The sequence below is a fragment of the Corvus hawaiiensis genome, chromosome 12 (genome assembly GCF_020740725.1).
Source record: "Corvus hawaiiensis isolate bCorHaw1 chromosome 12, bCorHaw1.pri.cur, whole genome shotgun sequence".
Taxonomy (NCBI): domain Eukaryota; kingdom Metazoa; phylum Chordata; class Aves; order Passeriformes; family Corvidae; genus Corvus; species Corvus hawaiiensis.
The window spans coordinates 5,180,129-5,252,217 of record NC_063224.1 but is presented as its reverse complement, the minus strand read 5'-3'; positions in this window follow the sequence as shown (position 1 = coordinate 5,252,217).

Below are 72,089 nucleotides of genomic sequence, written 5' to 3'. Positions count from 1 at the left end.
TGGCTGGTCTAGCACACAGTAAAACGCAGCATTCCTACATCTCCTCCATCTCTCCTTTCCCCATGCCAGGACAGGCTGATATCTTCCAAGCTCGTCTAACACTTTGCAAATCCACCCTGAGGGCCGGTGGCTTGGAGTAAAGCATATCACAGCTCAGCTTTCCCAGGAGTCACCATATTCCTTATCACTTTTTCTTCCCGTTAAGTCAATGGCATTCATTTAAGAAGAGCAGAGCCAAAAAAATGTCCATTTCTAGAAGCCTACCACTTTGCATGACTACCCCACCACCCCACTTTTCCTATACTTATTATCTAAGCAGATTGTTAGTAAGGCTTTGGCTTTACTCTTCATAATGACTTTAAAAAAAAATTCCTAAGAAATAATTATAAACTGAGTTACTTCAAAGACATTATGAGCTAAACCGACTTTTCATTCTATTATCAAAAAATAGGGCAATATTTGGTTATTATTTTATCGTTCAAAGCCCAGAATTTGGAATGAGTGATCTGTGTGTACCCCTTCAGCACAAGTATGGTTTGTGCATACAAGTTTGGGGTGTTCAGTAACCCAGACATTGACAGGTAAGTAGAAGAGCTGGATGCCACCAGCTCTAAATGCTTCTGGTCACCTTTCAAGATGCTCATACAGTGTGAGCTCAAACAGAATGAGCTTTAACAAACTCTATTTTTGCCATTTGACTCGTAAAGGCCTATAAAAATGAGTTCTTTCTCTGTAAAAGAAAATCTGGTATTTTTTGAATAACTAACCAAATTTTACAAACAGCTGGACCTACATCAGTGCTGCCTAAAAGCAATCATCAGCAGACAGGCCATTACAGATGAGGACAGAAGAGAGAAAACTGGGAAAATTCTTACTCAGGCAGAACACAATCAACAGCACGTCTTTCCAACCTTGTAATGAATTAACGTGTCTTAAACATCAACAGTAATTTGATTCAAGGTGCAGTGAAACACACTTTTCCTCAGTGCAATCTTCATTCCACCACTGTGTTTCACATCCCCATTTCTAGAAGTGACAAGTACAGAGCCACTAAATACAACAAATATCAAAGTCTTCAACACCTGGGAGGTGAACATAAGCCACAAGCTTATTTGCATGCATACAAAAAGCTACCTTAAAATAATGCTAGTTCTGTTCTATTTCAGACTTTCCAAATGTCACATTTACAGCTGCACATGCAATCTTAATTTGTCTCCCTTGTGCATCCAGCCTGTGTATTGTGGCAGGCAGACTGTCAGGGAAAAAATGTGGCCATGTAGTCCAAGATCACAATACCTACATTCATGGAAATGCATAATCACCATAATTCTGAAATTCTCCTGACTTCTGTGTGGATTCTTTACCATCTCACATGTCTTAATTATTATATTGAATTTTTGAACACTCAGGCTAAAGACAAAATTTGTGGTGCATAACAACTTCTACCATTCTCTCTCTGACGTGACTCAATACCAGGACGAGAATTGTTTCCTTGCTACTCAAAACAGGTTCCCATCACTGGGGAACAGGGCAAAATAGGCAGCATCTCTCAAGAGAAGAAGCCTATTAACTTCAAAGGATTGCACTGCACTTTTAGCACCATGTGCTGGGTTCATACAGTGGTCTAAAAGTGGGGTTACAAAGCAGCAAGACCAGATCTAAGAGGAAGGTGGGATGCAAGGTGGCGAGATGGTGCCACCTGGATGTCCCCAGACCCTCCAGGCATCCTCAGGACCCTGCTCTGTGCTTCCTCCTGCTCTGCTGGCAGCATCGGCTGGGATCTGCAGAATTCAGTGATTGTAGCAGACTGGATTTCCCTGAGGATCTCCTGGGAGGGAAGGGAAATGATGATTTTTAACATGTCACAGCTTGGTTAAGCTTAAAAGGAACGGCACTGGACCAGAAATGGTCAGTTTGTACCCTGGGAGCCTTGATTTTGGTTTGTTCTTGGTTGGTTTTCTTCGTTAAGCATATAAAGATTGCTGTAATCTGTGGGGATGATAATGCTTCCCAAAGAAACAATCTGGCCTTTTATACTGGATAATATCTGGCAACCTGAGTGTAAGAGCTTGGTTTCCCTTCTTTGAAATTACAGATGGTTTAATATTGATACACCAAGTAAGACCTGAATATTTCTGGGATCTTTTTCTTGCAGCAAGAGACTTGATGAAATTCTATCACAAAAAAGAAACAACATCTAAAAAGGAAAAAAATGTTGCTGTCACTGTAATCCGAGGGGAGGATTTTCACAAATGTTATTTTGTTTCTATTAAAATGTATTAACAGAATTTACACTTTTTTCTGCTGAGGGTTAAATATTTAATTAAATTTAAGTATATTAAAATTTTGATCATGCTTATGAGAAATTTTGGAAATTATTACTAAGCAGGAATAAGTCCAAAAAACAAAACAAAACAAATTAAAATAAAAAATGGAGCTATTCCAAACACCTTGGAATGAAAATAATCTGGAAACTATAAGAATATTTCCATGTATCTGCACTTTTTCAGTCATCAGACTTATATGGTTTTTTTTTTAATAGCCCTACATTGGATTTGTTTTAAAAACACATTTTCGGTCTTTTTATAAACACATGAAATTCAGTTACACCATAACTTTATAATCCATATTTTGAACCCATTTGCCATGAATTGCATTTCAGCCATAAAGCTAAGCAAACAAAGCCTGTATTTTCCTTTCCATACTGCACGCTCACTGCGTCACATGGAGTTGCACAGGGTTTCAGCCTTGCAGGATGCCACTCCCTTTTCCCCAACCAGAAAACATGAGTCAGACTATTTAGCAAGAAGCAAGAGTTTGCTGGAGAAGCATTTTTTCTGTAGCATGTTGTAAACTGGCAGGCGGGAGGGGGCAGAGTCCCAGTCTGGATTGTATTTATAGTTCATTTAAAGGGTATGACTAATGGTCAGCATAAATTTGAGATGAAGTCCAAAGTAAAAGTGAAACCTTATTGTTTCATGGGATAAAAAAAAAACCAAAAAAAGGTATCTATAAATTATCCAGAGCACAGCAGAGTTTAGAGCCTGTCACAAGGCTATGATCCAAACCCACAGCTTGGAATTACAGACAGAAGCCAGTGGCTGCCTCTGCAGTGTCCTCAGCAGTAGCATAAGGACACACATGCCCCATGGCAAGCTCTGTTTATGTCTACATTTTAGAGGCTTATATCTGCTTTGAAACTTATCCTTAACCTAATTAAATTCTTTATGGGTTTGCCTGCTCATGCTGCCCCTACACAGAGGTAGACACAGAGATTCTTCGGGAAGGCTGGCAGCAGACCTGCCCCAGCCTCTGAGGCACACAGTCGTGGGGCAGAAGTGTAGGGGCAACTACAGAATAAACTAAGACACGTGAAGGAATATTAAAAGTCTTTCTCAACAGGGAAATCATTAAAAAATAGGATATAAGATCTTATATAAAGCATCAATAATAACACTGGCAGAGAGGGATACCTGTGCAAAGCAAACACAGCACAGACCTACCCTGTGCTGCACCTCATGAGCAATTTTTTCCAGGTTTTTCCAGGTTTCTTTCCATTAAATAAGTCTTACCAGCAAGAAGGGCTACACTGTAGGATGCTGGGCTGCTAGCACAGCCCTTACACAGCATCCCAGAGAGATTCTGCAGCCCACACTGAGACCTTTTCTGCTCCTGCTCCAGCCCAGGCAGGTCCTGAACCACTTGGCTCAACAACAGCTCAGCTCTGGGGGACCCGTAAGTGTGGCAGAGTTGGCATAGTCCCATCAAAACTGAGACAAAACTCACATCCCTCTTAGTTAACTGATTTATTAGAGGGGAAAGACAGTCTTGCAGCAATAGCTTGCAAATTCGAGTTCCACATTTCTGACTCTTTTAAGGGTGTTCTCCAGTCAGGCCACACTGAAGGTACCATATCATTCCTGTCAGCACTTGGGCCACCCATTACCCCTCAGTGTGGGGCTGAGAAGGCTGCACTACAAAAATCCCTGATTTCCAATGCTCCAGCACAGCCCCACAGATGATGTGCAACAAACAGCACTCCTGAGCAATGGGCTCATGCAGTGCTTATCTGGTGGGGTTGTTCTAAACACTGCCCATGGCTGACTCACCACCTTTATGTCTTTACTGGGGTACCACAAGAGCCACAGGGAAGGCAAAGAAGGTGACGGTCAAAAAAATGTTCCTTTCCCTTTTGGCTGGAAAGCAAATAATTTTCTACTTCTACTTTCATTTTTCAAGTTACATTCATCTAGTCCTTGTGCTGTCTTATTAAATCATATATGAATAAATGTTGCCTAAGAATTAAACAGTTCTCTGAGAGACCCAATTTAGCTGTTAGCCATGGTACAATGTTTTGAAATAATTTAGTGGTGGGTACGAACAATGAAAATCATATGGAAACTGTCAAAAATTAAAATAATTTCTAGCCCAAAGCTGTATTTATAGAACAATGCTTAAGTCTCAAAAAGTGAGATCAGATTACTGGTTCAGTGTAGTAAAAGAAAGCAATAACAAAAGCCTTACTTATAAAAGTGTGATGAAAAAGATTAATACAAACCTGAAATCAGTAATCTGAAAGACTACTTTATCATACTGAGTCTGAAAAACATTGGGAAAATATTGATTCATTCAGTATTTGAAAACATCACACTTTTCATTACACACATACTCAGAGAAAGGTCTTTTGGTTTTACCTCAGCAGTGACAGCGTTATCACTGTAAATCACCTCAGCACTGTCTGAAAACCAAAAGAATGCAACAAGTTCTATTCTTCACTGATGCTTTGAAAAGGAAAGGAACAGATTTCCAAAGGCACTGTAGGTCAACCTGGCTTAAACACCCAAATGCTTGAGTAAATTCTGAATTATGTTCCCAATTCTGCCTAGTTGCTTCAAAAATCTGAAAGCTTACTATCCAAAATACCTCTGGGCACTGTCATTGCACTATATTAACTCCACAATCCAGTTATTATTTTTGAAGTATAGGCTACATTACACTTAACACATTAGCATTCAATTAGGATTCAGCTTCTGATTATTCATATTAGAAATATCCTTATCAAAACCACACAGATGGGAGAAGATTTAGTAACTATTCTTTTCATATAAATTCACAGAAAGAATTCAGGCAAGTATTTCCTTATAAAAATTAATAGAGGTTTGCTAAACTGCTCAATGGTTGAAACTAATTTCATTTAATCACCAAGAAAATTAAATATTAAGAAGCTACATTTCCCATTTATTCCATAAATTTCTGTGCAAGCAGGAATAAATATTTCCCACATGGTCAAAATCTGAAGAGAGAAAGAATTAACAGCCAGATTTTCAGACTTGACTGAACCTTGTGGTCTCCACTGGAGAGAGGCATTTGCTTTCCAGCCAGCTTCCTTTCACATTTCCTGCTGCTGCAGGGCAGATCTGGAGGTGAGAGCTGGAGCAGGGCTTGGCCACAAGCACACCCTCGAATAGAACAGCCTGGGTGGAGAATGGATTCACAGCATCCTGGAGGAGAAGGACTTGGGGATGTTGGTTGATGAGAAGCTCAACATGACCCAGCACCGTGCACTGGCACCCCAGAAATCCAACTGTGTCCTGGGCTCCTTCCAAAACCATGTGGGCAGCAGTGGAGGGAGGGGATTCTGCCCCTCTGCTCTGCTCTGGTGAGACCCACCCGCAGATGTGCCCAGCTCTGGGGCAACCAATAAAAGAAGGACATGGACCTGTTGGAGTGAGTCCAGAGGAGGTCATGAAGGTGATCAGACGGTTGGACCACTTCTCTTGTGAAGACATGCTGAGAGTTGGGATTGTTCAGCCTGGAGAAGGGAAGGTTCTGGAGAGACCTTAGAGACCCTTCCAGTGCATAAAGGGGCTCCAGGAGAGCTGGAAAAGGACTTTTGGGAAGGGCATGTGTGACAGGACAAGGGGGAAGGGCTTCAAACTGAAAGACATCAGGTTTGGATAAGATATTAGGAAGAAATTCTTTCCTGTGAGGGTAGTGAGGGCCTGGTAGAAGCTGCTCAGAGAAGCTGTGGCTGCCCCATCCCTGGAAGTGTTCAAGACCAGGTTGGATGAGGCTTGGAGCAACCAGTGGTGTAGTGGGAGGTGTCTCTGCCCAGATGATCCTTAATGCCTCTTCCAACCCAAACCACTCTCTGATTCCATGATTTTTTCCTATACTCAAACTCCTGAAAACTGACAGACCTACAGTGCAAGGAATAAAAGGTAACTCTGATTGCCTTAATATTTCCTTAACTTCCCTTGCTGCCTTTGCCTTTAAGATTCATTGCTCTTCCCACACTTACTTTTTCTTTAAAATTTCTCCTGTACAAACACAGTTCAGTGGCTGCAGAAACTTTTTATGACTACAATCTCTGCATTTAAAGCAAGACTCTTATGTAAATTAGTGTTCATAGGAAACATATTTTGCTTCAATATATATATGCATACCAAAATGTCATTTTACCCTCAAACAGTGATGGTTTTCTGACAAAGAAAAGCACCAGTGTACATCATGTGTGTGTAGCCAATAGGAGACAGCAGGCAACCAAGGGCTAAGAAAAGTTCACAGACATCATTACATACAATATACTTCTTATTTCTCAACAGCAGCAACAAATTCTGGCACTGGGGCTCTTCATGAATAGCACTTGACTCCCAAGTGGACCGTTCACAGCATCTTGAGAAAGGCTTGAGGAGTGTGGCCCCTGGTAAGCCCAGGATGAGCCGAGGAATGAAATGGTTGGGCACAACTCAGGTCAATACTGCTCCATGAACAACTCTGGTTTCTTCAGGAGCAATAAATTTAATGTCAGGTGAAAGAAAACCTGCTGTTCCTGGAAGCAGACAATGCTCACCTGGGTAAGAACTCTCCCCAGTCACTGCAGTAAAGTAATGGGGCTTAGAATTTGTTTTAATGGAGATTTTGGGAAGGATGTTTGCAATTCAGGAGCATGGAGTTATCTCCTTTTTTGAGCCCATTTTACCTCATTGCTGCCTCCTAAACTTTGCTGGTTGTGAACACGGTGCTGGCCACAAGCCATACTTCTACTGGGCTCTGCCTCTGCCTGCAGCAGACTGAACAATTTTGCTCCACCAGGCTTAAAACACTGCTCACAACTGCTGCGCTCTGTCCTCCATCCAGAGATTGAAATTCAGAGATTAACAGTTCTGTGGGTTCAAGAGCCAAGAGGTGACTGCATGGGAATCACTTTCCCTCTCCTAAAATCAATTCCAAATAACAAGGCAGGGAATAACACTCTCCTAACATGGTGGAATGTTTGAGAAAGCTGCACCCACAGACACCGAGCAGCTCAGTGGGGTTGTGGTTAGACACAAGACACACTCAGCTGCTGCCGTGCCAACCTGCAGCTGGTGCTGTGCCAGGTGCCATTCTCTGACCTCCTTTGTGCTGCTTCTGAGGTCACGAGATCCTGTGAGGGAGCTGAAAGTGATGATGCATCGCTTCACAGAAGTCCTCAGGTGACTCCACTCTCTAAACCACAGTGCCAGTGAGGCACAAGAGGAAGATACCAGGCAGTGTCAAAAGCGTGGAGAGGCTCAGCCATGGCTGGAATTTCAGGAGTGGAAGTACAGAGTTAGGAACAGCTAAAAGTTAAGTGGGGTGGAAATCTTTTAACTCACTGCAAAAATGACATTATTTTCCTTCTAGATCTGTTTCTCAGTCTCTTCATGGGTTGGCCACACAAGTGTGTCCCAGTGCACAACTGGAGAGTGAACTGCATGACCCCAGTGGTGCTGAAGAACTCCTGGATGATGCACAGCCTTTGGTCTGCTCTCCCCCTTCTTTATACACCATGAGTGACTAATACAAGAATTGCTCACCACCAGCAGCCATTCGCTGTTAAGCATTTTTTAGGCAGTGTGCATTGCTTTGGTCCCCTGGCAGGGCCCTCGGGACACCACTGTCATCTTTAAAACCCATTTAGATTGCAGCCAAAAAGCTTGGGCACAAGGATGTTTCCCCGGGCACTCTGAACTGGTCCTCTGTGAGGCAGGACTTCGCTGGGAGGGCATGGTTGGTGCAGGAAAACACACTGTTCCTACACTATGGAAAATGGGTGTGGCCATTTTTTCGTAGCAAAGGCTTTTTTCACAGCCATTTATATCCCAGAAAGTAAAAAAAAAAAAAAACCAAACCCAAATTATTGTGCACATTTCTGCTCCCTAGCAAAGTGTTTGTAGAGTGGCTCCCTGGCTTGTTCTGTACACTCAGCTTCTGTCTGCCTGTTTTGTTTTGGCTTCTCTAATTTACATAGTACTTCCTCTCCCTGTGTAGACTTCAAGGTTACACTGGGGTCAAGCTGTATCTTTTGCAAATCAGGATGTAAACAAGTCTGGATAACTCATGTGATATGGGTCTGCCCACCCTTTTTCTGTTTGGGGTTTTTTTTTGATTTATATTAGCATCAGAAATGATCCAGGATCCTTTTAAAGATCCAATTTCATACTTTCCAGCATCCAGTAAATTGGCTACATAGCAGGGAAATGCCAAGTGCTCTGAAATAACCAGAGCAAAGGATACTACAAGAAGCCCAGCCCACCAAAAACTCACCCAAAGAGAAATATCCTGTCAACTAGAATTTTCTCCTGTAGTAAAAAGAGTTTGAATTTTATGTTCCAACAGAAAAAGCTCCATAAAGCACCTTTCACACCAAAAAACATAAAATAAAGAAGCAAAATGGTTTGATTACGGATAGAATAGGCTTAGAATAATTCAGACTGGTGAATCCTTGCCAGCTCCACTCCTCCACACATTCCTGCCTGCATTCTGATCTCATTATGCGCCGGGCGAGAGTGCGAGCTTCACTGGAACAGTTCTCACCCATCTGCATCCTCTTCTTCCTTCTCCAACTGAAGGAGGATGTATATTTATAACCCCCTTCGAGACAGTGTGTGGATTGAGGGAGCGAAGGCGGTGCGTGGCACTGTGTGCTGGGCAGGGCAAAGGCACTGGGACAGTTTGTACAGATGATGCTCATGTGTATTTTCCTGTTCATCCCATTTTATGAAGCCAAGGCTTTGCTTCACATGGCAGCATGAGATGCCCTAATGCCCAAATTAAGGCCAAAGCTTTTGCTCAAACACCAATTTTTCCTCCCACAGTTATTGAGAGTAGCGGGATGTATCAAGCAAGGTCCCCTAAGGACCTGTCCTGAATCCAGGTCGATTCAGTGTTCTCACAAGTGACTCAGTTCATAGAAAGGACAGTGCAGAAGGTGCAGATGCTGGGGAAGGTTGTAACTGTTTTGAAAGGCTCTCCTAGAATTCAGAACAGTCTTGATGAATAGAATAAAGACCCTTAGATCAAGTCAAGACATTCAACAAAAGCAAGTGGGAAGTAGCAGGAAATGAAGGAGAAGTCAAATGAACAAATGCAAAAAAAAAAAAACTGGTTAAAGAAGAGTACTGCAAAATGAGTGCTGAGAGTTATGGAGGACCCCAGGTGGAATATGACTCAACACTGACACACTGCAACAAAGAAAGCAAAGATCATTCAATGATGTATTAATACGACCAATCTGTGTCAGATGATGGAAGCAATTATTCCCTTTCATTAAGCATTAGTGAAACTTCTCTTAGGGTAAGATTTGGAACATCAAATTTTACCAAAAATGCAGACAAATTTTAAAGGAAAATATTCTCCTATAGGGCAAGGCTGAATTCTTCACTATTTGCTCAGTCTGGAAAAGAGCAGGCTCAGGAGAATATGATAGGATCTTCCTACATGGTAAACAAGAATATGAGACCGACAACATAGGAATTCATTTAATTCAGAGGGAGCAATATAAAAGCTATATATTAGGAAAACTTTCCTAAGAATAGTTAAGAGCTGCAGAAGGATATCTGCAGGGTATCTCTGTGTCTGCCTAATTATCCCTGCCTCTCAGCATGGCTGATGATCCCAGGCTGGCTGCACCGTGCCTGGCTGATTGTCCAATGTCAAACCCGGCTGCTCTGAGCTCATTGTGTTCTCTTTGCTCTGTGCAACGTTTTTGCAGCCTACTCTGCATTCTGATGGCATCTCACTCCCTGCAGGACTGCATCGCTCTGAGTCAGGGCTCCACTACCAGTGTGGCTGCTCCGAGATTTCCTGCCTCACCTGCTCTCACCAGAGCGGCAGCAGCAAGCGCTGCTCAGCACAGGCTCCTGCCAAGGACACAAAAACACAGAGGGGACCTGAGCAGCACATTAGCTCAGCCTGCAAGGAAAACGTGTGGGGCCTGCTTCCAAATCCCAAGAAGACAGCTCACCCTGCTTCAGGAAGAGCCAAGGTATCACCAGGCAGGTCCGCAGCAGCATCTTCTCTTCTCAGGGAAGTGTATCTCCCAAATCCCTCTCAGCGTTGAGGTTCACTGGCAGCCCTTGTCTCACAGAGACATCCAAGGTTATCATACCCAAAAAGAACGGAGGATAGCAATTCCTCAGCTGCTTATGACAGTAAAAACTTATTTGCTTTTCTGGGGGCAGCATTCATCCCCCTCTGTTCCTGCACTCAAGCTCTGCTCATATACTATACCCACTTTAGCTGGTCCAGCAACTTCCTGGGTCTGTTTTTTCCAAGTTCTCTGACAGCCAGCATGAGGGAGCCTTGGTGGAATATCCAAGGGATAGCATCCTTTTTGGAATAAAGCAGCATGAGCAAGCTGAGGATCACACCCAAAATTAAAAGCTTCATAGCAGAGGTATCACCAGACAATCTGACTGGGGGCCTGTCAGTCATTCCCTTACAGGCTACTGCCATGGGCAAGTTTTTGGGTCTCTTTGGGATGTGACAGGCCTTGTGAGAAGCCCAAAGGACCTCAGTAGTTCTGGAGAAGAATAAAAAAATAAACCCCTTTGTCTCAGAGCTGGAATGAGACCCAATGTGTACATATGGGAAAAAATAATTGGAATAGACAAAGCCATGGGCAATTGGGCAGATGATGTGCCTGAGAACTTTGAACATCTGTTGTGTGGTAAATATGCAACCATCAGCTCTTCTTCATAATCTATAAACAAATTCAAATGAAAGAACAGGATGGTAGCTTTTATTCGTATGAAAATATCTATCATGGAAATCCAGGAATTAACACACCACTGTAAAATGCCATCTTGACAGAACAGCTCATTTGAAGACCACTGTTAACACTCCACAGAGTGCATTTCCCCCAAAACAACCTGGATAAAATGGGGCCCATGGGATCAAATCTCCTCTTTCCCTTTGTCACCTCCCCCTTCTCTAACACACCACTTCTCCACCCTTTGGGCCCCTTCTCTGGTGGATCTGTTTCCTGCACTGATCAGATTCCACCTCAGATGTGCAGGTGTTGCCAGGTCACACCACTCACTGGAGCTTTGAACAAGTGAATTCAGGTTTTCTCTTCCTCATGCCTCTACTTTGGTCAGTGCCTATATAAAGACAACTGCTCGGCTGCTTTGTGTGTTGAATAAAATTTTTTTGTGGTTTTCTTGCACCCTCCACCAGCATTCTCTGTCATCCCCCTCCACTACATAGAGGATAGGCTTTCTGAAAGGAAAACCTTTTTATTCTGTGTATTTATAATGCCTAACACAGCCCAGTCTCTTTCAAAACCAAGGCTTGTGTGTTCAGCAGTAATAAAAATAAATAAAGGCATCACAAATAATTCACCTTCTCTTTCTCTACAGGAAATTGTGACTGGCAGGAAGAACCTGGGTTAGACATGCATTTTGTGCTATCTCAGTGAAAGGAACAGAGCAGAAGCAGATGTAACAGGGCATGTTAAAAGCTAGAAAAGACCCAGAAAAACAGTTTCACCAAAACTCCAAACACACCGTTACAAAGACAGCGAATTATCGTCGCTGAAACAACACTTTTATATTGTTAAAACAAGGTAAGCACACTTCATTAAATCCAGCTTAGTGGCACACTGTCAACCACAGAGATATTTATTGCCGTTAAATTGCTGCTTTTCATGAATAGATTCTCGGCCAATGGCTAAAGCAAAGCACCAGCAGAAGATGAGGAGCCTGCAGAGAGCTCAGCTGATAAGAGAATGGGTTAAAGAGAAACTCCTCTTATTTGTGTGACAATCATCTTGTGAGCATATTTTCCGTCTGTGCTATTTTTGGTTCCCAGTGAGATCGGTCTTACAAGAATATGGAATTAGAATTTGAATACAGGCATAGTAAGAGCACTTTGCATGTGTGCCCACACACCCCTCCTCCCCCCACACCTCCATCAGGGAGCTCCAGTGCTGAGCAAGGTCAAATTATATCAATAAGGCACTGCAGGAAAATCTTTTACATTCCCAGATTGGTTAGAGAAATTAAACCTCATCTCCCGGGATTTTAAAATCAAGGAATGTTGTTTATTTTAAGGATCACTTTAGCATTATATTTATGACTTACTAATCACCTTGGCTTGAAAATCTGTGTCAAATGAGGAAACTATTACACTTACAAGACTTGTACAGGATGGCCATATTCTATTGCCACATGCTCTGATGGGGAAAAAAAAGCCTTCCTTTTCTGCACAGAGAATTTGAAATTATAGACATGTCCTTGCAATTATGGACTGAGTTACTTAACCTTTCTGACACTGATGTTCTCCTACAGGTCTCTTTTGGGCAGGAGCAACTCCTAGTGGATGCTTGTTGCAGGAAGAGGTTTACTGGAGTGACTAAAGGAATTAGAGACTTTAGGTGCAGCACACAAGTTCCAGATATGGTTTTAGTTGTGCCTGCACGGTTGGTCCCAGCTTTCACAGCACCCAGAAGAACTTGAGCACAGCAGAGGGGCAGCCCAGGACAGCTCGTGTGCAGCACCCCCAAACCAGACCTCCATGGTGGACCCTTGTGGTGGTCAGCTTTGAGCAGAAGGGAAGGCCCTTCTGAACAGATACCCATTGCTTGAGACAAAAGCCAGTACAAGCAGGCCATGGGCAATGTTAGGCAGTGCAGCCCAGGTTTCTGACAGGTCTGGTCACCAGTCCGGTGCCGGTCACACAGAGTCCATGTGCAGCAGCTGACTTCGGCAGGATGGGAACCTGTATTTCACTGAATACTTTAAAAAGGCACTTCACTAACTCATTTTTGTCTTCCAATGATGTAAGTTTTAAAAATAACCTCCCAGGGGAACTAGAGGATACACTTGAAAGTCTATTCATGTAAACAGAGAGAAATGTTTGTTTGTTTTATTCCTGCTGGAAGTGATACGACTGCTGAAAAATGTAATGCGCTTCTTTATCTTCATGGTATTGAAAATACAAGGTATTGATTGTGCTTTCAGCAGAAGTAAACCCACCACAATCAAATCAATCCTCTAATGTTGAGAAGGAACTGGGCTGTGAACTTTGCTACTTGAGAAGTCACTAAAGCATCGTGTCCCTCCAGTCGACATCCATAAAAGACAAGGTAGAACATTGCTGGTACAGGGTCATAAACCACATACTGATGAACAAAGACTTTATATTTACTGACTTTTCTAATGGAGTATTAAAATGTGTCCTTAATTTGTCAATGAACATTCATATAATAACATAAACATTAAATGCACAGTGCTGATTAAGCATAATTGTAAAATTATTGCTTTAGGTTCTCAAATCTCTTTCCAGACATTAAGGAATTAATCCTGGTGTCAGTCAGTGAGGGTTATGACTACTGGCACAGCACAGTAAACTGAAGCAGGAGGACTAAGCACCTTACCCAAGCTTTTTGCAAGCTGCCTCAGCATTCTGTAGAGCAGGAGGGTCCTGACAGTCAGACTACTCAGACAAGACACCTGGTTGATTTATCTGGATTAGCCTGAAATGCATTTTCAGCTGTGGGTTTCCATAGATGTCAAGGTAAGGAAGGGAGAGATGTTCATGCACTGGTCTTGTGACACCATGGAGAGCCTGGACATTGTCCTGGCTCCTCAAGCTCAGACATCACCAAATAAGGATGAAAGAAAGGTAGGACTAGAATTTATGACTCTCGGTTCCCACCACTATCTGTACTTTACAAGAATTTCTGAAATAGCTTAAAAAAGCTTAAAAATAAATGTAAATTAATGAGAAATATTAAATAGCACAGACAAAAGAAATAGCAGGTATAGGGAACCAATCTATTTTGCTGTGATTCTCCCTGATGTCTAAAACTCACCTGATCCACCTATATTTTCATCATCACTTTCCTTCCAGTGTCTTACCTCTGACTTTACCTAATTCCTAACAGATATCAATGGGAAAGCTGTTGTTCCCTAATTGAAATCAAAGGACACAGGCATTATGCCAGTTATCAAGCATACATTCAGACAATTCAACAAAAAGTACCTGAGTTTTTGAGGGCTAGAATAACAGCAGTTCTTACCACCTCAGAGCTCTCAATTGCATTACATGGCTCAGAGGTGTAGGAACTTTTGGATCATGAGGTGTTCTCAATGCAGTGAGGTTCAGCATTGCAAGAGACGCATGCAAACCCAAACTCTCAAACCGCAGCCTCTCAAAACCAGGGAGCAGCCACTGAAAACAGCCCCTGAAGCTTCCTGCCCCAGTGGCCTACACGACTTATCAGCTGGCAAATTTGGGTAACCAAGAAGCATTTAGCAATAGGCAGTGTCAGCAGAGAGGTCTTAACGGGGAGGAGAGGAAAGCCTCTACCCCAGAACACAGATTCAGCAGAATGACAAATGTCAAACTTTTACCCACTTGTGTGTTCCTGGGAGAAGTGGAACCTGCTGCATTAAGTGAATTTTAAAATCTCCAAATCTCTGTGAGAAAGAAGTTCAGTGTAACAACTACACTTGGTGCTCTAGGCTGGCTTTACCCAAGGACTCATAGTCCATCCTGTGCTGCTGGTTTCACTCCACTTTAAAAGCAGATCACAAGAGCTCATAGAAGTCAGGATGCTGTGGGATGAGAGTGACACAGAGTGAGGGAGGTTAGTGAACTTGATGTTCTTGTGCCACTGCACTGTGCTGTAATTGCCCCCAAGGGCTCCAGCAAAAAGTACCAGAAAGTCCCAGTAACATTTCACCCAGCAATAAGTAGTTTCTACTAGACCTGATTTAGGTATTTTTAAAGGTTCTGGTTTGTCTCATTATTTTATTTGCTCTACTAAACTGAGGTCAACTTAATTTCTTTAGGACCTAAATAAATAAATGGATCTCAAGACATCTTTCCAGTGTCCTATCACAGATACCCTTGTTAGAGGAGATGCAAAAAAACTAAAAAAAAAAGTTACTGTAAAAAGAAATCTTCAGAAAGGTGTAAAGGAATTGTCATGGTTTTGAAACAAAAGTTTTAGCATCTTTCTCCTCAGAATTAACAGGGTTCTTGCTTTAAGTTACAACTAGTCATAAAAAAGACATTTTGGAGAAAAGTCACATTACTGGAGGTTTCTGCAAGAAGCTGCTAAGAATAAAACTGTATTCATTTCCATTAAAGGACATGAGGCTCTCAGGGGCAAAGAAGTAGTATTTGCTTTGTACAGCACAGATCAGCTTTTGTGAAAACATTGGTTGAAATGATGAAACTGATGCAGATCAACACAACATATTTTTTTACTCCCATTTCTCAAGAGGTAGCAGCACCTCCTCCCACTGTGGACCGTAACAGTTGTAGATGTGAAGTGCATCAAAAATGATGTCCTCTCAAAAATTAATGATAGCTAGTAAAAAACAAAACCCAAAGATCATGAATTGAACCTCCAGATCCAATCATTTCCAACAAGTACAAAGTTAACCCTTGCATAGATATGTAGATACAAAAAAAGGTTTGCTTTCCTGGTCTGCAGGCTCAGTGCAGAACTTCTCCCCTCTGTATGAGATTAGGGGAGCTCTATGGTTACCCTGATTTTCACCCTCTGCAAATAATCTCTAGGGACTGAAAGGGAATCAAAGATAGGGATGAAAAACGGGCATCCCTGCATTTCTCATAGGCACACCCCTTTTCCTTTGTTTTCTGATTTTCCTGGCAGGAGAGAAAATGCTGATAAGAGTAAAAAATTTAGTTCTGTGACCACATCTCCCATGCAGATAAGGAGACCCTCCCTGGACCAACACCACCTGCTTTAGACATAAATGTACCTCAGAGATTAGACACAGAGTTGCCTTGTTAGGTGAGCAAAATCTACTTCAGATCTCACAGGAAAGGGGAGGCACAGGAGTCAGTTTTGAAAATCAGCTCGCTTTATCCCAGTCCTGCCGTGCCTGCACATCCAAAAGCCATATCAAACCCAGAAGGCCTTTTGTCATCTCTAGAGCCAATCTCTACGGCCACGGATTCTGCTGGTTTTGCTTTAGCTTGGATATGTAGTGTCAACACAACAGCAGCTCCGGCTGCACGCAGATTGGTGGAGAAAGTAGGTCAACATGAGACAAGCTGTTCTCAGAGTAGCATTTCTCTCTCCTCTCCCTTCCCTCTTTGTAAATGAAGAGTGCTAAACTAGTTGCTTTGAAAAGCACATAGGCGTTCACCCTGTCAAACAGGAGTAGAGCCATTTTGCTGAATGTGTCACCGTTCTAGACGATTATTTATTATGCAATTTAGAACAATGTGCCATGTTTGTAATAGGCTTCAGAGGAGACGCCACTTGCTAGTACCAAAATTCAAATTAATTACTAAAAAGCTGGTTTGAATATTAGAAAACAAGAGGAGTATGTAAGCAAGACTAAAATAATTATAAATATTAAATGAATATTCATGAAAAATGCAAATTTTACACCGTTCATGTTTTCTGTGTGGCAGAAAATTAGTTTCACACTTGCATGTCAAAGGAACAGTCAGGAATTGTGTTTTAACTCAGAACACACTGTATTTAGTGAAAAGGTCTTACATGTTCATCAAAAAAAACCGCTGTAGAAATCCCATGGAATCTCTGTGACCTGCCTCAGCTGCATCACTGCTCAGGACACGGAGCTGCAATGTGCAGAGACACATTCCCATTTCTCAAGTCTGATTTACCCTTTACAAATACCTACACAATTATACTCAGGTGATAAATACAAAGCAGGAAGGAGGAGTGCCCATGGATGGATTAGTCACTAAACACTCAAAATGAGCAAATTAATCCAATGTATGATTTATCTCCTGTTCACACGATGAATTATATTAGGAACATTTAGAGAGTAGATTGGTGACTCCTTAGACTTCTCCAGATAATTCAGCTATCTCCCTATATTTGTCCTAAGACTCCCATCCTTAGAAAACAGAATAAATCACTGTAGATTTATGCATGTCAATACCAGGCATTACCTTGAAATGGCACTCTCTCAAATCATATGATGAAGTGCTGAGGGCAAGAGATGTACTACCAAAAATCTGTCTTACTTTCCCAGTTAGAGAAATGTCATTAATTTCAAGAGGAGTATTCATGAGCTAAGAAAGCCAGATTTGGAGCTGGATCTCATTCAAGTCCCCTGGAAGTCAAAGGAGACTCTCTCAATGTTTGTAAAATAAGAAGGGTTGGGCTTGTGCCCATGCTTAGTATTGGATATGCACTTTTCCATGGTACATATTTTTCCTATATATAATGCAAATTTTTCTCTTATTTTTTTTCCTCTGGTTAGAGTAATACTTGTTGTTAATGAGCATTAAATCCATCTTGGTTTTATCCTACCCTTTTAGTCTCTGTGTAAGTATTTTGGCAAATTTTCCCCTTAACTGCTACCCAGTGCTCAAGGGAAAAGCAGCCATACCTTGTTCCACCTTTGGACACAAGCTCCATGTCTGGCAAAGCTTCAGGAGAACAAAGCCTTTTACTCATTTGTTCTAAACCATCACAGCTATTGGACTCCTCACTCATACTAGGGCCAAAGACAAATACTCCACTGTCAGTCAGGTCAGTGGAGCCAGACATGGATACAGAAGATGTAGGAATAGCAGAGGAGGTACTTTTTCATTTAAGACTTCTGGTGCAAAGACCTGTAGGGAAAAGTGCAAGTAAATACAATTTTATCTTCAGGGTAGCAATTTATTTATTTGCAGTGCCATTGTGCTTGTACAGTTCAATCATGGACTAGGACCCAAGAATACCAGGTCTTGTACAAATAGATCAAAAAGTGAAGGCCAGCCCTAAAGAACACTCATTCCTCTTATATATTTAGTTTACACACACAAGCAGAAAGAAACACATAATAATTTATCATCATGCTATCCATATAGACAAGAGTTCAAGCAAACAAGGAGAGAATTGACTAATGCAGCAATAATATTTCCAAAGAAATTTCAGAGTAGCAATTAAAAAGAGGATTTTTAGAACAATGGGGAATATGCTTTATCCAGATGTAGTCTCTAAGTGTCTCATTTAATTGCTGTTACTTTACTGAAATTACTGCCTTGAAGTTCCAGCCAAGATCAAGCTCAACTTCTGGCAAATAGGCACGATGCCTTGCATGCATCACCAAGTAGGACACAGGCTCCACCCTGGCAGTGAGGGGCTGGAGCAGGTCCAGAGAAGGGCGACAGAACTGGGGAAGGGTCTGGAACACCAGGAATGGTGAGGGAGCAGGGGGGCTCAGCCTGAAGAAAAGGAGGCTCAGGTGGGACCTTCTTGCTCCCCACAACTCCCTGACGGGAGGATGGAGCCAGGTGGGGGTCGGGCTCTGCTCCCAGCAAACAGGTGACAGGAGAAGAGGAAATGACCTCAAGTTGCAACAGGGGAGGTTTAAGTTGGATATTGGAGAAAATTTCTTCCCCAAAAGAGTTGTGAAGCTCTGGGCCAGGCTACGCAGGGAAGTGGTTGAGTCACCATTCCTGGAGGTATTTAAGAGATGTCTAGATGTGACACTTGGGGACATGGTTTAGTGGTGGGTTTGGCAGTGCTGGGTTACACGTTGGACTTGATGATCCTAAAGGTCATTTTCAAATGAAATGATTCTATGAAATGGTTATATGACAGGTACAAAATTATTCTCCCACTTCAGCAGTGACTCTTTCCCGAGTAATTCCCCCAGCTGATATTTAGGCAACTTCTGCAGGAAGTAAATAGAAAAAAGGGTTACACAAAGTGACCTGGCTGTACCTGGAGCTCAGAAGTGTTTGATATCTGAGTATCAGTTTTATTCTTTGCTTTACTGCAGTCAGTGTCAATTGAATTTTACAGTTAACTTACACATATTTTTTTCTTTGCTCCATATCTGCCTTACTTTTGGCAATTGTGGTTGTGTCTTCTTTGATTTGTTTCATACCAGAGGAGGGGAAAGAGAGGAAGAGAGATACTCGATCTGATGTGGGAACACATTCTCCTTTGTATCAAAGAGCCATCTGCTAATTTACAAAATACAAACAAAGTTACTGGATGTGCAAGAACCCCTATTGGGAAGCCAGGCACAAACAGTGCCTGTACCACGTCAAGGAGTGCTGTGTTTATTCTGGAATGCACAGCTCTCCAAGTTTCTTTTATCTTGGGGTATTTTCCCCCCTTCTCCTCATTTTATTGATCTAAGTTCAACATACTGAATAAACTCTAGCAAAATAATAAATACAGAATATTTATAGGATGCTTTTCCTACTGTAAAAAAGACTTTTCTAGACAGAAACAGAAATCATGTGGAGCAGCAAGTATGCCACAGGCTGGTGCAGGAAAATCTGACAGCCCTGCCTCCTCCAACCTGAGTGTATTGAAGCCCTGATCTCCATTGACGCTCTGTTTTCTGAGCAGTTGCATGTCACAAGAGCCAAGTTTGTCCCACAGCTCTTTTCATCCTCTCTCCGCACCTCCTCTGTGCACCATGTGGGGCAAGGCACAGTGCAACATTCAGGAAATATCTCAACCTTGTCCTTTTTCAACCATCCTGCAAGTAAGACACAGGGAGGGGAAAAAAAGAAAAAAAGAGAAGCCAGAGATGCCTCCCATGCTCCTAATCTGCAGCGAGCAGAGAGAGGTGCAGCAGTTCCTGTGGTCAGATAGCTCACTGTGGTCTCACCACAGATTGGGAGAAAAAATGTCACCCTCCAGAAGAGGGACAAAAGAGATCATCCAAAGGGAGTTTATATAAAGTGATTAAGTTAGCAGTAGTGTATGTTTATGTTCAGACCTTCTTCTTAATTCCAGCTGGTACGAAGTTTTAAAACAGCCAGAAATATTTAGGTACCTGCAGACTGACCTGCAAACCGGTTTCCTAAAAGCTGGAAGTCTGTGTTGAAAAGATAAGGCTGTGGACAAAACACAACTAACACAATACCCAGAAAGCAGGCTACTGAATGACCCATTTCTTATAAGCTGAACTAAAATGCACTTTAAAATGGAAGTTTTTGGAGTCTGTGTTTTCATACAAATTTAGCATTTGAGTATCTTACCCCACTGACAGGCCTGAAAGGTAGAGCAGAGACAGCAGCAAGAATAAACTAAACACATCTTTCTCTTCCTCCTGCCTCAGCTCAGGTGAGAAGAGAAAAAAGAAATTCAAAGAAGTCAGAATCCCCAAGGGAGTCTGTGTAGTCTGTTGGGGTCCCTCCCCTGCCGTGTAGCCCTGGGAGAGGGGCCCTGAGGGCACAGACACGGGGCTTCCCTGCCCCTGCTCAGCCTCGTTCCCATTGGTTGGTTTGTGTTCCCTGCGCGGGCAGAAGGACCCTTGGTCCGGTGACTGGAACAGTTCCTGGGCAGAGCTCCGGCCATGCGGCTGGAGAAATAAACATCTCTGAAACAGCTATCAAGAATCTGTCTGTCCATATATATTTCCTTTCCACGGGACTCCTGGTTTGATATATGCGTGTTGCAGTATCCCCACTGCAACAAATGGTGGAGAATTGTGAGCAGAACGATCCCCGATCCCTAAGCGACTGATTTGTGTGAGTAAACCCTGGAAACTTTGGATTCCTCTTCTTGGTTTTGCTTTGCTATTCCATATCTAAACTATGGAGGAACCGTGGGAAGACTCTTGGCTCTCAGAGCCGCATATGGACATTTATCTTAAACTTAAAATGATTCTTGAACAACGATTTGTAAATTTTAGCTTGATTCAAGCTCAAAAAGAACTGAAACACTTCCTGGCATGGTTGTTTAAGAACTTTTTCTATGTTTCTTGGGATTTAATTCTTACCAAGGGCTTTTGGAAAACCGTTTGGACACAGTTAATACTGGAGTCAAAATATATGCCGATGGAAGAATATTTTCGGGAATATTATTTAATTACCGAGACTGTTGAGCAATGTCAGCTGTGTCCTGGCGAAGGGAAGCCTGGCGCAGGGACCGTGCGGCCCAGGCCACGTGCACCGAGCGCTCTGAGAGCAGCAGCGAGGCAGTTCCCGCGCGCGGGCGGAGCCACGCGAGCCGCAGTGTCGGTGGCGGAGCGGGGAGCGGCGGGACCCGGCAGTGCCTGCCTGGCCCAGCACAGCGCGTGGTGGAGCGAGCCCCGGGAATGCCCGACCGAGAGGGGCGGCGCGCGGGCGGCGGCTGGCGGCGGTGGCGGTGGAGCAGAGCCGTGCCCAGCCGAAACGTGCGCTGGAGCCGGGCGCGGGGGGGTCATCGCTCGGGGGCCCGGCCGAGACGTGGGTGCAGCACCCGGCATCGGCAGCGAAGCTGCGACCAGAGGAGGCGACGCACGGAGAACTGAGCGGCGGGGCCCGGCCCGGCCCGCGCAGCCCCGAACGCGACCCCGGGAAGAGCGCGCAGGCACCAGCAGCCCCGACAATTCCAACACGGGAGCGACCGAAAGAGAGAGCAAAGACGCAGTGAGACAGAAAACAGCAGCCACTCGGAAAAAGGAAAAGATCATAGTAACTAAGATCTTAGGGATAGTAAAATGGTATAATGTTAAGCAAAATTATGGTTTTATAACAAGGTGTGACAACCAGCAAGACATATTCGTGCATAGAACTGCTATTAAAAAGAATAACCCTGAAAAATGGATCCCAAGCTTGGGAGATGGAGAGGTGGTGGAATTTAATATTGTACTAGGGAGAAAAGGGTTACAAGCATCGCAGGTCACTGGGCCTGATGGTGTTCCTGTAAAAGGCAGTATATATGCAAAAAATCGTAGTCATGTTAGACAATATCTCCATTGTAAGCCCCCCCTACAGTCTCCCTTTCCTAATCCCACCTTTCCCTTTTACCCTATGTCCTATTACCCCCAGTGTATTCCCAATCCGTTTTTTCATCCATGGTTTCCCTCACAAAACCATGCTTTTGCCAATTGTTTCCCCAAAAATCCCTTTCCAATGCCGAGTGGGGGATGAAAAGGGGGAGGGAAGAAGTTAAACCCTCTCCTGCCTCAGTTTCCCCACAAAGCATGCTCAGAGAGTTCTGTCTCCCTTCTGTCAGCCCTAAGATGTTCCACAGAAGCTGATTGGACATTTAAAGACTCAGGAGGGTGGCTTGTTTTGTCTTGAAACTGTTCTTGTTATGTTTATCCAGTTGTTTTCATTCTCCTTTTATTAAAATAAAACGGGTGAGGTGTTGGGGTCCCTCCCCCGCCGTGTAGCCCTGGGAGAGGGGCCCTGAGGGCACAGACACGGGGTTTCCCTGCCCCTGCTCAGCCTCGTTCCCATTGGTTGGTTTGTGTTCCCTGCGCGGGCAGAAGGACCCTTGGTCCCGTGACTGGAGCAGTTCTTCAGCAGAGCCCGGCCATGCGGCTGGAGAAATAAACATCTCTGAAACAGCTATCAAGAATCTGTCTGTCCATATATATTTCCTTTCCACGGGACTCCTGGTTTGATATATGCGTGTTGCAGTATCCCCACTGCAACAGTAGTCAGAGGAGTCTGGCACACAGGGCCAGCCTGCCTTGCTGTGAAGAACCAAGCGTGCAGCACGGCACAGCTGCTATCGGACACCGCCCCACATCAAAGCAGCTTCCCCATTTCTGAACCCAAACTGACTCCGGGGGGAGAGGAGGGTTTCCTGAGCCTGACAGATCTGAGGTAGGATGCAAGGTGCCAGCTGCCTATCTCTGCGTGGTGCTGTGGAGATGTGCTGTACCTCCGTGTCCACTCCAAACTCAGGGTCTTCGTGCTGTTGTTGACAAGGGTCACTTACAGTGACAGACTCCTTAGCCCTGGACATGTCCCCATCAGGAGGCAGCCTGAGGTCACCAGGCTCACTGCCCAGAGCCTATATGGACAGTCCCTGTCCAACACAACTTCTAGGCATCAACTTCAAGGCTATGAGATGGTGACACAAAGTCCTGGAAATCAGAGTATCAATGTCACCAATCCTGTATTTTTGAAATATAAATTTTAATTTAAACTTGCAGCTAAAGTCTGGTGCACTGCAGATATGCAACTGCACAAGTAAATCAGGAAGCCAATCCACTGTGTTGTAAAATAACAAATTAACATGAGACTGCCCAATGTCTCACAAAGGCAGGTCTAAAATTAAGAAACTTTTAAATTTTGCAATAGCCCCAAATACCACTAGTGAGTCCATCCATGTAGGTATGTGTATACTTTTATATGCATCCTGCTGGCATGAATAAGAATTAAATATGAGTTACAGTTTGTCACCTAAGATGACAGTCCAAGAATTCCTACAAAATTTGCCATAGTTAAAGCAAATACCTGCATTTCCTGGCAAATAGTTACATGCTGGATTAAGGGTGGACTTTTCAATGTGTATCTTACATGTCATGAACAAAACTCTATTTTCTCTGACATCTGAGACAACTGTTCAGTAACCTGAAGCTATACTTATGCTAATATTTGCTATGTATGTGACAATTTAATTTCTATATCTCTCTTCTTCCTTTCCATTCAAAACCCCACATTGTTTAAATGAAAAACAGTAGAATTGAACCTGGATCCAGTGGAACCAGCTTAAATTCTGCTAATTTATGGGGCATCTGATTTTACCCAATGTATTTTTACAAATGGCCCTGAGAGTACCACAATGTGGAGTGCCAGCACAGAACTCCTGTGAATGAAAAATCCAGCCCACTTTTAGAGAGGCACAACTGTTCAATGAGTGCAAAGACAGCATAGCTTTCAAGAAGGGTTAAAAAGTTAATTTTAGATAAAGCCCTGTCACCAATTTTCTTCTGCTTTTCCAAGGGAACACTCCATTTTCAAGAAACATTCCAGTATTCCAGAGTATCCCGTACCCCACAGTAATTCTACTATTTCCAGGGCAGTTGCCACAAGTTTGATGTAAAGCTCATCTGTCACAGAGTCCTTGCAGGTGCCGTTATTGAAAATGCAAGCTTGGAATTGGAAAACACTGGCTATGACTCCTACAGGTCTGAATGGGAAAATATTAAAATATTTTAACCAATATCCCTTCTTGACCTTTTTTTCATGATTCCTGCAACTAGACTGTGTCATTCACCACTCAGAAGCACTCAATATTTTCTATTTTCTATTGTTTCTACAATGCAGAGCCTAATCACTCAAATATCCAGGCTATCATGTAACATCTTTCTCCTTGTGAAGGGACTACACAGAATATTTGAGGCTGGAGCCGCTTTAAATAGTTTCCATTGCTCTGTGTACACAGCGTATGGTTTTTCCCTCTTATCCTCCAGCACTTTTCCATTGCAGCCTTCAAACATCACACAGTGCCTTATGCACCTATCAGCTCTCCTATACTGTGGGGTAAATTTTAGTTTCACTCATGTTGGCATAATCCCACTAAAGCCAGAAGGATTGCCTGGGTTTATCTGAGATCAGAAGACAGCTTCAAGTTGGGCTGAGCTACATAAGTGTTTGGAAGGAGCAGTTATGTTCTGCAGGGAAAGACAAGGGTTTCAGAATTTAGACTGACATGGGAGTTAATATTCCCTGCACAAGGACATGCTAACTACTGCTGCTACTTGGCCTTGGGAGATATTTTTGCTGAGAATGTAATTTTTTTTTTTTTTTTTTTTTTTTTTTTTTTTGTGCATTGGAGAATGCCAAATTGCTGATCATTTAGAGTTTTCAATAAATAAAGTCAACAGTACATCTGATATCATTAACAGTAAAGACAGTGTTTTTTATGGATAATAATGATGTATTACAGCAGAATATCCAGATGCTAGCGGTGATGATAGATTAATACATTAGAAGAGAGGAATGAAATAAAATTCAGCTCAAGCTTTTAGTGCAGCAGCAATGAACTAAAATTCTTATTCTCTTCTTGTCCCAAACGACTTGGCATTGCTTGGGCTCTCTAACAACTGTCATATTTCACACCAGAAATGGTGCATTCCAGTTTAGGTTTGTGTTTTAAATTCAGTTTTGTAAAGCACTGTGGGATTTTCCAGACTGAAATGCATCATATATAAATATAAAATATTATTATTATTTCGGCATTATTTATGGCTACCATCTGTTCCTAACTCTGTAACTGTCTCTTCTTTTTAATGTTCTTATCACCTTGCTTATTACTTGCTAAATTGGTCAGAATTCAGCTCAAGCTACCTTTGAGTTATATGTTCACCTCAATGAGTGCCTGCCAAGAATGATGTTTATGGCATATCTTGCATTGATTTTAGAATTTCTGAAAGTAATAAAGCAGTGAATGAGATTCCTTTCTTATCACAAATTAGAATCTGTCATATTAATAGAGTAATATAATCCTGTCATCACTTCCATTTGTTTCTTTCATCAGATTGAGAGGAAGGAAAGGTTAATTTCACATTCATTTAGGCTGTTTGTTTAGAAGGCCTAGAGGAAGCTGTTGGTTTATTTTTAAAATCCTCAGGAATAATCATTCCAAACCTGATTCTCCTACTCCTTTGTGTAAAACAACCTCACTCTAGAGGCCACCATGTTGGTACCCATGAGGCTCCTCAGGGCTGGGCACTGCTCTTTGCAGCACAAGGACACGACGGAGCTCTTCATCACTCGCAGGGACAATGCTGTGGATGAAAGATGAGCATGGGAAGAGCCTGGTCCCCACTGCCTTCTGTGGCAGGGTGGGATATGCTCCACATCTTCCTGCTTACAATATCTGGAGTGTTGTCAGATCGTGCACATCCCACCTCCGCTCTCCCACGACGCTCTCCATGGCTGAGCTTGCTGGGGTCGGAATTACAACTGAGCAGTGGTTAATGAGATGCAAAGTACACGGTATTTCCCTCATTCCTGGGAGGGTGACACTGGCACACCACCACAGTTCTGCCTACAGTCACTCCATATTTACTCTTTTAGAAGCTGTCCAAAGCATAAACCTTCACATGAGCTGTTGTCATGTCAGTTTTCACAAGCTTCATGCAAACAATAGCGAACAATTCAGGGGAAAAGTCTTGGAATAGGATTTGTGAGGTTTTATGAGAAACTATGCAGCAGAATCACTGAATAAACTACCCTCACCAGCAGCCATTGCCACACTACAGCTGCCTGCAATTTTTATTTTCTTGGGTTTAACTTCATAACTCTACTTTCCTTTTTCTCCTTGCTTCCTCTTGGCTGACATATTATATAGCTGCTGAAATGATCCTCTAGCCAGGAATGGTGGATGAGCAGCTGCCTGTGGATTGGTGCCAGCACTGCACTGGAAACTGGAAAGGAGCACAGGCTGGCTTTGCCCCTGTGTCTCCTTCCAGACACAGATAAAAACCCCGAGTTCCTCACTGGAAATGCTAATCTGGGAGCCCAAGCTTTGCTTCCATCAGCCCCTGGGGACACCTCAGCATTTTCGGGGGCTGAGGATGCCAAGCTGAGTTTCCTACTTCTCTGGCTGGGTTTGGAGAATGCCAGGCTGAGATCTGTGAGGCATCAATTATAATCCTGACTGCATCTCTCAAAATAAATGTTTTGTGCATTTTTGTAGCAGATCATCCAATAATAGCACATGGCTCCAGCAACTAATGGAGCACAAGTCTGCTTCCAATGTGTCAGATAATAATTGTGCTGTAACACCACAGTGCATACATGAATAAATACAATTCCAAATTCAATTAGATATTTTCCTTCTGCTGTTTCTCCTGCCGCAAATGAATACACCAGCAATTAATTACCGTGCTCAGCAACTCCCTGCAGCAATTGTGTAATAGAATCATTTTCAGTCCCTTGTCTCGTAACCTTTGAGATAAGTTTCATGGGTCTGGAATAGCAAGCATAAAAATATATGGGTTTGTTCATTTAGTGTTTGTAAATGTTACAGCTCTCAGATACCAGCCATAACTTTGAAAAAGTTCTACCCCAGTGCTTATAAATCCTGCAGTATATCTGAATATTAGGATAATTTCAGCTTACAACTGAAAGTAAGAGATCTTCCTCAATCAGAGATATTTGCATGTTACTTTTTATGGGAAAACTTACTTATATTTATATTACTAATATTTAAGAAATTTATATCAGTTCTTACAAGCTGTCAACCATTTAGGTGGTTAAGACTACACCAGTATATTCCAGCCTTATGAATTCACTGGAAATTCTGCCACTGACTTCAGTGTAGCCAAGAAAGTCACTATTGTCCATCATTGAAAAAAATTAAAGAATTTAAACTAATATCCTGTCATCACACGTCTGCTTCTTTAAACAATTATTTTTAGGATGCACAACTGAAAGTTGCTGGCTCTTCAGACATTGTGAAAGGACTTCCACATTGAAAAAACCACAAAGCTATTTCCTGATCCTATTTTGTAAGTGTTTAAAGTCCAGTGAGGTCACGTGCTTAGAGCTGACAACACAGCACAGGATGAACACTGAGCAGCACTGTCTAGGTGATGAAATGCAATGCAATCCTGCGAGTGTCTTGATGACAGTATTATCTATGTTGTACAGATGGCTCAGAAAAAGCCAACTTTCTCTGGTTCTCATGGGCAAATGTGAGTCCAAGTGGGGAAAGCATAAGAATCGGGAAAAATAGGTAGGGGAGCAATTTCTGGAGAAACCCAAGCTTTCTGAATCTGAAATTAGTCCACAGATCCTTGGGGAAATGACTTTCCAGGCTGAATGAGCAGCAAGAGCAGAACTGACAAAACTGAAAAATAAACCTCCTGAATCTACAGACCAGGTTTCAGCCAGGAATAGTACCACATATGCAACATACCAAGAAATATTAATAAGAAAAAAATAAACATGAGCTTTCCAACTGGAAACACAGCATGGCCCTGTGCTTAGAGAAATGGATTGGGACTCAATTCTGTTTCTGCTACTGCTGGGCTGTACAACCAGAGCTGTCTTCAATGCCACCCTTCAAGACAGCAACTCTCTCCTAGATGTATAGTGCCCAGAAAATAAAGGCTTTGCAAACAAATTATTAAAAAATAATTAATTCTGAAAATTCTAAGGTGCCCCGAAAGCCAAGACATCAAGAATAGCATTACCAGGAGTTAAAACTCATCATAAAGCATTTTTAAGACTCAAATGTAAAAGGAAAAGAGAGTAAAAATATGATAATAATTTATAAAAATAAAATTAGCAAATATGTTTCCTAAGACCTGTCTAGCTTTGCTCCTCAAATCTCTGCTCAATGAATATTCATGCAGAACTGATTAATTTATTAAAGCTGAGCTGAAGACTACACAGGACACATAGTGAACTCTGATGTTCCTTCTCTAAGGAAGTCTTTTATTGGGTTATTTCAACCTGTTAGGTATCCCAAAAATGGGAGAAAAACTGAATTTCCCTTCTGCTGAAGAATCTTTGGCTTCATCATTTTTAATATAAATGCTGACAATGAATTCGGTTTAGATCCAACCATATCCTGAAACTGCATGCACAGCGACTGGAGATACTTCTGGACCTGGGATTTGCTTCTGCAAGCTGAGGAATGGCCACAGTACCTCCATACCACTGGGCAGTTTTCCTGATCCAGTGAGATGCAATGGCATCTCTAGCTGGCATCTCATAGTTTCACAATGGCATTTCTCCAATTGTCTTGATCTCAGTAGGCGCCTATAGAGGCTGATATCTACCTTTGAGGCACATGGGATTTATCAGTCTTGATGCCATATTTTGTAGGGCTTAGCCACATTTGGCATATTCTGCTGAGGACAAGAGCCATCCCACATGCACGGGTAACTTGGCAGAGCAGGGCTGACCAGCACCACATGCTACTGAGTGACTCCAGTGTCTGGACAACACCCACCATGGAAAGTGCAGTCCTTTATCTCTGCAGTTTTTCACTGATCTTCATTTATAACCTTTCCAGAGAGGCCTTATCATCCACTCTCAGTGCACAGGGTTCCTCAGTGCAGCCACTCCCCAGAGGAACTGGGGATAAAGTCCTTGTCATTGTTTATCTACAGTCTGTCTCTAAACCACCAGACTGCAGCAGACTGGGGCTATGATGCCAATCTGAAATACAGAGAGATTCAAAACTTGTTTCCAGCTGTCATCTGTCTAATCAAATCACCTCTCCACTTCAGAGAAAACTGGCATATAACTGCTGCTCTCCTCTTTGTACCTAAGTCCTCAAACTTACATTCTTATTGTAGAGATTCAGTCAATGGAGTCAGGCAGATTTAAAAAAAGGGAGGAAAAATGAAAAAAGTTTTTTGCACATCACATCAAAAAGCAATCATTCAGCGACACATGGATTGTGAAAGATTTTGTTCAATGTTAGTGCATTACTAACCACTTTTCCATGCTGCCTGGGCCCCTGGAAACAATTGAAACCTGAGAAAACACATGGGATATGTCCTCATTCTCTATTATATTTTCTTAATAGGATGGCAGGTGAGTCAGAGTTGAGACTTCATTTGTGCAGGAAGTCTATGGATCCAACTTTAATCATCTACAAATAACAGTAAGGCAGACTATCAGGAAGGAAATAACTGTAGGGTTGATTATCAAGGGATCCCATATTTCTGTACATCTCCATGCAACCTTAATTCCTTAATTTCGGTCTCCTCATCCTTATAGATCACAGAAACACTGTGGGGATTAATTACTTAATCTCCTTACTTTGCCTTTGAAAATGTAAAGCTCTCGTGCCTGCCAGTTTAGGTGGATGTCCAAAGGGATTTTCAAAAGTTCTTAAGCAGGTTAAATGCCAATGTCCCACTGACTCTCAAAGACTTTCCATAAACCTGACACTATTAATGGAGTAGCGATAAAGGAGAATGCTGTCCCCCAATCTCTGTACTGGTCAGGAACTGGAACAGTTTATGTTCAAATGACTACAGCTTAGTCTCAGGCAGCCTCTTTGCTCCTGGCTGACACACTGATCTGAACTTAGGTGCCTATCTGGTTCAACGTCTTCCAGGTCTCAAATCAATCCCTAAAATCAACAGGGAGCTTAAACCCTTCAGGTGCTGCTGTCCAGGCAGGGTTTGTTACCTGAGTGAGAACAACTGCTGAACCCAGTGCTGGACCCTGACAGAATGGACACATACAGCGACAGTAATGTGGTGCACAGGGACACAGTGCTCTGCTGGAGCTACCACTTGTTTGAGTCTTCTTGGATTACTCTGTGTTCCTCTGACATAACTGACATGTACAGACTCCAACATGCAGGACTCCTCCCAAGCCAAAGCCAGCAATTAACTGACCGTAGAGGTTTCTTAACTGCATAAAGCTGCTGTTGCAACTGGTTACATTTCTTCCATTAAATTCTAATTAAGACATTGTTGCTGAGTTGCTTTCGCCATCAGCTCAGAGACCTTGTAAGGAGGGTTCAGAGATAACAAAACTAGGTGAGTTCTTCCAGTCAGTACAGCTGACCAGTCCAGTGGCTCAGTCTAAAATGACCAGTCAAAGGTGTGTGTGAAGACTGAACAGACCCAGCTATAACCAAATCCCTCGAGTACAAATATAGGTGAAGGTCAGCTGCCCACAGGTATCCACTGTTTCTTGGGTAGGTTTTGCAGTTCTGCATTGATCCATAATGTGGCAATTTTGGGCTACCCAATGACCTGGTGTCACGTGTCTAACATAAGCCTTACCCCTGGATGGAACTGAAGATGTACCCTACCAGCAGTAAGGAGTTAGAAACCTGGTTTTGTCATCACAGAGGCATAGTGAAGGATAAAAAAAAGAGGCTTAAATTACTTTGAAATGAACTAGAGAAATTGGCTAGTGCAGATGGCAGCAACTGCTTTGCTCTCTGGTAGGCTCTGCATCTTACCAGGGGCAGAAAATTGTAGAGCTCAGGGATTTTTCCCTTGACAATTTCATGTACACAGGTGGAACTTGAATTTTACAAGTCTTCAAGCTCAAATTGTCTTAGGAGCTGTCTGTTTAAAAGAACACATTTCTCTTTGCACATTTCAGTCAGCACTGCAATCAAGGGAGCCACATACGCTGGATCCCATTCAACTTAATAGATAGAAATTTGGCAGTCGAGTGTTCTCCATATGGGGATTTCAGCTGTAGAAAAGCTTCTGCCTTTGCTATAAAATAGACTGGGGATTGTTCCTTTCCAGAGGAAGCTGCCTCTTCATCAAGATGGTTGAGGAGAACTGGATTCAAAAGTGAGCTGGCTCTTTATGTGGAATTAGGTACTAGTTAAAAAAAAAAAAAAAAACAACAACATGCTGGCTTTCAAAGGGTGTTTGGATGTTCCCCTGAATTCTGAGGAATTATTACCCATTTTTTCTTGACTGTATTTTTAGTTTAAGTTTTGTCAAGAGCACCCAGGGAAATATATTGTCACATCCATCAAATATAACTGGTAATGAATCAATTTCCAGTCACTGAAGGAACTGTGAAGGTTCAGAGTAGTGTTGGTAGACTCAACAATCTAATAAAAACCCAACAAGTTATTTCACCAAACAAAATTATACTGGGATAAATGTACAAATACATTTTCTCAGTGTGGTGCAGGTATAATGCTTTCATTGTACACCCTTCTATACTAATTTCTTCCTCATCAAAACAAAGAAGTTTAGCCTGAAATAATTAATTTCTGTAGGCAAAGCCTAACTTTTCCATAGTTGCCAAAGGGAAAGTAAAGAACAATTGTAAGGACAGGGGAAAAAACTCACAGTGAGATTGCTGGGAATAATTCCAGTAGCATGAAATTAATGTAAATCAAAAATAGCTCCTGTGAAGCTAAAGCAAGAATCTGTGAGAAACCAGAATCAAGTCAAATAAGTTGTGTGAATCAGTGAGAAAAGAAAAACAAAAACATTACCACAACAGAGAGATTTAATAACATAATAAATTAATATTAACACTGAATGATCTCTAAAGGAATAAATACTTCCCTAATAATATTCAAGTGATATGGTGGTAATTTCTTGCAGGAATGGTATAAATCTTAATGATTATCTAGTCCCAGCAAATCCTGTGGAAGCTACACAATCCAAATGGATCCCGCTATAGCTTTCAGAAGATGCCTCTTTCTGATCTGGGTTACCTGGAATAATGGATGGTATCCTGATGGTTATCAGGTAAAGCAGACACACAGAAACCTACCTGGACTCTCTTAACTCTCCTGCTCCATCACTCTAAACATGTGCAAGTCTGTTTTCCTTAAATGGTTGTTTTGTGGCAGCTCCTCAAGGAAGAGTAGCCAGGGGCCCAGTGCGGCTTGCACAATGCAAGCAATTACAATTCTTTCTCTGCTGCTTTTATGTAATTGATATAATTAATGTTTTTATGCTCAAAATTAATAAAAACCACATGCAACTCATTGGAGGATTTGTTCATCAGGATTTGGTTTCATTAAAAGAACTGAAAATATTACCCTTAACTAGTTTATTTCAAACACTGGTTCACTCTTAGAAAGAGTTTGTGTCTTTGCAGCACAGGTTGGGATGAATTCAAATATATAGGATGTTCTGAGGTGGTGCCTGTGTTTTCTCAGTACTGCCCTGCTTTGGTGAGGTATTGGCTTTTGTTGTCTAAGTGGGCTCAGATACGTCATTCTTATTACCAAGGCTTATTTAATTCATTTACTAGGTCATTGCTTGGGATAATATATGCAAATTGTACATATTAAGAGTGATATGAATTACATCAAGCATTGCCATTTATGTGGAAAAGTCATCAAATGTTAATGTAAAATCTATAAATAGAAAGAATAAAATAATAATAAAACACCAATGTGCCGCAAGCATAAAAAATGAAGACCCTTAACTGCCCATTTATTAAGCAAATAAGGACAGAACATCCTCAGCCAGGGAGAAAACAGGCACCAGAAAATGACTGTGTGCCACAGTGACACTGATAACCATTTAAATCAGGCCCCCAGGATTCTGACAGGGTATGTGCTTGTGAATGGGGAAATGAAAATTCATGTCATAAAGGAATTCCAACAACTGTGCTGGTTAGAAAGTGGTAGGAGAGATTCAAAAAATAAGCCCACGGATTTAGTCTTTATGACAAAGCTAATCACAGATTGCTTGGGCACTCCACCAAACAGTTGGGAAAAACTATAAACCCAAGAACAGTGTTTTATATCATTTTAAGTCTATATTTCATAATTCTCTGATTCAAATGTTTGTGTTTGCAGGTACAGCCAGGGATGTTACTGGCTAGTCATAAAGTGCTCTGAATCTGTAACAAATCATTTTTTCTCATCTTGTAAGAACAAATAGTCACTTATCATTCTAGTATCTGGTGAAGAAACATCCATAGAATCTCATATATCCCTACATAATTTGGCATAACTGGCAAGCTTTTCTAAAACAGAATAACTGAATAATAATGAAAGCCATTAATGATTAGAAACATTACAGAGAGTGAAAAATTTGCAATATACTTTCTTGTACTCATTGGCTGCTTACGAGAACAGAATTTCTGTAGGAATCCTGCACATTTATTACTCAGGGAGAGGATATCAGAGGTAAGTTATTTGAATTTTCACTCTTATAGAAAAGTTCTCATTATGTAGCCTGAACTGTTACATTTCAGAAATGCAGCCAATGTCTCCCTTTTTCCTAGCGATTCTTATACTGTTCCCCTACTCCATAGTTCTAAATCAAGTTCTCCTTTTCCCATACATTGATAACCATTAACACTATCCACACATTCTTTCAGGAATCAGCCATTGCTGTTGTGCATGTTAATTTTGCTCTTATGGCTGCTGTTTTAAATGAAGCCACTTTTCGTTTTCTTTAAAATTCCAGATGCCATTCATTTCTTTTATCAGCCTCTAACAGAAAACATACCTAGAGCCTTCTCAATCCATATTGCTGGCCTTTATAAATCTCAATCATAAAACAGTGAAGCGATGCTTAACATCTGCTCATCCTTGTAACAGAGAGGGGAAAAAGGCCCCACTCCTCCAATGGCAGTTGTGCAGATTTCCCAGACAGGCTCTTGTAGTTCTGTGCTCTGTGTTGCACAAGCAGAATAATAAATAACTGACACTTAATTCCCCCAACAAACACGTTTATATGAGCACAGTCTTCTCAAATATGATCTGCTCTTCCTGGTTTGCATCTGCCCATTTTGAAATACACCAGTTGTGTCACCACAGAAGGCCAAATCCTGCAGGGCTGGTTTATTCCTAATAAGTACCACTTACAAAAAGTCTAACTTAGATCCATGTTAGTGAGTTACAGCTTTTGATTGAAATTTATATTACCTGGAGAAGGTAATTAAACAGAAAGCAGGTAACCTCCCTCCTTCTCAGCCAGACTTACAGGGTATGTGCCCAAGTCACGATTGCAAAGTGTTATACAAAATATATTTAGTACATTTATAGGACAAGAAAGACCACATTCCTTTGGTTAGGTTGATTACATTTGGCAGGTACAATAGGAAAGAGAACAAATTTTACTGATGCTTGGACAAACCCTAAAGCACAGGACAAAAATTCTATTCCTGCACTTAAATATGACAGGATATATGATTGTGCTTTATATGGAAATTCTATTTTTAAATACTTCATAAAGAGGAATCATTATTAATATGCCCATTAAAACATTAATAAAGTGTTACAAACTGCTATTTCTTAATAGACTGCTAATAAAGGTGGTTTCTACTGCCTCTTCCCCTAGACTTTGCTTACTTCCCTACTATTCCTACTGCTGCTACTCAGTTTATTAACCCCATGTAAACAAAACATTAAAGCAAAATGTTACCAGATGTTTCAAAGGATCTATGACAACCCTCCCTTAGGTTCTTTAGGCTTGAGTCATTAACCTATAAATTCTTTGGTTTCTTTTCTACTTAAACATTATAGGATTTTTCCAAAAGGATTTGGTGCTCTCAAAGGTAAAATCTCACTCGCCTATTAATGCATGAGATCTCACTAAAGTCACTGAAATTACTCATGTGAAAAGACATCCTCAAGTTCATTATGGAAAGATTAGCCATTTGGGCTTAAGGAAACTGTACACAAAGTGCCACAGCAAAGAGAAGTAGTTTCAACTCTTTCTCATTTACATGCAAAGCAAATTCTTCCACCATTTGCTTCCAATTTGATAACTGAGCAAAAGCATAATAATAACTCAAAAGAAAAAAAAAAAACAAGAAGTAATTTACTTTAATAAACCACAGCTTCAGCCTACAGGCACCCGAGGATCTATCTCTTCTGTCACCCTGCAGGGAAGGGAGGAGCTGCTGTGAAGACCTCCATCTCCTCATCCCACTCTGGACACTGCTCGGCCGCTTCCTCCATCTGTGGATGCCTGGATGGTGCAGAGCAGCTTAAGAGTTGGAGGAAAATTTAATCAAAGGCAAATGAAAAGCCAAAAATAAAATAGAAGCCTACATGTCCCAATATAGATATTCTTAAAGCGGCCCAACACAGCTCTGTGCAGCTCCTAGTCATGTTTCCCAAGGAGGAAAATCCAGACCAAGACTTCACAGCCTCGCCTCCTGAAACTGCCTGGAAGAAGGACAGTGCTGCCCAGAAAGATGGCTGGAGTGGTTGGGAACTGCCAAGCCTTCGACAAAGGAATTAAAAAAATTAAAAAGCTGCTGCTTCCTGTTGGCAGCCTCCCAGCAGAAGATGCTGGCAATCATGTTCCCTTCCCGTCCCCTCCCCTCCCTTCCCTGCAGGCTCAGGAAACTGCAGCTCCGGGCTGCACCGGGAGACTCTCCCTGTCCCCACGTCCAGGAATCTGCAAGGATTTTGGCATGGCTGTGTTAACCCTCAGAGCAGAGCTCTGCATTTTGTAGTCCAGGCACCAGAGAAAACACCTTTCTAAAACCCTGCCCACAAATTAAAACCATGAATATCTCCTTGGGGGTGTGAAGCACCACCCCACCTACTTTATTTAATCTCTCGGTGCCACATCACCCCAGGATCACCTCAGGATCAGCAGAGCAGCCCCTGGTGTCACATCCAGCTGCTGGCTCGGGTGGCACCAGGTAAACCTGCAAAACCTGGCTGTGAGTACCATTCCTGACCCTCATCTACACAGGAAAGCTGCTGTGGTGGCACAGCAAGGAGACAGCAGGGATTGGGGCTATAAAGTACAGAGAGAGAGAGAGCAAGGAACGGTTCCCACATCCCTCTGGAGTCCTGAACTGGAGACCACTTCCCAAGAAATGAGCACTGCAAAAGAGAAGGTGCACAGGAAAAAAAGCAAATTGCTCATAGGAAAAACCAGTTACCATATGGAGAAAGTGTCATCGAAATTACCAGGCAAGACAGCAAGAGGCTGTCACAGGCACCTCTAGAGAAAGCACTCTAAAAACTGGTAATTTAATAAAAGATTGTCTCCTCTTTATACATTAGTGGGGTTCTTAGCATTTTATAGCAAAAGTAAGGTGGAGAGATTTTGGCAAAATTCCCAAAAAAAAGTTTAAATAAATACTAAAAAATATATTAACTTTTCCTTAAAATTCAACATATTTTTCCTTAAAATGTCTCTATCAGTAACTATTCATATCTCTTCTGAAATACAAATATTTACTGTATTTATTGGTATCTAATCTCAGTCTCACCAAAACTGATGGGAATTTTGCCAAGTTTCATCCTCATTGATGCAGAGCCTCTCACAGAATATTCTCACCTATTTTCTAAGAAAAGTTTGAGCCCTGGTCTGGGACAGACTCAAACATCCACATATAAATAACTATGATCTACCCAATCATGCAGAGGGTGGATTTTGATTTGGAGGACAACTACAACAAAAAACCCTGAAAAAAGAGGAAAAAGCTTGTCTAAACAAGAGTAGAGAGCAAATTGGTAATATGGCAATATATATATTGCCTATTAAATTAATTCACTATTACTGGTCTCATACTAAGCAATTAAGTAAACTTTTAAAAGTTCTTAAGACAAATCCTCCATCCATCCGAGCGGAGAAGTTTTATGAATGTGAAATAATTTTTTTTTTTAAACCAGAATTGTACCATATTCATACTAAGCAAAGGAAAATTCATGGTAAGGTTAGGAGATTAGTAACTTGCTTTGTGGAACAGCATCTGGCCATCTGAAGTGTCTCTGACCCTCTGGTAGAGTTTCAGCCCATACTTTAAAATCAGAAGCCCTCCTGAGCTGGTCACAGCAGTGCTATTATCCGTTACAAGGCAGAAGCAATGAAACCATGGGAAATCTGGCACGGGGCCCAGAGCTGAATGAGGCTGTTGCTGAATGAGGCTGGGCTGACACTGATATATTCTCTGCTTTCCACACAAGCGTTCTAAGTTTTCATGGCCGCAGCAGAGCCACCTCAATGCTGTGCTCTGCTCTAAAAAAGGCTGATTCACAGCAACCTGAGGTGGTGCAGCCAAGAGCTGAGCATGTCCTACAAGGAGCAGAAGGGAACCAGGATCATGTTTTGTCACTGATATGGTGCTTATTGGCCAAGTGTTTGGCTACGCAGAGCAAGAGGAGCCTCAGGGCACACCAGTTTTCTATGCAATGATAACCTAAGTTCAGGGGATGGATATCAATGTGTATTTAGAATCTAAAAAAGTACAGTTGAATGATGCATCATGATGCTTTTTATAGAAGTTTTTCATCAAAAAGAAAGAGATGTAGGAAAGCAATTATAAGCTATTTTGATGGGTTCATAATCATCGTTTTCCATAGAAACTTCAGAGCCTGTCAATGGAACATACAGAAATATCTGAAATGCCAATTGTCACTACATAATTGCTACAAGGCTGAAACATGTTAACTAGGAACTATCTGGGCACTCGAGCAACCACATCTTTGAAAATAATGCAAAGAAGGCACTTCAGTCCCCTTCTGCAAACCTAATCAAGTACTGTGCAAAGAAAAACATGACACCGAAGTCAGATGAACACAGCAGCTCTGTAGGTACACAGTGCAGAACAGAATTTATCTAAGCAGTGGCACATTTCTGGTTTTAACAAAATAAATCATTTCACATTCATTAAAAAACAACCCTGCTCAGATGGATGGGGTGGCAAATGGTCTGTCTGAAGAATTTTTTAAAGTAGTTGTAAGGACGGGGATTTCTTTCACCCAAGCAAAATCAAAGGCTGAGAAGATGCAGCTACTATTTCCAGATTTACATATGGGACGTAAGATGAAGAGATGCTTAAGGAAAAAGACAGTGTTTGCAATAATCACAAATATGTTGCAGAAATCTGAAGGACATTTCTAATAATCAGTGAAATTCTGAAAGAAATTTTTAATAGGAGTAATGGAAAAAGGAAAAATCTAGCTAGATTTTAAATGGATATTCTATGTTTCTGTGGAGCTTTAGCAGTGAAGAAGAGTACAAATAAAACACTGCTCTTGCAAATAAAAATACTTGCTAATTTATCAAAATGAACATCAATTTGGTATTGGTAACTGTAACACAGGAAAAAAAAGTTTAAAAATTTGCAACAATTTGAAAAATAAAAAATAAAACTACCAGGAGCTTCATAGTTATTTGTCTACATTGGACAAAAGTTACTTCTACAGAAAATGTGTTTCCAGTTCCTTTTCTTACAAATACAAAAGCTCTGAGATTAAATACGAGCATCACATAGATTTGAAAAGAAATGGTCATAGCAAATACCATCCTTTCTTTTATTCAACTACCTAAGAATAGAAATTACTACTAAAAAGAGCAATTTGCTATCTAACCTGAGCTGGCGGGTCCTCTTCAGTGAATCACATCACACTTATATGATTTACAAATGTTAAAAGCAATAGATTACCCAGCAAAGGACAATACTTGCTATTTAAGGTTCTAAATGTTGGCTTAAAGTGAATATTTTCTTAAGAGAAATGAAATTTTGTTAAGATATCAACCTACAGTTCTAGTCACAGAAAACTGTAAAGTCTTGAATTAATTAGAAGTTATCAATTTCCTGAACTGATTGTGAGTCCGTCTTGCAATGCCATTACTAAAAACCTTTGCTATTTTCCTTGTTATTTGTAGTTATCCCTGAGATCTCAGTAATATGTTATAGAGTGTCTAAATGTCAGTGTGTTCCATCTGATATTTGTCTCCTGGGGTTGGATTTCCCGGCTGCGTTGCTCCTCCACGGACGTGGCAGTTGGCAGACAGGCTGAGTAAATTCAGGGATTCCATTAGTGTGGCAGCAAAATATAAAGAACAAAGAATGGTCCAGTCATTGATTTCCCATTACATTTCTATCGGCTAGAAAGATTACACTTGGCTACTACCACCAAAGAGAACTTGTTTTATTCTGGATAACTTATATTTAGATTGATTTTCCCTAAAATAGAATTTTTATAATCCTCTTTCCTGTTCTAAGTCTGCCTTTAGGGAAGAAATTCCAACACGGGAGGAGGAACACCCACCATACCTTTATGAGAAGTTGCAGGTGAAGAGTTCAAAACCCCCACCAGAAAGGGACATAGGCACCAAACTCCCACAAATGTGCTGAATTCCCAAGGAATAGGCATCTGCATTGTTTTGAAATAGATGCTCAGTTAAAATAGTAATAACGAACCAAAATCAACTACTATATTTCAAATACAGCCATAGGTAGAAGACCAATCCAGAACTCAGAATGAGTAGAAATATCCTTGTTATTCTGTTTTGTTCCATTTATTTTTGGTAGTTTCTTTGCTCTTATTTGGCAACACTGGCCAGGAGTATCAGACATCCACACTCTCCAATTTTTGTAGCCCTAAAGAACTAGAAAACTGAACACCCTGCAACTCAAAAGGAATCCAGTGGTCTCGTTTCTTCACCAAAACTGAGTGAAACACATGAAAAAGACAAACTGCAGGAAGAAAGAAAATGAAATTCAGTTCTTCTTTCAGTTTTAATATCCTAAGGCACAGATTCCAAAATGCAGTATGTCACCAGCTGCATGCAACAACCACAGCAAAAACTAACCTCTGCTTGCTCCCTGTTCCCTGGAGGGCAGTGGCCAGTAACAGATGCACAAAGAAAAGACTCTAAGAGCATTCCCCCAGTAACTTTCATAGCTCCTGGCAATCTGCAGCCTGGGGACTTCCTGAGCTGGAGGTTACATCAGCATCTTCCTGTTTAGTGGCCCTCAATGGCCCTTTCTTTTATGAATTGTCTAATAATTTTTTAAACCTATATATATTTTGGCATACAAAACATCCTGTAGCAATGGATCCCATGACTTAATTGTGTGTTGTGTAAAATGAGTACTTCCTTTTGTTTGCTCTCAATCTGCAGCACAGATTATCTGGTGCCTTGGAGGTGCTGTGTTCAGAGAAATGGACATTTCCACCACTGCCTGGCTGTTTAAAACCTCTGTCCCAGGATTTCTGAGCACCCTCTTTCCCTGCTGAAGAGTCTTAAGACTGTTAGTCTTCCATGGCCATAGCTGACCATTCTAAGTATCCTCTCTGCCTTTCCTAATTATATATTGATTTTTTGGAGATAGGACTGCACATCTGGACAAGCTGGATCAATGGGCCAAGGTAGTGGTGGAGTCACCAACCCCAGAAGTATCCAAGAAACGACTGGACATGGCACTCAGTACTATGGTTTAGTTGACAAGGTGGTGTTGGTCAAAGACTGGACTCTATGATCTTGGAGGTCTTTTCCAACCTTAGTGATTGTATGACTCTGTTGTACAAACATACTAGAATGTCAATGTGTTGCTGAGTACACTGGCATACAGCAATTTTTTATAACATTTTCCATTTCATTCTTAATTATTCCCAATAATTTCTTAGCCTTTTTCACTGGGTCAAAGCACTGAGGTGCATTTTCATTCATGTCCAAACACTTCTCTCAGTTTAATTTTGACTAAAATCTTCAAAACTAATTTAACACCGGAAAACCTGATCAACTCACTGGTCAATACTTTTGTTCAGCTATGAATATATTAAATAGTGGAGATTCCCAACCAGATGTCTGAAGGAAAGCACCAGTTCTCCTTCTAATGAAAAACGAGAAAATTTATTTTGTTCTATCTGTTCTATCTGCTTCTCGTTTCGATTTATTGTAATATCTCTCCTACCAGCACCTGAACACAAGACAGGTCTTCAGCCTTGGCACTGTAAAGGAAAAGCAAACTTTCCTCCAGAGTGAACACCAGTGCAAATAACTCATTCATCTTTTTGCTATGTCATTCTTCATGCATGTGTATTTTACACATATATTGGCTGTGCAGCTTCTCTGGCAGAATCTCTTCCCTGGAGAAAAGGGTTTTTTTCTTCAATGATTTTATGCCTTCAGCGAGTTGTTCCTCAAAATCTTCTTAGGTCTGCTCCATGGTTTTATATTTATATATGGTCTGCTTTTATATTTAGCCAGTCAAGGTTATGCTCTTTTTCCACCTCCCATTCTGAACCAGATGCGTTTTTATTTATAAAAGCCTCCTTTTGCTCTACTATTTAACTTTGCTGCTCCTTCTTGATAGTGGTATATATTTACTCAAAGCCTCTAAAACGGCATAACAGCCCTAAGAAATATTTACAAGCACTACCACTAACTCTTTCTATAATACAGTTATATGTATATACACATTACTTTAAAACACCATTTTTAAATGCAATGAAAGTATAAACAAGGTATTCTATTGCTTGTACTAGAAAAATAGCACTTTTATTAATTTAGGAGGGGGTTTAATGTTGACATTGAAACACTTGCAACTACCTAACAAGAGGATTAGAGACCTGAGGCATATATCACCAAGAATGGAAACTCTCACATCCAGCATATTGATTCCCTGAGACTCCACAAATGAAAAAAAGGTGCCTTCCCTCACCTTCTTTGGTGAATTATTGATTAGCTCTGCCTTAGAAGTGTCCATTTCTCTCCAGTGATTGCAGGGGGAGTTTGGATAATGAGCTCTTACACCGATCTATGTTGCAGGTATTTAAAATTGAGCAACATAAATCCTGCCAAGAGGAGAAACTCGGTTTGACTCTTTACTACTCACTCTGTACTGGCAAGGAAGATGACATGGTATAAGAGAAGTGACATTCTGTCACTACTATCAGAAGATACTTCTGTACTGGAGTGATAGTCTGTATCTTTTCACAGATTTGAAATACACTGAATGTTCACATCACACCTGTATTTAACAAGGTGATGTAAAAACACTGCAACCAGATTTAAGTCAGTTGGCTGCTGGACAGCCACCTGAAAGAAAGGCCTGGTGATGCAGTGAGCCCAGAACAATGTTCTGTCACTTTGACTTTCAACAGTGGATGCATTTTCAACCTGTTAGGTGGAAACATGGTAGTGATTATTTATTTTAGAATTGTAGAGCCTTGACTCCTTGATCCTCACGATTTTCAGATATACAGCTAGGGCAGAAGACTTAATTTACTGCCACTGATGTGGAATTTATATTACCACCTGTGGCCACAGCATTTATTCCTACCATTGTGGTGGGAAGTGATCCTCAGTCATTCCCAGCTTCTTAGCTAAGCAGTGTAAACTACAATCAGCAGGTTCTCTGTCAGTTTTTCCAGCTATAACTCTAACTGGAGCTGCTTTTGGCACTGACCTTTTCCATTACTTGCAAAAAAGGTCAGAATATTTTGTGGGCCTTTTACATTATTCTCCTACAGGTCAGTGTCCTTGTGGTTTTGCCTCCTAATGTCTGTCATGTTGGCAACAACTGTGCTCTTGGAGCCCAAGAATGGAAGTCTTGCAAGTGGTGAAATTGAGGAATATATCTCTTTTTATGGCCGCTTTCCAGATACAATTCAAAGCCAGATCTCCTCAGGCTTCTATCATCAGAGATTTTGAGCACCCATGGAGAGTAATAGAAGCTGAAGGTTGCTATAAAATTGCTGTATTACCTACTGTCCCATGGATTGCATCCTCTGTTGGATCCCAGTTCTCCTCAAATTGAAAGCAGTGGCTCAACACCAGCATTATTTATTTGTGGGGAAGGGTAAGATTCACAGGAAACCCTGGACAAGCTTATAAATAACTTGTCTGAGGTAAATGAAATATGTCATTTGTCCTTAATGATCTCTCTCTGCCAGCACAGAAAGACAGCAAAATAAAGCACTTTCCAACATATCAGTGGAAGTGAAGAAATTTTCTTGTTGTCCTCAACAGAATACAACAGAATAAAATACACAAAATACAACAGAACTGCTCCAGGTGTTAGCAGGTTCCAGCTGTCACTGAAAGTTTCTCATGATCTGGAAGGCTTAGGAGGCACAGGTATCTGCAGGATTGTTGACATTTAACTTCTGTAAGTATCTGAATCCTTTTACCTCTGCAGTTAAACTCTGTAATTTTTAGTCTAGATGATTCCATGGAAACATCACCATTTGTGTCTTGTGCATTTGCTTATTGTTCTGCTTTTCCAGCATACCTAGTCCAGAGTCTCTTAATAGCCTGTTCTCTCTTATACACACACCCACTATAACATTAAGCCCAGTACCCAGTGCCTGCAGTTCCTGCTTTTCTCAATAGCATCATTCACATCAAACACAGGCAGAAAAGCAGGAGACACAGGCACACAAAACAGGTCAGGAGAGGAATGAAGAAGACCTTAAAAGCTTATCAAATGCCTGCTAGTACTGCCATTAAATAATATTGTGATATTAATTGCAAAAGTTTTATGTCTTTGAAAAATAATTTGGACACAAAGCTTAGTGCAAATTTATTCTGCTTCAGATCGGGTTTTGTGTATGCATGACTTTGAAGTATTTAATATCTAGCAAATTTTTATTGCAATTACAGTGGGGACACTGAGTCAGTATTTGCATCTTTGACACATCAAATCCAAATTCCTAATATGAGCGTTTTCTGCACCATTTCAGATAATTTCAGGATTTCTATACAATTCCTTAAACAAAAATTCCTTATTTTACAACCTTCCCCAAAGTAGTCCATGAACTTCCAGTTATTCTCATTTGCTAATATCATCCAGCCAAGGTCAACCCACCCCAGTGCTTTACCATGTGGGGCCCATTATTGCCGATCTTCTCTCCGAGCAAGCAGGCTAAACTCAGAAGTTGGATGAAGTCCAAATCTTTCCAGTTTTAAATAAACTTTTCTGGTTTGCCTTGTTATTCAATAAGATGTTCCCAAAACAACGGTTTTGAAAGGTATAAACAAGTTAGGCATTTCAATAATTAAGTCTGAATGGAGGAACAGAGAATTTGTTAAAGGGTCATGTCTTAATCAAACTAAGAATAATCCTTAATTTCAATGCTCAAAGAAACTCCCAGCTTCTAAAAAAGTTCAACGTCCAGTTATGCTAAATGATGTGCAGGGTCTCTGCCCTTTACACTTTACAGTTCTGTAATGGACAGAAGTACAAGGATAAACCAACTTTATGGTTGTAAAATCTTACACATTGGCTGCTCTTGTAGCATAATTTATTAGCAAGTTCTTATTTTCTTATTTTCCCATCCTTCTTTTTGATCCAATAGAGAAAGCTGGGCCTTGCTGGGGTGGACATGGAGCTGAAGAATACCCCTGACTGCTCCTTTTATCCCCACAGAGCAGCCATGTACTTCCACTGGACTTTGTCCAGTGTCAAAGAAATCACAGGGCTATTTAGACATTTTCTGACTAATAATCCATTAGTTTGCAGTTTGTATTGTAGAAAGAAGCCTCTCCCAAGAACCTCATCTCTCCATCCCATCAAACTGCCTGCTATCAAAACCTGGGAGACTGGCAGTGCCAAGCCACAGCCACAGCATTCAAGGCAGAAATAATGACAGTGAAGATAAGATGACATTAGTATTTTATGAACTATAAAAGGAGTGTGTGATGTAGCATTTCTTAGGCATGGCTTGCGATCACATTGGCAATGGAATCAGAATCTTTTCTGTTTCCAAATAAAGAAAATTTACCCCAGTGGAACAATCTACATAAATTCTTATGTACAGCAGGAGAACCACATAAAGGATGTAAAATTGGCCTTACACAACATAAGGTGCTGTGCTGGCAGTTTGCACAGAAGACGAGCATCACTGCAGGGCAAATTTCAGCTATGGTACGTATTTGCTTATCTTGCATCTAAAGATCTGGGCAAAGCATCCTCCACACAAATATGCACCTCAGGAAAGAGAAGAGGGAGAAAAGCACTAGTTCCTCCTAATGCATGTAGCAGTCATTTGGGAAAACCCCCCAAGGACTCTGCTCTGAAAATTATTGGGCAAACGTGTCTGAGAATGTGCATTTCAAGAGTGCCGTTAGAAGTGAAACTGCATCCATCAAAAGGAACTGGTTTCCTGTTTCTATTCTTCTTCCCTTTCATTTTTCAGATGTGTAAGCTAGATAATGAAAAGCCATTCCAGACCATTTTAGGTATTGCTGGTATGAGATAAGGTTGTTATCTGTTTGAAGGAGAATCATTTTTCATTGTCCGCTGGTATAAACAGGTAGACACTCTTTTGCTTTCTCCTCACATCCACCTGACATAAAAATTTTAACACTCTCCAAAGAACATTCTCAATTCTCCAAATGGAATTCAACTGGGATTGGTGACTATAGCTATGCTTTTCCTTGAAAAGTTAGAGGGTACAAATTTTAAATTGCTTTCATGTGGCTTCATATTTTTATTCTGTTTGGCAACACATGTGGAGCGTAAATTCCACAACCTCATCTCATTGTACACTTCTTAATTCTCTAGGCCACCCTCTAATCAGTCTTTTTAACCAACAGATCTTTCAGAATGCAGACTATAGTCAGCAAGCCAGCCCACTGCTACTGGGTCTCGCAAATAAATCTCTCTTACAGTCAACAGGCAACTGAACCAATTTTATTTTGCAAGATCTAAAAAATCCTCATTCTGGAATATCAAGAACCATTATGTAAGCTAAATTCACACTCATTTCACAGCACAAACATTCCTGATGAAGTTTCTTGTATATGAAGTAACATAACTGCTAATTTTCATGAATAATCCAACCACCACTGTAATTTGTTAGCACAGAAACCCCCTCTTCTCTGAGGAATGACAACTCACCTCATTCCTCAAACTATTCATGTGAATTTCTCAAACTGTTTTCAGAGGTGAATTGTACTTCTGAGCTCTAAAATTTACATAGACTCATTTTTCAGGGAAAATGTATTTGTGGATTAATGAGCCCAAGGCTGGCTGCATCAGACTTTGAGTAAAATGGATATGCTATGTGCAATCCACTGTTTCTCACTCCAGAACGAGGCCACTGGATTTAACCACACTCACATCATGCAGCATTATGGGGAAAACAGCTTTTGTCAAACCAGCAGTTTTTAACTGATCTCAAAAGACTGGTTTTTTTGCAGTTAATACAATAGTTGATAGAAGAACAAAGATGAATCTTATTAAAAATAGAAACCTGTGTAAATATTTCTAAAACCCAAATCTAAACTGGGCAGATTGCCAGAAGTTCTCATTGACTGCAATGGGAAAGACAAACATCTGATTTTCTTGAAGAAGTGGCATTTATTAAGTGGCCCAGTTCTGGGATTCTCTTTGGACTTCTCAAGATGTCTTATGTCCTTTCACACTCCAAGGCCAGAGTTTTGATCAGCTCCTAATACAGTTAACAGAAGTTCACCCAGTGAGTCTTACATCTAAAACTTTGTCAGTGTTCCAGGGAGCCTCTCGAGCACAGCCCAGCAACCAGACATGGATTTGCAACATGAAAAGCCATGAGTGTTTTCAAGCCCTCACTTCAGGGCATGGTCCTCATGAGCTGTTGTGTGGCTGCACAGCAGCCCTACCCTTCTCTTTCCATATTCAACATACAAAATGTTCCACAGTCCAAGTCTTGGGCTTCCAACTGTCATGCAGTATAGATTGCCCGGAAACAATGTGACACACCAATGATCTACAGAGCTGTCCCTTAGCAAGTGCAAAATTAATAATTATACTTGGCAGGATTTTTAGTAAATTCTCACTGGCCTCAGCTCTGCCTCAGGACTGGCACAGATCTTTGCACCTGCATCCAGTCAACTTACAGCAGTGCAGATCTGGCACAACACAGTTTTGCTAAGTATTGTTAAATTACACAACATCCATTTATTTGATTCCATTTGTCACTACACAAACAGCCACCTTTTGAAACACTCTTTGCAGCATGACTCTGTCATCTCACAGATTTTCTCAGGACAAAAAAGTAAAAATAACACATCCTCTGCAGCTTTTGCACAGGGATTTGCTTTGGCATGGCACTTCCTTCCCCTGTCCCTGCCAAATGTCAGAAAGTTTGGAGGAAGAACATTTCATTCTTTGCCATAAAAACAAAGCAACACAGAAATAAAGGAGCAGTAAAGGGAGAAGCCTGCTATCTTCCCACCTAGAGCACGCTGTGATGAGGAGCAGTTGGCTGCAGCACAGTCTCCCAAATGTGGGACAGCTTTCCCAGCACAAATGTGTAACCCTAAAGAGACTTTTACAAGGAGTAAGCCGTGGTGGTTTTATTATTATTTATTTTCTATTTTACTGAGAGGCTTTGCTCTTTTTGAGTTCACATGGTGACACCTGAAAAAAAAATCTCAGAAACAACCACTGGGTTTACATTTCCTTTTCTTTTCAAAGACACTAATGTAAAGAACAGCATCCCTCTGGCCTGCAGGCACCTCTCCAGCCAGCAATTACAATTGAAAAGAATTACAGCTGCAATCTAGCTGAAGAAATTGTCTTATCTGCTCCACGAATGCACCCTTGGGAGAATTCTTAACTGCTATTTTATATCCCTGGAGAAGAGTAACGTAGAGACAATGATGAAAAAGGCATCTGTTTTAGATGTGTGTAGTTCTAACCACGAACATGGGCTGTGTGACCTATGCCTGTGGATAGTATGACTGTGCTGTTCATTAAAATTTTATCATAGGTTGCTCCATATCTTATCTGGTGTGTGGAAGCTCAAATGAGACCCAAATAGAGTCAGTCCAGAACCTCCAGAATAAGTGTTTAAAAACAGTGGAAGGAGAGGCTACAAAATTTGTCCCATTTATGAAGAAAGAAGAAAGTCTTTAAATTTATTTGAGTGCTGCCAACTATGTCTTCCTGTATGGAAGCAGCACAGGCAGTATTTCACCAGTATGGACTCTCCCAGTGATAAGTAAGACAGGAGATACATTCTGAAAATAAGTTTCAAAGAAATCAATTTTGAAAATCTTCAAGAGAATCTTTCACTAACAACTCTCTTTGCAAAATACATCTCTATTTTTGCAAAGCAAGGTTCTACAGAGCCAGTCTGGAAAGAGTGAAAAATTTCAAGCTTCTCTCTGGAGTGGCACAGGTTAAATAAAGTCTTCTGGTACAGTCATCTTCCAGCATCTCTGCTCCCTACTGCTTGGTTCTTGCTCCTTGTACTTGTACACAAGCATAAGGTACCTGAGACTTTATTGTCCTTAAAGAAATTACCTCAGTCATGATTGAGCCACATCTGAAGTATCAACTCTAGATCATTTCTAAGTTAGAATTCCTGAGTTAGTCCACCCAACTTTAATAAATCTTAAGGCAGATTTAGCTGGCTTAATCTCAAAGTCAGAATGAAAACTGAGAGAAACAGTTTAAATACATGTTTTCTCTGAGAGGTTCTAAAAAACTCACCAGAGTGAGGTCCCAAGATATTTTATCATACCCGGTTAGTCAGTGGTTAGTCAGCCAAAACACATTAAAGCAAGGTGGCCCCTTCTGTTTCATTTGTCATAGACTTGGGCATAAAGATGGAAGTAATTTGTTCTTCAAACAACCCCACCGATGTAAGCAGAGAGACCGGTTTTACACACATCATCTTCCAAAATACAAGTTTCCAAATCATGTTTCATCCCAGCCCCCAAAAGGCATGGAGAAACAAGAGCACTCTTATTACATACCCACCTTCAATCCCACACGTCTACTCAGTAGTGTTAATGATCTTCAAAGGCGTGGATTGTGAATAAGTCTAGACATGCTAGAAAGGCAGTCCTGGGAAGCTGAGTGCTAAGAATTGGCAAGAACTGATTAAATGAATAAACTCTTTTGAGGTGCACTGAGCACCTGCATCATTATTGTCTTCAGCTGAAGATATTAGTGCTTGCACCTTTTCAAAATCAGAGGCCATACAATAATTCAGGACTGAGAAGGTTTATTGCAAACCAAGCCTGGCCAAGGGCCTCTCAGAAGATAGCGGTCTCTCTGTCACCCCCCCAACAGGCACAGGCTGAGAAGAAAATAGAACTGTGTCTGCTCTGTGCCGTGAAAAACAGAGCAGAGATGCCCTCACTGACATCAGCCCCTGCTGAGCCCTGTTGTGGAGATTCAGCTCCAAAAGCTGTATCAGTTTGATGCTGTGCCCAAGCTAATTAATGAGCCTGTGTGTAGAGCTTATTTATTAGCCTACTTTCAGTCCTGTGCTGACTCAACTTTTTTGTTCCCTTCCATACGTGGCACCTGCATGAACTCTTCTGTTGTGGGTGCCTCTTCCAATCCATCCCACTTCTCACACGTGTCTGTGTCCCAGATGATACCCCACAGGAACTGTGGAAAAGCAATGGAATGCTGCTTTTGAAGATATATTACAGAGGGTTTTACATTCACTATTTACTAAACAAATGCTACATATACAAGGAACAGAACTCTGTACCTGTGATGAATGAGAAGTATTTTTGAAAAACTATGCCTCCATATTTTAAAACAGAGAATATAATTCCCTGTTGCTTTCTGCTACTGTTCTTGCTTTAATATACATTCACTCGCTGAGTTTTCTCTTAAATATTTTTGGGAAAATGATGACATGGATTCAACTTGATATTAACAATGCCATTTTTGTTACATATAACCAAAGACTGTTGGTTTGAGCCACTGTGCTACAATTCAGAATATATCAGATTCTTTTCAAACTCCATAACATATTTCTTGCATGACCCAGAATAATCCACAATATCTTTGTGCCTGTCTTTCCATCCACAAAATAATGAAAATAAAATTCCCTTATTTTCTCTGTGTTGCCTTTTTTTGGAGGGATGACACAGCACTTATTTTAACAGGTCTCAAGTGCTGTAAGTAGAGTTCCTCTAGTGGGTAAGAGCCACACAAAACACAAATAAAATTCTTCCAAATGGTCTTTAGTAGGTATTTTTCAGTGTGGTATTATGAAAAAGATATAAAGCCAGTCAATGCTTTAGGTTTTCTTAAAGTAAATTGACAACCCTGAGACTCACCCATTAAAATGACATGCTGTTATTTTTGAATAACCATCCAAAACTATATTATTAAAAAACTCTGCATTGCAAATACTTTTCAGGACTGAATTCATTGTCCATCTCCACAAAGACAGCAGATAAGACACAGCAGATAAGAAAACTGAAACTGTGGATAGAATATTGATTTTGAAACACAGGAAGAAACAAGACAAAATGTGATATAGTACCTTAGCAAGAAAGCAGAGACACAGGTATCTCTACATCTTCCAACAAAAGAGAGTGCAAGTTTGTTTGTATGGATTCATTTAGTCTTCCCAATATCCTGTTCAGGAGTGTTTGCTAAGGGCTACATGTTACCACACCTAACCTCTGACACTGGGCACACGACATACAGTCCTCGAGGTGACATCCATTTGTGTACACATAAAGAAATGCAATGAATTATTATTTTATCTGCACTTAAAATAGTCCATTTTCAATGGTTTTGAGAGACAAACAGTCAAATTACACACTTCTACAAACAATACAGATCATTCACACAAAACCCCTTCAATTTACAGTGACAACTTACAGGAACGTGGCTGCTGCTTTTAACTTACTTAGGATTTTTACCAAATCGTTGAAGCCAAATTGCCTTGCTTTTCTCTCACACAGAAAGATTTTAAAAATAACAAAACCTAGCTATGTCGCCAGCTAAAACAGTCTTCAGACTGAACTAGTTCAAATGATATGATACTTCCACTTAACTTAGCTCTCATTCTATTTTTATCTAAACCACTTCATACAATATTCAAAACATAAAAATATGATCAAATTAGAAAGTTAAGCATACCATGTGGGAAGCCTGAAAACATGGGTTACATTATCAGGTGAAGTTTATTTCTGTCTTCTTTCCTATTCAGTCATTTTTGCTGTCTTCTGCTGTGCTGCATTCCACAAAGGATACGCTCACTAACCAAGAGACGTGGAGGAGGAAGCAGCAATAAGGGCAAGTGAGTAAAAGAATGATAATTAGTGTCACTATTATCAAATTAATTAAGTATAGAGTTGGGCAGAGGGATCTAATCAGGATATATACAGCTCCACCAGATTTAAGCTAGTTACAAAGATTTCATTATGATTTTGTCTGGATCTTTTGTTTTGAAACCTTTGCCTTTTGAGTGGACTTGTGCTGTAGAATAAAGTAACACAAAGCTGTAAACTCCTCAAGATCTCTTTCCCTTTTGTGTTTTTCTTTGCTCAACACAACAATACTAACTTAGGGCCCATCTTAGACTTGTAAATATAGAAATCCTGGCTCTTGTCTTTACTCCTCTCAACCTCTCTTATTTCTCATTCCTGTAAACACAGTTCTGCTGGCCAGGGTGATCTTGAATCCAAAAGGTCTATCAGATTTTTCCCATTTCTTCTTTATATGGTCAGCATCTCTGACACTCTATTCATGTCTTCTTGAGCTTTGCTTTTGTCTGCCTGCCCCACTTCTCCACACCTCCTGAGACAAGCAGCTCATCAGCTCTGCTCTGCTTTTTGTCAACAACCAAAAGTAGCAGGTAAAGCTTTTTATCCTAAGCTTCCTGTTAAGAGCAGGTCGGGGAAAAAGGATGCTTTCTGTAGCTGACCTTGCTAAGCCTGGAGACAAAACCCGAAGACGGAGGTGAGTATGAAGGACAGAACTGGAGGATATTTGTAGGGGAAACTGGAGGAAGAGTTTAGGGGAAAAGCTTTCCTGACCCATAGAGAGAAAGTGGAGTGTGGTTGAGGATGTGCAGGTTAGACGAGTGACCCTACAAGAGGCGGAAGGGCACAGCTGAGGAAGGCACTTGGATAGAATTAATAGGACAAAACTACCCCAGAGTCTTGGGGCCATGCACATGTAATATAATGCCACAGGAAAATGGCCAGTTGAGACTCTGGAAAGCAGCATGATTCAGGTCAGCAGATGTAAGAGATGAGCCCAGCTGCAGCTCCCCAGGAACACCTCTCAAAGTATCTCAAAACATTACTGGTATGTCTCTGACACACATGAAGGAGCTACAGAAATCTGAAACTTCAAAGAAAAGAACAAGGACTCAGTGTCTTTTCAGAAAAACAGTTGATTGTTTTCTAACATTCAACTCAAGACTTTTAATGTCTGAGTCAAGGAATACCAAGAATTGCTAGCATTTGCAATACCAAGAATTTCAATACCCTTTTAGCCTAGTATCACATACCTACTGCTTGGTATTTCCCCAGCCTTGTAGTTTCTGCTTTCCTTCTTCTCTACTGGACTTTTCTCATTGCATCAATATTGGCATTTTTAAGCCCAGCTGGGGAACTCTGATCCTCTGCTATGTCCCTGAAAGTGATCACTCACTCCATGAAGAGGTCAGGCATTTTTGTTCCTGAAGAAATCACAGCCAATGGGGGAGGAGGGAGAGAAAATTTGCCTCAATATCCAACAAAAGCAAATCGAAAACCTCAGAGTAAGACTTTCCCATTATCACACAATTTTAAGAAGCACCAGACCTGAAGTGAGGCTGCTCTGAGAAGGAGAGACAAAAAGCTACAACCTGAAGCAAACAGGCATTTCGGCTGGCAGTGGGAAGCACACAAATAATGACACTCACATGCAATTCAGAGCCTGCTGAAATCAGAGTCTTTCCAAGCACTGTCAGCTTTGGACTCAGCACACCCAGACGTTTTTGCCAAAGAGAATAATGCTGCACTGTTTTGCAAAACCATGAAAAACAAGTAGATATTGCAGATTATAAGAGATGAAGATAAGATAATGACAATTAACCACACAGAAGAGATCAGCTTCTGTGGACAAAACAGAAACTAGGTTGGCAGCAGCATGCTCAGAAATGTGCTACAGATGTACTTCAGCATCAGGCTACTGAGATTCTGTCACCAATGGCTTTTTGGAAATAAAACAAATCAATAACTAAGAAATTACACTCCACATCAGGTTTAGGGGAATTCCTCTCCCTGTATGGAGGAGGAATACACAATCATCTCATGCTGCTTTGGGATTTCTAAACACAGAATGAAATGCCACTCATATCATAATACGCACAGAGTGGAATTACTGTTTAGTGTCATTTTAGAGCACATGACAACAGTATTAACAAGACAGCCATTACAACTGGCTAAGCTCCATTTGAAGTCTTTCTTTTTAACTGCCTAACAGTGGAATGTTATTTCATATTAATTAGCAGCATTAAGCAAACGACAGTGCATGGAACAGGTTCAGGGTAGGTGGCAGTCTGAAAATAAACAGCTTTATATGCAACCAGCAATCATTACTTACACAAGATCGGCCCCCAAACCATAATAACATACCAAATTTTCAGAAGAAAAAAGTGGAGATGTAATTGTCACTTATGGATAAATGTGTTTTGGTTTTAAAAGAGCCTGAATGACTGCAAGGGATTATGTCAAATCACGTTGTAGCTGTAATATTTAAAAAGCTCTAGCTGCAATGTTCTAGATTATAAATTACATTTGATTTCTTTTTTATCATTCTGAATGGATTATGATTGAAATGAGTATGTAAAGTAATTGCCCATGTAGGCAATGCACCACCCTCCTCCGCCCCTGAGGCTCTTGTAAACAAAACAAGGTAACTCAAAGGAATATTCAGAGAAGAAAAGTTAGTAAATGAAAAGTATGCCCTTTTTTCAGTGTCTGTAATTTTCCTGTATTCTTTTGCAGCCAATATCTGCAGTATCTTTCGTTAGCAGAACAGTCAGTGTCCACAGCTATGGGTTGTGGAAACTAATTATTATGTTTCTCCAATAAAAACTTCTTTTCTAAAGAAAGGCATTCAATTGCCACCTATTTTGTACTGATTTACTCTCATCATCATTTTTAGAAAAATCTGCCATGCCCAGAGAATGCACATATATATTCATGAAATCCACCTGCTCTCTTTACTTCACAATAGGACTGATTTGGCATGTGGTTTCTGTTGTATTCGAAGGTGTCACCATGCTTCATACATTTCATGATAAACACCTTCAACAACACTGGTTTTCTGTTTGCTTTGTTTGAGGAGGAAGAGGGGAGATGGCTCAGGGCTCAGATGAGAGCCAGGCTACGGGCTGATTGACAGTGTAATAAAATATCCCAATCTTTCTTTGTAATCTCACACAACATAATGTAAGTTGGCATTACTTCACTGGAATGAAAGCTGTGACTCTTGGCCCAGCAGTCACTGCTGCAGCATAGAGACAGAGTGCTCTGGGTCTGGGAGGTTGAGCCCTCACCAGGTTGCCTAAAATAGGGTTTATATAGGTACAAATATTAATATTGTAATACAAATATTTACTAACAATATCAGAGGAAAAGAGAAGGCAGAGGGAGAATTCTCAGTCACTAGGCTACAGCCTGGTTACTAATTTTAGCACCACTGGTGAGTGTGACCAGGCAAGGCAGCCTTCAGGAAGAGAGGTCTAGTACCTCTGGGGTGAGAAAGCATCACTGAGGTGTTTGTGGTCATGTAGACACAGGGTGTGACTCCCACAGGAGAGTGGTGGGTTTTAACAGCAGTAACATGTGTAAAGCAATGCACAAACTCTTCAGTAGGAGCTCTGATTGCTCTTCTGAGTGATTGTTCCTGTTCTTGAGCCTTCTTGAGTTCTTCAGCTTCCAGGTGCCCTTGTCCACCACCCAACTCAAACCCTACCAGAAGGTCACAGCTGTATTCCAGCTTCTCCATCTTCTCCACATCATCAAAGCCAAGGAGAGACACTTGGGGCATGAAGGTACCATGATTTTCCCCTGCTTTCAGAGAGCAAATGGGTTATCTGTGCCCCTGGGAATGTCAGAGATGGGGGTCAAAACAGAAAGCGTAAATGAGAGTTGGTTCATGAGCGTTTTGTTAAGAAATGGTCTGCAATTTACACAGGACCTGAAAAGCTCTGGGCAAGGTGATGCAGCATCCAAGTTCCTTGGAAAAGGAATAGAGGTATTAAGGTCCCTCAAACTTTATAATAAGGAAAGAATAATCTTTTCCCACTTGCCTTTTTCTGTATCAATCAGGAGTTCTACACACGACTAAAGCACTGGCAGCTTCATTAGAAATACCAGTATTGCCCATGAACACTGCAAACCAAGAAGCTATTCCAGTCTTGAGAAAGCTTTCTCATTTGTCTACAAGTTACTGATCTGTAATGCTTAGCAGAACACACATGAATTATATGTTCATTTCTGGTAAAGCAAGCAACAAAAATGTAAAATTAATTCAATAGCTAAAAGATTTCTTTTGAAGTAAAGTGGCTGTTGTATACATTTGTTACCTGCTGGATGTGCTTGTTTCCACAGCTTGTGGTTGTTTGGATGCCACAGTTTAATATATCAGTTTGATCATATCTCAGTCTATGCCATCCCACATGTGTATAGTGATTAATAAAAAGAGCCTAGAGATGGAACAAGTACGAACATGTTAGCACAGCAACATGTAATGATTTATGGCTACATGAAAAAATTATGATTTACATGATATAAGAGACATTTTCTCAGATTCAGGAAAGAACAGGAAACTAAGATTTTTGTGTTACTTTTCATTTTCTAATTGCTAAGACTCTTCTTTTGAGAGCTTGTCCACTTTTACAGCTATATCAATTGGTTTAACTGACAATCGTAACTCTCCCCATAAGACTTCCTGCTAGATAAAATATGACCCAAACCATGGAAAACAGAAATTACTGTTTTCTACCAGTGCTCAGTGCTATAAATAGCAAAACTAAGGTCAGCTATAGATACCAATGCAATGTATACAAGCTGGCTATCAAAAGTCATGTCAAGGACATCTGCCCAAATTACATTTAAACCAAAACAACTTTGGCAGATTTTAAAAAAACTCCTTTCAAGAACCTGAAATTTCCCACCTAATTAATGTGATAGACAATTTTTTCTCAGACTTCAAAGAGAGGGCATGGATGCTGTGGGGAGAAATTAGATCAAGTCTGTGCTCAAACTTCCTGTACAACAGCAGACATCTCATTAGGGCATGATCCGAATTGACAGCCATCCTTCCATGGACTTCAAGCGTGTTTTGAACCAGTCACTAAATCTCTCCAGGCTTCAGCTGTCTCTCCATGAAAGGTGCATACAAGAACTTCCCACCACACACATTAGGACTGTGTAGGAATCAGACATGTAGAGAACACCTTTCAGGACGACCTTGGCTGAACAGGTCATGCTTTCACAAGCTACTAAACAAAAAGTGGAAAATGGCACGCACATTTTTTAGGTCATTTGTATTAATAGCAGTTTAATCTGGTACTAGCAAGACTTAGAATGCTCTTATTTTTTTCTTCCCCATATATGTTTTTGCTGCGGCAATGTCCATTTAAATCCCAAATAAAAGCACAGTTCCACTTCTTTTTTTTGGCTTTACTGCCACAGACAATGGTCCCACTGTCAAGTGCCTTATGCTGCAAGACAAACACTTCTGCTCTGAGGCTGCACACCACAGAAAAGCAGCGGTGCAAGGTAGCCCAAGGAAGCAGAGGCGGTGATCCAATGCTCTGTAAAATTAAGAGTGCAATGGTGTGAGAAATCTCCTGGTTGGGAAATTGTCATGTGAGTTGCATGGGTAAAACAACCAGTTACATATACTACAGTGCAAAGTGGAAGCCATCCATTTTTTGTGTAAAATTATCCCTTTTCATGATTGTTAAAATTGACTGCTAAGAGTTCACTATCACTGAATTATTTTCCTGAGCAATAAGCTTAATTTTTGGCTATTATGTTCCCTGCTGTGCTCAGTTTGGATGCTGTGTGAGTGCTGATTTATCACTTAATAAGTCTCTGTATCAGTGTTTCTCACCAATAAATTTCAATGCTAGGGGCTGCCACAAGAGACAATGAGAGTGAGGTGAGGGAGAATATGGAGTGTGTCCACTTTTGTCAGAATTCAAATTAAAGAAAATCTTGCTCTCTTACATCCTCACATACCTTCATCCTTCAAACTGCAAGCACTTTCCAAATCCACACCAGCAAATAAACAGAGTGTGTACAGTATAGCTGATTTAAAAAAGAAAAAAAGAAAGTAAAGGGTAGGCAAAAAACACATTCTCTTCACTCAGTCCTGTGGAAAGCCTGAGCAGGCTGTTCTCTGCTGAAGCTGCTGCTGAGGAGCAGTAACACATCTGTCTACTTTACACACTTCTGCAGCCCCCCACACCATAGTATCCAAGTATATGCCACGCTCACAGTGTGCCTGTGAGGCAGGAACATCCTGCTCTCTCCATTTTCCAGACAGAAGCAAAAGAGTAAGTGATTTGTTCAAAGTCACACGGGAAATCTGTGAGAAACAGGGAATTAAACCCAAAAGCTCTTCAATCTTACTTCATCTCTGACTGCACTCATGCACAGTGCAGAGCTAAGCACACGTGGGTTAACAGCACATTGCCTTACGCCACTTATGGTCTTTAATGAAAAGTATTTCAGCAAAGTTATTTCCTATGAGCTTTAATAAAATTACACCAGACTTCTCTGGTTCCCTAATAATCAAATAAGAGGAATATTATTAATTACCAATGCCATGAATTCTATGTCTTTTACAAGAGTAAACTGAGCACTGAAAATGATGAGGAGTTTCAGCAATATCATAACCACAAACTTCAGCTTTTATTTGCCTTTGAACCAAAGAGGAAAACCAAGTTCAAAAGTAACTGAGATGTGAGTTTAAACATCCTTGGAATGCCACTAACACGTCAGCATTTCTGCTTCGACTGCAACAGCTCTGTTAGGAAAGACGCCTGCCTTCTGTTGCCAACGATGTTGTCTGAATACTAAAAATGCAGAACTAGAAGATGGTCTGATACAGCCCATTCTTGTGACATTCACATTTCATCCAGATAATACTGCTCCTTCCATTGATGTGGGAGCTTCTAACAGAGATGGCAAGGAAAGGTACATAATATCAGCTGCAGAGGTGAGTCAGATAACTGCCATTTCAGTCGTACAAAGGACTGCCTTGAACATGAATGTAGGAAGCACAAAAGCAGCACATCACAGGCTCCACTTCCATACACTGGGTGAGGCTGGGCTACAAGGCTGGCAACAGCATTACTTAAATTGATTGTGAAACTGAAATCTCAAAGACTTGCTCAGTTTGTTTTAAAGGCCTCCTTTATCTTCCACTATATTATAAACGTAATTTCTGTTAAGAAGAATGTATACAAATTATTAGAGCTAAGTTGGAGACAAAGGGATAGACCACAGGAATTGCAGTACTTTCAACTGCAAATATAAATCCATTTGTCCTGATTCTCATATCATCACCTGAGACTCAGACAGAGGAGTGGGCCTGACACTAACACTGGCACATTTCCAGCAGCCTTATAGTCTCTGGTATCTCTGGATCTGCCAACTGACTCCATCCCTGGAGTGAATGCTCACAGGACAGGGATCTTACAGGGATACCTCACCAGGGATACCTCCCTCTAGAAAGAGAGAATGGTAAATCAATAAATACAAAAGTTTCTCTCTAATTTAACCGTGGGAATAGAACTCAACAACAATAGGCTGAGGCAGCTACTCCTGGCCAGCCCATGAATGCCTCATACCCACAGAGAAGGGTTTATGCAAAAAAGGATTTCTTCTTGCAGACAGTACCATCAGTGGAAGTAAGAACTCTTGGAAAAAAATCTCGTGGATAAAAGTCTCACTTACTGGCAGACTAAATTAAATTATTATATTTAAAAGTATTAAAAATATGCCAGTATTTTAGGGTGTGCTTGTGTGCATGTGCAAAGTCTTGCTGTGATTTTTTAGCATAGGGTTCTCCCTATTTAAAGTTTTACTAAGTTTTCCTGTAGTTCTTAAAAAGTTTGCTCAGAGCTGCTCTAACTCTGTCTGGTTGGAATGTGCCAGGTCACCCTCCTTGAAAAGTTTCACAGCCATAAATTCAACACAGCTCTGATGACAACCAAGGAGGTTTTGAATTCTGCCCAGCCTCCTGCCCATCTCCAACAGCACAGGAGGCAAAATTCTGGAATTTCCAGGATACTCCCTCCTCAAGGGCTGCTCCAGCATCTCCAGGGCAGCTGAGTGCCCCCCACTGACAGTAGCAGCAGATGGAACACAACCAGAAAGATGGAACCTGACATACAGAAAGTAACCAGATCCAGTGGTAATTCAAGCTTGTCCTTGAGAGCCAAGGTGCATACACAGTACTTTGCTTATCTAAAATATATCACAGTACCTTCTCGGAATTTTCAGTAGAAAACAAGTTCAATTAAACCATCTCAGAAAATTGTGCAAGTATTTAAGGACAGCTATAAATTATAATGCTCACAGAACAAAGACTTTTCCCAAATTTTATCTGCCCATGGATTTATACTTAGTTGAGAATCTTTTAATATCTAGCTACGTGTGAAAATATGCTTTACACTGAAAGCAAAATCAAAGTAAACACTTCGTGTGTAATAGGCCATCACCAAAATTTTAGAAAGCTTTGATAAAAACAGTTCTATTAGGTTATTTAAGAAAAAAATCATAGTCTTTGAAAAACAAAGTACAGATATCCCTACAGTACAAGCTAAAATTAACCATAGGGGCATTACAGTTAATAAAGAGAAGTTATTATTCATTGATATTGATTAAATACAAAATGTATCTATTACAGCTCTATTAGGCAGGCTGTGACCACCATAAACACACTGTTATCTGCTAAATATAAACCTTATTAGAAGAGTTTCCTACAAACAGTCCTAGGGGTAAATTTAATTTTCCTTCAATTATCTTAGGCATGAAGTTGAGAGTTCAGAGAGGTTTTCAATAGAAAACACTGCTTTAAATACTCCAGCAGTTCTACACAGGTATTCATTTTGAATTGCTAGCTTCAATGTCCTTGCCTTTAAATAAGTTTATTGGTTTATGACTAAGAGACTTTTCATTAGGGTTTTTGTTGATTTAGAGCTCTATTTCTAAGGGTATTTTTTAATGTAAATGTGGTTTTCAGGAGTTTCTTGTCCTATATTTAGGGAAACTGCACTTGTAGTAGAATGTTTACATACTACTGCTACTAACACTACTGTTTTTCACATACACTCCTGATTGCCATGTAGTTAAGCATAACAATAAATGTTAAAAATTGCATTAGGAAATAAGGGATGTGTGTCTGTGTGTGTTTGCTTTTGAAAAGGCGTGTTGTTTCTCCATTTTTTAAGTGTGATTACTGTATGTCCATGATGTCAAAGGCAAGTCAAATAAGCATCCAAAGCTTTTCCAACCAGCCAGGTCTCTACTCTTCAGAGTGCACAAAAATGAGGCCTTTACAGCTCCCACCATGGTGATCCTGTAGGACATGGCATACCTGAATAACTCAGCTTGGAGGTTTTAAGTATGACCTATTCCAAGAAATCAAACTGATTTATTCCAAGAAATCAAACTGGGTTTTGATCTGCCCTTACCATAAATGGCTATTTTGCCATATATGTGTGCAAAAGAGCTGGTATTCGTGTACAATTCAGACACATAAAGGAGTCACACACAACAGCTACAGAAAGGCTCAAGGGATGAGCTCCAGCTGGGTTTGTGCCTGCAGCACCCATGGATGGCTCTCTTGAGGGCTGACTTTGGTGGGATGTTGGCCCCCAACCAAATGAGGAGAGATTGATCGATGCGTCACCGTTCTCCACCATTCTGAGCTGATCTGTGTCTGGAAAGCAACCAAGCCAAGGGAGTTGGTGGCACTTGGATGACTGACCAAGAGTGGCCAGGTTCAGGTGCTCAGAGAGGAGGAGCTGCCCCCCAGGAACATCAGCTCTTGGCACAGTGAGAGAGCTGCTAAAAAGCCTTGATACGGTACCAAAGTGGAAAATGCTACAATGTTCTTGGGAATGGCTGCTCAGGCTGACACACAAGCACAGAGAGATTTCCAGCTGTCCGAGGAAGACGTTTGTCAAGGGCTTTCTGGCAAAAAGAGGAGGATAAGAAAGAACCAATTGCTCAAGCTGAAGCCACACAAAGCCAGATTAGAAATAAGGCACATGCTATTAGTAGCAAGGTTAATTAATCATGGGAGAAACTTACTCATTTTGTGGTGGATTTCCCAACACTGGGTAATTTAAAAACCAACATGCATCATTTTTCTGAAGCATATGGTCTTGTTCCAACAATAAGCAAAGTTAGTGAATATGAAGCAAAATAGAAGAGAGTTGCATGACCTGTCTTATGCAGGAGACTAAACTTGCTGATCTAAGCAGCCATTCCTAATTTAAACTTTGTGGGAAAAGGGATGGTTTCGCAATGTGCAATTAATCAACATCTATTTACTGAATTGACGTGAAACATTTCTATACAAGATACCATAAAATAACATTACTGAATTAGGCTCATTGTTTTCCATAAAGGAAGTTTCATTTTACTGAAGTGTATTGGATTTTTCTTTAGGAAACTCAAAGGAACTGCAAAAAGTTCATAAAACAAGGAAGTGTTCTCCATAAAGTAAGAGGTAAATTTTCAGCAGGACAATACAAGACATTTTTAAAAAATTAGATAATTTCTTTTAGGAGGTTATATTTTACCAGAGAAAAATATGAGTGAATAATGGAGCAATATTTGATTAAATCCAGTAGAATAAAAAGCAGCAGAATGGGCAACATAATATATGCAGGACCTGAGCATCTGTATGCCATCTTGTAATAAATATGGCAGGAATAAAACATTAAACAGTCAATGGAACTGGGTGAGGAAGTGTGAAAGACAATCAGAGATAGATTTTTTTGAGAGTTATAGTGTGTATAAAACATCAGCTCTACTGGAGGACAGGAGAGGTTCAGACTGAAATTATGTGCAGACGGAAATTACTGAAGGCAGGAAAGGCTGCAGCCAAAGTGCTTAAGACAGGTGAGATGTTATCGAGCAGATAAAGAAAAGAGATGGGTGAAAGGCACTACAAGACATCTGGGAGGATGACACCATTGCTTACTGCAAGGGTTGGTCACATATGAAAGGAGGCAACAGGGCTAACACTACATTACTATGCACTAATTTTCAGGATGTTTGTTTGGCTTGTGAGAGAAAGAAAATAGCTTTTGAACAATTAATTTTTCATCATATCAATGCAATGACACAATCCATGGAGAGGTACTTTGATAGATCTTTTACTGACTCTGGGCCATCCTGACTCTGCCCAGTCAGTGTCCTCCCACAGGAGCATCCACTCTGATTTTCACATGGCTGCCACACAACACCAAGCAATGACAAATCTGGTCCCGAGTTTTGATGAGCTCTCCTCAGCCAATAACCACAGCTGTGGAGGGAGAGCTCAGGACATGCACCCAAAAGTGTCCTGCTGCATATCACTCTGCAGTGTGGAAAACCACATTTCCATTCACAAAGTAAGCTATCTGCCCAGAGGAGAAGGCATTGCTTCATGGAGAAGGGATTAAGTATTTTACCTCTTCCCTGGGAGAGGGGATGGAATCTGGATTCCATCCCGTGCCTGGAGCAGCAACTGTACTGGGACAGACTGTACAGTTAGAGCCTGGTCCTACCAAGAGGCAAAAGAAACTGCTTTTTCATTAAAAAAAAATAAACACATATATATACTTCTTAAATTTTTTAGCTTCTTATTAAATACATTTCACTTGTCTGAACAATAAAATTTAGTAAATTACCACTAGCCACATTATCTGAACAGTTGAATTTTATGCCACAAGAAACACTTGCATCTGCTGATTAAGATCTGTGATTTGCACTTAGCACCTCATGAAAAAAGTTACCTGGAGCTAGAAGAGAGGCAGAAAATTTCTTTTAATGAAATATTAATACAAATTAATTCAGTGGTAGTAGTAATTGTTACTGAGTTCATTCTTCAAAACTCCAATTTCAATTCACCATCCTGGTGTTTTATTACTGACTTTTTACAGCGCTTGTGCACTGAATTACAGCAAAATCTCCCCAGGACAAAGATGTGCTGTGTGAATTACTCCTCATTGTAAAAATCTGAAGTGCTCTGTTTACAAAATTGTACCTGATGTTTCCATGTGTTATCTAGAAGCCAAGTAAATCTGTGCTGTAGTCTGAAATAAGATTTCCTGGCTCAATGTAAACTTGAGTCATGATCAGTAAGCACTGCAGTTTTGGATAATTGAAAGACCAAAAGAAATTACAGAGCAGTTTAGGGGTTTTTAAGTGTGTTGCACATGGCACTAACCCCCGTCAGGCAGCAACAGGCTTGTCCTTCCCACTCATTCCCCCCCCATCCCTTCCCTTCTCCCACCACCCTGCTGCACACACAAGGGCAGTACAGGACAGGGTTTATGCAGGGAGGTGACTCAACAACTCGTGGATACCAATCCCGAGCCGCCACAGGGCCCCGGGCCAGGAGCAGTGAGCAGATTTGGCTGAGCAGCAGCTTCTCTCCCACTAATGAGTCCCAGCTGAACATGCTGGAGAAGTGGTGACCACCTCCATACCGAAGTAATCTCCATCTGTGTCGAGTAGGGTGTTGTGTCTGTGAAAGTCCCCAGCCACAGCTTTTGCTCCCTCCGCCTCATCAGGTCTGGTGGTTTCTTTTATCAGCTCTGTCACTGACTCATTGTCTGACTGTGGGAAATTAATTTAGTTTTGTCTGTTCTTCAGTTTTCTCCATTGCAAAAGAGCAATAAACTTCTTTATATACATGTGTACACCAATCACTGCATACACTCCTACCACTCAAAGAAGGCTTTTTAGCATCTTTTGTATGCTGAGGTCCTAATGCCAGCATTTTACAACAAACACAATATTTTAAACTTCTTGGCACATATTTCCATACACTGATAAGTTGCCCAATAGCAGTGGTCTAAGCCTTCAAAAGCATCATCAGGTTCTAAGACAAAAGAAAGGTGATTCAAACATTAGTTTAAATACAAAAGTGACTAGGAGGTGAGGCATATTCAGATGCAACTGATCATGGATGTAAGATTTTTATTAAATATGACATCATGCTATGTAGGCATCTCCAGGCGCTCTGAAGACAGAGCACCACATTTAGTCTTTCAGCTTTGCAAAAATAGAAACTTTATGCAAGATATTGAGAGGGAGAATTCAGTTACCACTGGCTATTTCTTTTTTGGTTTTTTTTAAGTAATTAACCCCTTTTTCAGGCTAATTGTTTTCTTCATTGGTGATGCTGTTTTCCAACTGGTTTTCAAGAGGTTAGAGAACAGGTGCTGCACTAAACTCTCACTTTTTCTTAAGATAGAGGAATAATTTAGAGGCAGTGTTTCTAAACTAATTGGTCTAATCACAGTTCCTCAATTTTTATTTCAGATTTCTTGTATGTCAGATCTGAAGGTGATTATTCTGTGTTACATATGCATTTGGTGCAAAGAAACTTGATAAGGGATTCAAAATATTCTGGACCTACCTTGATAGTGTGAATTTCAAATCAATTAGAAACAAGTTTTGAAAAATCAATAATTAAAGATCCTAAGAAAGCCAGATAGCCAGGCAAACACTCAGATAATACTTGCCTAATCTATTTTATTTATTTGGGTATTTATATGGCAGTGATTAACCCTGACATTATTAATCTTGAATGAGCAAGGAAATGTTTAATTTTCATTATTTTGCTTTCGGTGTTTGCTTCTGCTTCTGCAAATATCTTAAGACATTTACATCCTGCAAATGCTTTGGAAAACAATTTGTTGCAAATGACTCAGATTTTTTTGTTTGTCTCCATTAATGACATTAGTGAACACTGCAACTAGAAAACAGGAGCACATTTCCAGTGTCACGGGCAGTGCTATGACACCTAAAGCACCTTCCACGTGAGGTCACGTTTGGAGAGCTCAGAACACCCAGCTGTTCCTGAGGAAACACTGCAATCCCACAAGTACTCTGAAATTTAGCCAGGCCAGCTAAACAGGTCGTGTCTCCTGCATAACCTCCAGGTCACTTTATCAGCTACACCGTGCTTGAACAACCTTTGAGCCTTCCATGACAGCTGATTTCCACTGGCCCTTGGTATCAGCCCAGTATTTTTTCCTGATGATTGTGACTTCAGGTATTATTAAGCTTGCTGTCTGACATGGATGTCTTCTACAGTATTCTCACAACAGACTTGATAAAAGTTACACTGAAGCCAATGAAGAAATTCCCATTGACTCTGTACTGGACAGAGGCCAGGAAAAGTGCTCTGTGCTGTTATTTTTGGTTACTATCCATGTTGCTTCACCTTTTATAAATTGCATATTATTCATTCACCCAGGAACTTCAATTACAGAATTTGGCCACACAAATAACTCCAGGTGTCCAAGAAACTCAAAGACAAGAACTGACACCCTGAATTTTCACAGGAACTTGTACAAGACACTAAAGTGCTTAAAATAAAATAAAACACAGATGCAGCAAACTGTTCTTTTCAGTTCTGCAGTTTTCATGAGAGCCAGTTGTTGACATGTGTATCCCTAATTGCACTGGGACTCACCTTTCTAGTGGTGTGGTAAGAGAAAAATTGTGTTAAACAAAGAATGCAGCTTGCAGAAATACTTTCTCACGGGACAAGCATATAAAGGAGAAGCTGGGATCTACATATACACAGAGGAAGTGGAAACCAGAAAGAAAGGAATGAGAAAGAGCAAAGCTGGAGTCGGCAAGCTGGAAGTGATGAATAGACAAATTCGAGAGACAATGTAGGGACTGAATGTGAACAAGTAAATGTACCTCTAAGAATAAATGGTGTATTATTCCATTTGACCCTCATCCAAAAGTCCTTTCTTCTTCCCTTCCCAACAGAACTAGGCTTTGTGAACCCAATCTTGTTATGCTGTGCAGGTTGAAAACTTTGGGAGTAGTTCAATTGTTGTATCTTCCTGGTAGATCTCACGCACAGCTGTGTCTGGGTCCCAGCTGCATTGGATCCCGGCACATTCTGCAGACCTGCCAGCTCTCCCAGTGTGGATACTTGTCTGTTGCTTACAGCAGGAAAGTTCTCTCTCTGCTGCTCTGAGCAGTGGCTGAATACATTTTTCCAAATGCTGGATGTGTGGGTATCCTGAACAAACGGCGATTCCACAAGAATGCTGAATCACATATGCAGAGAAACCACTGCATCAACTCCATTGCCCATACGCTCCCGAGGCTGTGTGCAAATGTGCAGCAGGGCTGCCCCAGCTGGGATGTGTCGGATTCGCTCTGCATGGATCCATCAGCTGTGCAGCAGCCAGCTCTGAACATGATGCTTTTGGACCTGCCATTGTGGGTAGGTACAACTGAGCTCTGCTTGGCTCAAGGGGCCTCCAGCATTGCTTTTCCCTAAGCCTTTCTGAAGTACGTGGTTCTCCTCCCCTGTATACACCTTGATCCCTGGTTCACAAACTGTCCCTTTCCTTTGCTTTGGCCTTTCTAGGCAAGCATTTTCTTTTTTTTCAGCTGATCTTGGAGCTAAAAACATTCCTCCTATCAACACAGCTAAGCCCTCAGTGTCTGCTCACTTTCTCAGAGATTATTTGCATTCCTACCTCACAGGTGTCTGTGGTACAAGACCAAGCCGTAACACACAGTCTTGTAATCCAGTTTCCAGGGGAATTACCACCTTCCAAATAGCTGAGGACAAACCTGGAAGTTCTGTTTATTTAATGAACAGCTGTCCATTGCTCAGATAAGAATAGGTTCTAATGTTTACTGACCATCCAATATCACTGTGAACTGCACAGCCTGTGAATAATCACACAACCACAGGGGAAAATGTCATCGGACAGGAGCTTCATAACATCAGACAGACATCACAGGTAAATACAATCCTGAATACACCATGCTATCATTACATAAAAAGGTAAATGTCAGATTATCATTACTGCTTTATAATTCCCCCTGGCATAGGAACTGATCTTGCTCCACTTAAGCCAACTTGAGTTTGGCTACTGAATTCAATGAGTGGAAGCAAAAACCCAGAGAGAAAACACAATAAAAAAAGGAAAAGGAAGACGATTTACCATTGAACACACAGTAAACTCTTAGTTTTTCCTCTCTTCAAGTGTAATTGTTCATGATGGATATTCAGAAAACCTGTATGACCTCAATGAACTTCCAGACTCTCCAGGCACCAGAAGGATCCTTGTGGTGACCAACTGGAACATCCTGCCTGCTCTGTGGGCGTTTGCAGGAGCTCTGTTCCAGCCTTCTCGCACTCCCCTCGAGACTCATCTGTCTCTGACACGAGCAACAAGGGAGATAGAGCAGCTGGGGAATCAATAGGGACAAGCTGAAAGTTATTTACAGATGTTAGCTGAGAAAATGGGAAACCCGCAGAGCAGGGCAGCATGTGCGACTCTCAGACTGATTGTCCTCCTGTAATTAGAACCCAAAATGTTTTATACTGATTTTCAGCTTTTGCTGTGAGCAACAGCACCTAATCCCAGCAACTGCTGTCCAGATATTCTAATATTCCTGACTTGGGGATTCTAGACTCTCAAATAAAATGAAAGGGAAAAGCACTGTGGCACAGTTCCAATTATCTGCAGACACGAAATCTACAGCATTTTCTGCACGTCAGTTTGCCACAGCACAACAACAATGGCTTCACAGGAACACAGGATGTTTATGAACTTTAGCTGAGAGCAACTGAGTTACATCAGCCTTAACACTGTCTTCACTAAGCTCAGCTAAACCCAAAACCTATTTTTAAATTTACTGATGATTCTGACCACATCTCTCCCATTGCACCAGACTCCAGCCAGTCTGTGATCATTTAACCTCTCGCAAATAAACAAGCAGAACTGAATCATAATCATACCAACCATCATTACCACCATCCTATCTTGGATGTTAGGTTTGGGATGATGACACGCCGATACTGCCCACAGATATCTATCTGTTTCTAATCTTATAATTTAAATTGATCACTTGAGTAAAATTACACAAGAACATATTGTACTTGCAGGATGAAAGAACTGAGCAAACCTGTGAGTACTATATCCTTAATAAATTGCCTATCAATTTGATTTGTAACATCACACTTCTCACTACAGCCTGTAATTGAATTCACACTTTGGAGAAACAGTCCCTGCTACCCAGTTCACAAAACCTGGTGTAATTTCTATTTTAATAGTTCTTCTCCTACTAACAGAAAATAATCAACTCAAAAAATTATGACTACTTACTTCAGACAGATTGAAACAGAGCAGCTTTTAAATTTATTCCCCAACTATTCAGTGTTGTATTCCAAATGCAGTTTGCTCATATATGCCATAAATCCACATTAGCTTCATAGTGACCAATGTGGACAACAATTTTGACTAAAGGAGACAGTAAAAATATGGAAACATGTCAGAAAAACATCTAAACTTAACATTTCCATAGAAATAGGCCTTAATTTTAGCATAGTTGTTTAACACAGAAAATAAAATTGGAGTGTGCCCCTGGCACATACCTTCCCTTTGTACAGGTGGTTGCATAACTCCGTGAGAGGTTTCTGCAGCAGCATTTTCACATCATTCAAAAATTTTTTTTTGTTAAGTGCTGTATTTCCAAGACTGGCCTTAATTAGCCCTGTAATGCCTTCACAGCAGGCTCTTGCTCTCAGACTTCTATTAAGACTATAATTAATTCTACAGTTCTAAATGCTCCATAGCTATAATTTATTTATGGGTCTAACATTTTCCTCACATCTGAAATTAGATTTGTACCTCTTTTGTTTTTCCTAAATCTTCCCTTGATCCTTCTCAGCATATATGGCTACTACATTTTGCATTTTTATCTCCCTGACATCTTCAGAAAAGGCCTCTGGTACAGAACTTTTCTAGTCGAGTGAGTTGTGATAGTGTCACCCAGAGTAAAGGTCTGTACTAGTTATTTTATCTGAAAGGCTGACTCACTGCTATCATTTGCCTTTCCCTGTTTTAACTTGTCTTGAACAACACATTAATATTTCTATTCTCGCCAGATATCACTCACTTTCATCAGTCTTTTCTAAAAATTAGAAAAGAATGTCAGAAATACACGTTGTGCCTTCTTGAACTTTCAAAGCAAGGGAATATCAGGACCTCAGTATTTTAAAAAATCAGTAAATAATCACTGTGGTGTTAAAGATTTATTTATTTTAGCCACTCCTTAAACTAATTATACTAAGTGGTTTAGGACTTTGTACCCTCACAAAAAGCCAACATATCCCAACCAAGCTGCCCAGCTAGCACATCCATACATCCTGACACAGCTCAAAGGCACTGCTGCAGCCCTCACTGCCAACCAGGATTCTCACAGGGAGATAATCCCCTCAGATAATCTACCAATAGAATGAGCCTTAACTATTTCTTTCTTAAGATTAAGAGTATGTCTCTCTACTTGGACTCATTTTGCAAATAGTTCTACAGACACAAGCACAGGAAGCACCTATTTTCCAGACATTTATTTCTGCAGCCCCTGTTTAAAGGCAAAGACAGAGTGGTCCAAAGGAGAGAAGAAAAGTCCATGAGTGAACAGACTACTTTGTCTCTTCAGCTGTGTCCCTGGCATGCTGTGTGAAACAGCACATTTAGCTTTCCTTTGGTCATTTGTGCATGGCACAGCCACAGCTGGAGACTCCAGGACCTGTCCTTACCTTATTATCTGTGTAAACTGGTTTAGCCCATCCAGGAAATGCTGCTTGTATCCTGCATTTCCCTGACAGGCACACTAATGCTGATCCATTACTATCTGGTCAGTGCAGTTGATACTGGAAAGCTAAAACTACCCCCACTGAAGAGAAAGAGCAAGAAACATTATGACTGTTTTTCCCAATAATAGGTATTATGCAACTCCACCAGAAGCATTTCCTTGGAAATCTCTCTGTTGTGTCCTCACATGCTTTCTCTCTCTCAGCCAGAATTCTGCTCTTCCTAAAAATTACCTACCCAGGAACTCATACAAGCACAGCTTCTTCTGTTTCAAGGGTGGAGAAGAGAGCTCTGGAATGCCAGTGCCTGGCTGTCAGAATACCTCTCATCCTCACCCGCTTACATCTACTGAAGAAATGATCCTCTGTGTCTTTACACATTATGTCAGGGCACAACTGACAATATTATGGGAATTAGGTATGTAGTGTAACAAGAGTTATGTTTGCTGATCATGTGTTAAGAAAACAGGAAAGTCACTTGGTTCAGTTTCAAGTGTGCAGGCAAACCAAGAACTTACTCCTGTCAAGAAACCATACCATGAGCAGTCTGCCACGCTAGGGAAACCAGGCAATGCCACAATGATCCGGAGTCTCCTTTCCAGATTTATGTCACATTTATTCTGTCAGCTCAGAGACACATTTGGTTCACAGAAAAAAGAGACAAGGAATGGGTTTAAATGACTCATTTATACTTCATCCATATTGTGCTGCTCTGCAATGCTTCTTTTTCCTAAAAGCAGCCACTCCGTTCAACAGAGCCTGTTTTATTCAGAGTCCTGCCAGGGCTATTTTCCTCCCTGAGAGCAGAGCTCCTGGAGTATACTTGCATATTGAATCCAACCAGACATTTCCATGATGAGGGAAGCACTGTGAAGGAATGGGGTAGTAGGTGGGTGTCTAGGAAAACCAAGGAGCTCTCTTGATTGTACACAGGGACAGGACATGGGGTTGGCTGCTCCTCAGACCCCGCTCATGACACAGTGGTGAGAAGAAAAGTAAGCGAGAGTGTCAGAGGGAAAGGAACGTGGTACTGGTGCCCCAAATTAAATGACATTATTGGCAATTCCACTAGGTGAATTGGATCAAGAAATCAACCTGATTAGGGCGCAGGAGCCTCTGAGGAATCAGGGGCAGAGCTGAGTTAGTGAGCAAGGCAGCAAAAAAAGGCTCTACAATAAATTCAAAAGAAAACAGGCAGAGTGGGGAGAGTTTCTAGTTGCCTCTGTGTGGAACATGAAGTGGTGACAGTGAAAACACTGAGTCCTTTGAAATGCTGAATCACTTGTGATGGGGGAGGTGAGAGTCCATGCCATGTATTCCAAAAGGAAATAGAAAAGGAACAAACAATTTCTAAAAATAGACCCAGAATACGGGTAAATATTGGCTGCAGATAAATATGTCTATGAATAGTTTTATAGGGGAGAGCATATCTAGAGATAAAAATGCCCTTGAGTTCAGCCTTGGCTTAGGAAGTTTTAGGCAAGCACACTGTGATTTCTAGATACTTATCAGGTCTGTACCTGAATGTCCTGCCAGAATTTCCCAACTGAATCTCTCTGCAACTCCAGCATTGAAACAGGTGACTTCCTACGGAATAAAAGGGGGAACAGAATAAATCTTTCCATTTTATTCATTTATTTCAACTTTATGCAGTTCTTTAAACACCTGTGATTGAAACTCCTCACAATCACTGAAAGTAGCAAGAAAATGATACTTCTGATTAGAAAACCAAATAGAAATAGGTTTAAAATAATTAAATGTGCAAACATGTATTAAGTATCATTATTCTTTACATGGGAAAAAATCTGTGCCACCTGAGAACTAGTGTATCCAGCCATTCAAAATGCATCATTTATCCAAGCCAGGAATGTCAAAAATAATCTCTCCACATATTCAGCTACACAGACTTTTACATAAATCACTGAAGATATCACCCTAAGGGAACTGAGGATGAGTTGCCAATTTCATTCTGTAAGCTTGCAACAAAACTCTCTCAAAACAAATTTTGTCAAATCATAAGATCAAGGGCTGTTTGGAAAAAGCACAGTATTTTGCTGTATTCTTCTCTTCCCATTTGTGCCAGAAGAGATTTCCAGAGCACACAAGTTAGATAAATAGTTGCACCTGAATCCAGCACTAATGCCAAAGCCTGTTGAATTAATCCAACCCATGACAACTAAATTAAGGAATTTTGCTGTCCACAGAGTGGCAGATACATGGACTGAATCAGGAACCAGATTATCAGTGCAACGCTGTGCTATCAAACCAAAGCAAACAGGTTTTGTTGCAGGCACTACAAGAAAAGCCAAACTACTCCAGTTACCCAGTTTTAAGGGATGGATTCTCAGGATGCTGAGTAACACATTAGTGCCAGA